This window comes from Mytilus galloprovincialis, chromosome 2 (genome assembly GCF_965363235.1).
Source record: "Mytilus galloprovincialis chromosome 2, xbMytGall1.hap1.1, whole genome shotgun sequence".
NCBI lineage: Eukaryota > Metazoa > Mollusca > Bivalvia > Mytilida > Mytilidae > Mytilus > Mytilus galloprovincialis.
Genome location: NC_134839.1, coordinates 33,291,284 through 33,358,364, shown reverse-complemented (window position 1 = coordinate 33,358,364; position 67,081 = coordinate 33,291,284). Strand labels below are relative to the sequence as shown.

Sequence of the window (67,081 nt, the reverse complement as noted above, 5' to 3'; positions counted from 1 at the left end):
ACATGTGTGAAAGAAAAAAAATGTCTAGACGTAAATCCTGGTTGAAAAATTACATAAAATTATTTCACTTGCTTTATTTTTGGATTTTTTTTATTTGTGTTGATTTTGTCTTGGCACAAAAATATTGCTAACGTTGGGAACTAACGGCTTAACGTATATTGTAGTTCGTAAATATATATTATCGTGTATTAAGGACGTTCGAAATTCCGAAATTGGTCAAACCTTTTTTTTTTTTTTTTACATATAATGCATGCATAAAAAACGCCTTTAAAAGGACGATGACTCGAAAAACCATAAAGAATTATAACTTAAATGTTAAATCGCTTTCTAAGAGAAGGAACTTACGTTTTTTGACAAAAATCAGATGAGAGTGACACAATGTGGTGCATTTCTTTCTAACACAAACGAGGCAAACGGCTAAGCGCGCACATGTTTTGATCTAACATCTAACATCTAACAAACGTTTGCAAAGTTTACATAAACTTTGACAAACTATGCACTCGCTGAAAATGCGTCTACAGTTTGTCGTTCGTCGTTTGTTAGAACAAACGCTACATTTGTTTCTAACTTCACCCTGATTAAACGTGTATTTGTTTCTACGTTTGTACAAAGTCTGTGTACCAACAACATGTGCATGCATTATTAAAATTCAAACAGGGTCAGTAAACACTGATAAAAGGATGAATTTGTTTCTACTTTTGTAGCGTTTAGAAAACAACAACATACGCCAAACAACGTTTACAAAATTTTGGTTAGAAAGAAATGCACTCAATATAAGATAATGGGTTTATAAAGATGGTTATATTAGGTCGTTTCATATATGTTGCTAAACTTAAGATAAACAAGGCCTTTATGTTATCATTGTTAGAGTCATAAATATGTATGAAGAACCTGCAGCAGGTTCAAATCCACGTTTCATTTGAAATCTGGCATCAGGACAGAAAAAGGCTTGCGCCTGGCATGAATCTAGTCCAATTACAAAAATATAAAAGGATATATTCTGGACCGGAAAAGAGATCTTGAGAAGTTTTAAATCCTTGCATATTCCCCTTTAAATAATTAATTTGATGCAAATAAATATGATGCATTGACCCAAAAACCTGTAATTGAAGGGATTAAGGCCCTACCTTTCACTTGTTTCTATAAACTCAATAATTGAACTTTTAATCGAGGAACTGGTTCCAAGTCTGGCTCCAAGCTAGGAGGTGGGGGCCTTTATCCATCAGTGATGAATAATGTGCTTTAGATATTTTTCATTGAACAGCACAGTAAGAGGCCATAACATAACAGTAAACAACGTGAGTGTACATTTTAATGTGGGAGATATAAAAGATATGCATATTATATAAACAGAATGGTAAACATCGTGTTTTTATATTTGAAAAGTGGGAGAGAATAAAAAATGTCTAGACGTAAATTCTGGGTGAAACACATGAAACTTTAACACTTTATTTTAGGGGAAAATATTTGTGCGGGCTTGGCACAAAACATTGCTAAAGTTAGAAAAAACCCGGCTAAATGTACATCATAGTTCGTAAACATATTTATCGTATCGCGTATAAAAGACTTTCGAACTTTCGAAATTAGTCAAGCTTTTTTTTAAAAGTATTTTACCTATAAGGCACGCATTAAAACGCATTTATAGTAACGATGGAACAATAGTCATATTCAAAAATTTCCAGAGTACATGAAAAAAACACAAAGAATTGTAACTTAAATGTTGCATTGCCTTTTAAAATAAATGAACTTGTTGTATCAGATCAGTTTGACAAAATACATGTATAAGAGAATGAGTTTTGAATAAATAAAATCACAAAAACACCAACCGCCGATGAAAATTATAAAGGATGATAAAGTTAAAGGGAAATTCCGCGATTTTTTACTTGTCATCTAATTATGTTCATCTTAACATAAAAAACACATTTGCAAAGTTTTAAATTTATATTCCTTCTAATAACGGAGAAAATCAAGTATTTGTAACTTTTTTGGTTGAATTCTCGAGTGGGTCGTGACGTATTAGCCCGATTTATTGAATTCTGGGAAAAAATAAAATCTGTTTAACTCTTATAGCTTATCGACGATATACGTAATTAAAAGCGCACAGCTGACGAAAGGTCGAAGTTATGAACCACAATATAAGAATGAACGAAAATGAATATGCATATACCGTTTTGTATTGATTGAATTAAACTCCTATAAAATTATCTCTAGTAAATGTTTTTAAATAAATTTAATTAATTATTGTTGAGATTTTTTTCATAAAATATTTATTGAACATTTTTACTGATATTGAACTGAAAATATTTCAGTTCTATTTACCGTTATTGTTTTGATAATCATTTCAATGTGAGCAGAGTGTGTATATTATTTTGTAAAGGTCACTGTATATTTCTCGGCTTGAGGTCAATTCGTTTACCTTGTAGCTATTTAGCCGCAGGTGTGAGTTCAAGCGTACACAGGTATAAATGTTGTTATTTGGAAAGGATAAACATGCAGAAAGGATTAGAAAGAGTATGCTGTCACGATGTTAATACACTAAGATTTAATACACGATGATAATAAAGATACAATAATTAAATTGTGTAAATTAATTAAAAATAAAATTCCGATTCGTAATTCCGAAAGTGTATAAAAATAAAAGGAAACAATTTTTGATTACTTTCTTAGCGGCAATTGGCGTAAAGATTCAAATATGAAGCAAAAAATAGTAGTTTTAATCTTTTATAAAAACTAAATGCAATATTACCCAATTTGATATACCATTGTACATCTGTTTGATATCATTGACTTTACCGGAATTTCTTAACTTGTATTCAAATCTGGCTGTGTTTAAATGCTAATAAAACTATTGCAATTTTAAAGTTTTTAATTGACAAAAAAATACAACATACAACATGCATGATTTTTTTTTAGTTTCTTTTTAACATTTTATTCTTACATAATTAAATTCATTTGACAATCATTTACACGAACTTTTTGTGAAAAGAATATCAATTATCTAAGCTAAGGCATTATTTCTTTTGAGGATTTTTGAGGATTTTTTTTTAAATTCTATGATAATATTTGTGCAATGTTGAACATGATAGCCGTCATTAATCCAAATAAGTAATACAGTAGTTGTAATAAAAGTTATATTTTAGTCATGCATAACTGATATTGACGAATTTATAATAGTTCGTCCATACATCGTTGTTCTTGAAACAATCATTATTAGTATACATGTAAGTTTCCTGACGTATAAGAGCCATTGAGGATGAGCTCCAGAGAAATCAGACAAGTGGCGTTTCGTTCGTTTGTTTGTTGGGAAAGGAGAGGAAATGCAACCGCTTGTACAGATAAACGACAGAATCACCATACAAGCATTTATAGTCAACACAATCAGAAAGAGTTCACATCGTTAGACGGGGAATATGAAGGCTTCCAAGAATGAACAAGTGACATGTCTAACTCTGAACAGTTAGAAAACAGACTATCGACATCGACCGCTTGTTCTTAATATTTGAAACTGTATGCATATATATACGTATACGTTTATGATATATATAGTGATGAGTTCTTGCGTCTGACAAAAACCAAATTCCTTCATGGTTATATCTTGCCATACGTTTATATTGGTTTGTAAGGTGATTACTCACAATCGTTATTTGAAAATCCTCGTTTGTGAGATGTAGATTCATTTCAATACAGAAATTTCGTCTATATATTTCACAAGTGTATAACACGGAGAAGCTCTGAAGGTCCAGGGGCGGATCCAGCCATTTAAAAAAGGGGGGTTCCTAACCCAGGACAAAGGGGGGTTCCAACTACACCTCCCCATTCAAATGCATTGATCGTCCAAAAAAAGGGGGGTTCCAACCCCCGGAACCCCCTCTGGATCCGCGCCTGAGGTCCATTACTCTCATTTTGTTTGGGTGTGAACCATCGATGTTTACAGCAATATCACAGAATAAGATGATGATGGTAGAAAGAACTATGGGCGTCATGTGGCAAATATTACATGCATATCGGACAATGAGTTGTCAATCTGTATGAAAAGATTTCCAATACAATCATATTATTGAGAAGGAATGTTTACATGCTATACTCTCGTACTAGTATTACAGGGTTTTTGTGGCGTTCACTTTAGACACACATCTTTTTAACGATGTTTAAAAAAAAGACAGAACCAATTTAATGTCATATTTCCCTATTTTTTAAATATAACTAAAAGTCTTTTATCTGACAAGAATACCCCTGTTTAGCGAACAAGTAATTTATTCTTTTTTCTGTTATTGAATACCAAGAAAGAAAATAAATCCCGAAATTAATTTGAAACTTTGATACTCAAAAGTTTCCCAGCAAAAAATTCACATTCCCTGGAGATAATTAGTGTTCGTCCAGTGGCATATATAACAATTGTGATGACGAATTACTTCCTTTGTTCGAGAACAATCTTATTGAAATATAAATCTGTGATTTTACTAGGTCCACAGCTTCAATGAACCAAAGCAAAAGTTATACATCGATCTGTATTTAAATCAAATTGGTTCTCTTCTTCTTCTGGTATACAATAGTCTATCGACATTCGATGATTACATACTGTTGGCATACGTGGACTAGTCTATTTACAACTATTTTACCCCTATTTATTCAAAATATATGTTTTTTTCTTATGTTCAATGTATACATGTATATATTTTAAATTGCGCTATAGTTCCGTAACTTTCTACCCAGTCGTATAAACGAATCGTCGGCAAGTGCGTACATTTTTTTAAATCAATATTTCTGGTCTGTTCCAATCTGTCCTTCACTATTGACAATGACTATATATAACATTTTCCCAAATTCACCCTTGGAAAAAATATTTAAATAGATTTTAATTTCATCAAATCTTATTTTTTGGGTATTATTTATATGTTTATGAATTATATTCTTTACACCAGAAATGTTATTTATAAACAAGCGTATGAGTGTAGTAATGACAAGTAAGACAGAGTTGTATATTATTCATCTGATAGTTCAAAATGGAAAGTTATAAGTTATCAGCCGTGTACACTGATCAATACCTGCAGAAGTGAAACGATGCATGAACTTGCAAGCCCGACAGGAAATCGCTTGAATACCTGGACGTGTCACCTCACACCCCTCACAATACCTTTGGAAGTAATACCTTTAGTCATGCTGGTGATCAGATGAGGGAAGATCAAAATATATTTGTTTATTACTTTAAAGAATTATGAACAAATTAGATTTTCGAAAACAATTTTCACGGAACACTTATTTATGATTTCAACTTTGACTTTTCACCTAATTCCAATATCAACAGTTTAAAAACAACAGACCATGGTAATTTAAAAAAAGTAAGAATATTTTTCGTATCAAGTTAGTTAGTCGGATAAAACAACCGTACGATTGACAAGATATCGACACGCAATTACGACTACATCGGTTACTGTTGTTTTGTTTCTTTGTGGTTTATAGATATATCGTTTTTATTAATCGGGAAAGAAGACAAAATGGCGGATCGCAGAGAATTGATACTCTAAATTTAAAATCGATGGTGATCGCTTATCTAGCGGAATAAAACTTTAATATCTATGAATTTGAGCATTTTTATACAGAATGAACATAATATCAATTTTTGATTTTTTTGCGAAGTTTCCCTTTAAGATGATCATACATGTCGTTTAACTTAAGTTAATTATAGGTCGTAATGTTTAATGATTATTCGAGTCATAAATATATATGAATAACTTACAGTGGGATCAAATCAACGCTTTATTTTATATCTGTCATAAGGGCAGTAAGGGCTAGTGCCTGGCATGAATCTTGTGCAATTACAAAAATAAAAATTCATATTATCTGGAAGGGAAACGAGATCTATAGGAGTATTAAATCTTTGAATGTTCCCCTTTAAACAATGAATATGATGCTAATAAGTATGTTAAAGTTGAGAATAGAAATGGAAATTTGTCAAAGCAACAACAATCCCGACCATAGAGCAGATAACAGCCAAAGGCCACCAATGTTGCCTTGACCCGAACACATGTTTTGAAGGAACCAATACCATTACCTTTACTTGTTCCCAGAAACCAAATCATTGAACTTTTAATCGAGGAACTGGTTCCAAGTCTGGCTCCAAGCTAGGAGGAGGAGGCATTTATCCATCTGTGAGTGAAGAATGTGCTTTAGATATTTTTCATTGAACAGCACAGTAAGAGGCCATAACATAAAGGAAACAGTAAACAACGTGAGTGTATATTTTAATGTGGGAGATATAAAAGATATGCATATTATATAAACAGAATGATAAACATCGTGTTTTTATATTTGAAAAGTGGGAGAGAATAACGTTAATTCTTGGTGTAAAATATGGAATTTTAACACTTTATTTTAGGGGAAATATTTGTGCGGACTTGGCACAAAACACATTGCTAAAGTTATGAAATAAACGGCTAAATGTACATCATAGTTCGTAAACATATTTATCGTTGAGCGTATAAAAGACGTCCGAACTTTCGAAATTAGTCAAGCCTTTTATAAAAATATATTACATATAAGGCACGCATAAAAATAGCATTTATTATGACTATGGAACAATATCCATATTGGAAAATTTCCAGTGTACAAGAAAAAAACCCAACGAATTATAACTTAAATGTTGCATCGCCTTTTAAAAGAATGAAATTATGTATTCTGACTCTTAAAGTTATATCAGCTCAGATTAAAACAAAAAGATAATGGGTTTATAAATGATGATTAAGTTAAGTGACTTCATACAGAAACTTCTTAGGATAAGAAGTTAGCAATATCCTTCAAAAGAGGGACGAAAGATACCAGAGCGTCAGCCTAATTCATAAATCGAAAATAAACTGGCAATGCCTGGATTAAAATGAAAGAAGACAATCAGACAAACAATAGAACACATGACACAACATAGAAAACTAAAGAATAAGCAACACGAACCCCACCAAAAACTAGGGGTGAACTCAAGTCCTCCGGAAGGGTAAGCAGACCCTGCTCCACATGTGACTACCGTCGTGTTGCTTATGTTATAACAAATCCGATAAATAGTCTGATTCGGTAGGTCACATTCATGAAAGGGAAGGGGATTGTAGTTACGACGTAAGGAACATATCATTTGTGAAACGGTTATTCCATAACGGTCAACCAACTCGCGATGGCGTCCGTAAAATTTACGAATAAACTCATCATAGATAATTTCAACTTCATCATTTGGAACTCTTGGTTTAATAGCTTCCCTGTTAGCAGCAACCATCTATCAAGAAAATCATGATATGAAATGCAAGCACGGGAATATCGTATCAACCGATGAGTCTTTTGTAGACGAAACGCGCGTCTGGCGTATATATAAAATTTAGTCCTGGTATCTATGATGAGTTTATTTGGGAGATATATACGCCGTATGCAGATGCTGCTGGAATGTTGCTACTTTGAAATGGAATGTTCACAATTGGATGTAAGTCAAGGTATGAGGCCGACTTAACTGTATTATTAGTTCGATTGTATAGATGCGTTCAACATAGTCACCAAATTTTGAATTATTTAGAGAAAGAACGTCATCTACATTAATGTAGGCCTTTTTTCATTGTTCGAGTCATGAATATTAGTCCAGTCGATTTGTGAAACAATTGCTCAGATTGTGGTAAAAGCATAAAATTTGGCAGAGTGCTAGTTGAGGTCATAACTAACATTTATAGCTATGGACCCAATTCAGAAAATCAAAATGGCGGCTCTGGGCGGCTATTTGGAAATAATGTCCAAAAAATTCATAAAAATTATTAAAAAAAAATATGAAAAATATATTACCTTACCAATTTTGATAAACTTTCGTATATCTTATGACAAAGGATATCAACTGAGGACTATTGAAGTATTAGGTGGTCATCTTGAATGGTGGCCATTTTGGAAACGTAAATTTCAAATATATCATTATTCGCTATCCTAAATTGTTTTTGGAATTAATACTAAGTTTTATATGCATTTACAACTAGTTTTTCTTATCATTTATTTGTATGACTGTTGCTATTCATATAGGATATATTCACCAAGTGCTGAAGTAAGGCTTGCATATGTTAACTTATAAATGTATTTAAAAAATATGCGTAAATTCTTTTAATTGCAGTTTAGCATGTGGGCTTAGTTACTTTTTTCCCATAAAAAAAATGCGTATATACAATATAAGTTATGACCACTGTATGTTGAAAAGGAATAATACGTAGGTATTAAGTCAATGAAGCTGAAAAAATAATAAATAGACTGGAAAGAATTCCGTAACGCCAAGAGATGACACATGAGGATTTACAATGTCAATCAAATACAAAAAGAGCAGACATAGACATTTGAGCTGGTAATCAGTCATTTTCTGTAAGCATACAACTGTTCCAAGTTGATGAAGGCAATGTAATGGGAGAACCACAAGGCAAAAGGTACTTATCCTGTCAAAGCAAAACTTAGGATCAAAATATATTTTGTCAGGAAAAACGAAAAAAGTCTAAGATGAGTCACGGATTGAAAATAACAGTAAAATAACCAGCCACGGTTGTGATGAAGAACAATATGATTGCAGGTTTTTTTTTCTTTCATTGTGATGAGGTATCTGACTATCATCATGAAGCCTCGACAATTATGATCGACAATAGAGTATGTGTTTGTCACTTGAACTACTAACCATTGTTCTTTTAGCAAGACTCAGTGCTGGAGATTAATATCTCAGGAGCAGATATCATGCTAAATGTTTGTTAAAACTGCATTACAGGGAAATTAGACAGAATTCGAGACACAGAAAAAAAGTCAAGAATCTGTTATCCATGGAATGGGGCTCGCCAAATTGACAGAAAACAGTGACAGCTCACACTTGGAACAGATATTGTTTTAATATTTGAAATTGATGATATTGGTAAATTGTACAGTACACGTTTTTAGTAAATATGAGTTGTTATGGAAGGAATGAATAATACAACACTTCTCAAAAATTGAATACTAGCTGCCATAGATGATATGTAAGCACACATGAAAGGTTGTGCTTTCTCTGGATTCTCAACGAATATGTTGGGGAAGTTCTGAAACAGGCCATGTCTTTTAGTCCTGATGATGAAGGCCTCTTCATTGTCAAAGTAACTAGAAAAGTTTGAAGAGTTAAGCTTGTTACTATAAAAAGGTTTACAGGGACATTCAATGTAGGCTTTCCAAATGAATCAGTTCCACAATCTTTGAGACATCTTACTCTCTATCTGAGGACTGATAAGTTGCAGTTGTGTCCTTTCAACGACGAGTTGCACAATTGAACTATTATAGCTGAGAAATGGTAAGTCTTGTCTGCCCCTCAACGATATTTCTGGACTGTGCCTTGATGTTTGGCCATCCTGTATTATTCTTAAAAAGGAAACTTATGTCTGTTGAACTGATTCGTGTCAGCAGCTGTTATTGAGTGTCCCTGTAAAGTTATTCTTAGTATCAAGCATATATATTTTGCCTGCTATGGCTATGGTGATGCCTTCATTTTTACCTTTTTTCATTAAGTCTGTTTCAGAGCTTCACGATTACATTTGTTGAAAATCAAGAGCACTAATTTATCTTGCTTGTATGCTTATAGATATCCTATGACAGCTACATTCCAATTTTGTTAGCTGCGTTGTATCAGTTCTTCCTTCCATGATAACTCCAAGATCTTCCAGACGTTTACTGTACAATGTAGCGTGATTTGCAAGCTTGGAGATTGGTACAATACTTTTCCCAGACCGTGTGCCATCAATGTATTTCATTAATTAGGTAAGCACAACTCCAAGGATAAAAGATTCCTGGCTTTCTTTCTGCGTCTTTTATTCTGCCTATTTGCTATGTTGTCAAGTTTCATCAATAACCAAGCATGATACTAGTGATTTGACATCCCCAGCTCTTACTTTGTCTTAGGGAATATGTCTTGTAATACAAGTGCACAGTCATGTCCTATTTTTGTCGATTTGAAAATGTCGATGTATCATGTTGATCTTCAGATACATCACCACAGACAAAATACATTGCAGTCATTGTTCTATTTGATCCAGTTCCACTTTACAGTGTCAGGTTGGTTATGGTTTCCTTTCAATTGGTAGCTTATCTTCAACATCAGAAGTATGTTTTCCTTTTTGCTGATAAAATATTTTGAGGTCTGAAAATTTGTTTGACATGGTTTGTGTCATTTTGCCTTGTGATTCTGGAGTTCTTCTGCAGTTCCATAGCCCTCCTTTTTTTTTTAAATTGAGCGAAATGAAAACCAATTCAAGACTCAACATTTTCGTATGCTTGCATCAAAAGAGTGATTGCCAGCTCAAATGTCTATGACTGTTCTGTTTGTATCTGCTTTGCATTGCAAACCCTTACATGTCCTCTCTTGCCGTTTCACACATGTCTTCCAGTCTAATTGCCCATTATGTTTTTCTTATATCTAGTTCCAGTGTTTTTGAAATCTACAATTTTGATCTTTTCAAAAAAAAAAAAAAATTTCAGTCATAAATTATATAATATATACGTAATTTCTATTTTAAAAAGTTACTCGTGTAAGTAACAGAAATTTTGATACTGATATCTTAATTTTGTAAACATGTGCATGTCTTATCTGACCTCTTTGTGAATATCCAATATACATTAGTAAAAAAACAGTGAATTAATAAGATTAGCGAATAATGATATATTGGAAATTCATGTTTTCAAAATGGCCATTATTCAAGATGGATACAAAAAAATCAATATATATGAAGTCCTCAGATGACAGTCCTTTTCAATTGTGATGAATATACCATATGACTATATAATAATTTCCTGCAGCAAGTGCTTAACTTATAAGTCAAAGTGAACACGGTTACTAAGGAATTGCAAATGTGTTAAGGCAGTATTAAGTTGTACTACTCTATGTTAATGTGGAGGACAATGTGATAGAATATGATAAACAGAATGTGGTTTGACAAAACATGTTTATGTACATATCATTTATTGTAAGATATTGTTAACGTCAATTGAGAACATTTGAGCAGTTAATGTTCTTATAACATTACTTGTATGATATAAATTCATTATGTCTGCAATCAAGGTTTTTGAAAGTTGTTTCAAATGAACAATATCAACAAAACGAATTATCCAATAATCAGCCAACTATTATAAACGACAGGTATACAAATATGTTATTGCTTTATTTCTACGTATAAGAAAAAATTCTCCTGTTATTCTATTCTGAACGAGCGGTTGCACGAATATTGCTTTCAGAGTAATAGTTCATTTTATGATCCTCTTCGTGTCTGCATTTTAATACTTTTGTACCCGCTACAAAACAGAAGAATAACTCGGTAGAGGGGGATAGGCTAGCTTTTTGTCCTGCTTATATAGCTCAAACAAATACATTTGTATACATCTTCCACAATGCATTTGTTTTATTATATCGAATAATGACTAAATATTTTGGATTAAAAGAAAAAGATTTTTCAAGATGGCTGCCATTCAATATGGGTAATATTTTCAAAACTTTTGTTCTACAAGACAATTGAATTCAGCACTGTTATTCTATCAACCAGATTTCATGTCAATATCTTCTCTAATATCATTTTCATGATGATTGTATATTATTAATCTATTGAGATCAAACGGCCGCCATTTTAAAATGGCCGCCTCTTCCGCCAATTTCGATTTTCAGATTGGGTCCATAGCTTAAAATGTTGTCCATGACATATACTACTACTATGCCAAATTTCATGCTTTTACCACAATCTGAGCAATTTTGTCAAAAATCTGCACAAATCGACTGGACTATATGTATGAAGTGGTATCAAATCAACGCTTCTTTAATATCTGACATTTGGTCAATAAAGGCTAGTGCCTGATATGAATCTCAGTGCAACTACAAAAATTAAAAAAGGATATATTATTGAAGAACAAATAGATTCAGAGGAATATTAATTCTTTGCATGTTCCCCTTTATGCCCGCGTCACACTGTCCCGATTTATATATACGATGGACACCCGAATGCGAAAATTGTAAGTTCGTACGAAGTTAGTCCCGATCTCGTTAAAATACCAAAAAGTGACCGAAGCAAGTACGATGATTAACGAAGTCTATACGATGGTGCCGAAATTATATACGATAGCAAAAGATGGACATACGAAGGTTAACCGAAGACGGGTATTTAAGCTTCATATCTCAGCCGAAGCCTACACGATGGATCACGAAGCCTACACGATGGATCACGAAGGCTACACGATGGATTACGAAGGCTACACGATGGATTACGATGATGGCGCGATGGCCATTTGGTTGCTCATTTTTTTACCTGCTGGTTCTAAAGACAATATTAAAGGTATTTCCAGTTACTGAATGTTTTGGTTGATTTCTAAAAAAATAGTTTATGTATCAAATACGCATATTCAATTTACCATTTTCTGCATGTGTCATATACAAATATAGTGTCCATATTTGTCCCCAATATGTTACATACGAGGGGGTGCCACGCTCGGCATTGCCTTGTTTGAACTGTAAAAAGTGTGCGCTAGTTTGAATAATCACACATAATTATGCCCATGTTTACTGATCTATCTTAAAGGTAAGGTAATGGGTTCGTTGATCCCTTTTATTCAAAAAGAGCTCTTTCCAGGAGAATATCATGATAATATAGACAAAAGGAAGGATGTGGGGAAAGCAACAAATGCGGCAAAATATGACATATATATAGAAAACAAAATGGTCATGGAGTAAACATTCGTGTGACAACAACTCAGACGATACATAAAAAATCAGAATAATGAAGAAAAAGTTGATTTCCCTATATACGTGTACCTGCAGTGTTGGTGTACGAGGCGCGTTTATGATTTTCATTATGTTACTTGATATGAAAAATTGACAAAAAATAATATTTTACTTGTAAAAGTAAAGCCTGTAATAGCTGATCTTCTTGTTCCATTTGAATTGATAGAAACAACACTGTCGCCTTTCTTGTTCTCATAGAATCATATGATATGAGCTCCATGTTTTGTGAACGTCTTTCTTAACTGTCGTATTAGACTGACCAGTGCATATCGCGCATGGCACTTTAAATGTATTTTAGCGCGAAAACTAACTTACATTTACCTTGATTTATTGCCGTCGTAGTTCAATCATGTCGCCTTCGTACTTTTATTCGATGGCAACACGACGGGATTACGAGGTCTTCACGAAGTCGTGTTGCCATCGTGAGACCTTCGGGTAGCTTCGTGATTCATTCGTGTAGACATCGTAATGTCAAAACTGCCCGATGGAAACGATGGAAACACGAATGCAATACGATGTTCAAAGATGCATTTCCGGTGACATTACGATGGTGAGGATGGTGATACGAACTCAATACGAACCCTCAACATCGGACGCACCTTCGGGGATTTTTTAACATGTTAAAAAAATTAGAACCCTTCCCGAAGTTGTCCCCGAAGGCTAGATAAAGTGGCCGATGGTTCTAAGATGGTTAAAGATGGCACTACGAATAGCCCGATCTGGATACGATCAGTCCCGATTTTGAAAATTTCCATAATCGTGTTGCCATCGGCGTAAAAATCGAGACAGTGTGACGCGGGCAGAAAACAATGAATTTGAAGCAAATAAGTATGTTGCGTTGACCGTAAAACCTGTAATTGAAGGGAACAAGGCCCTTATTTTTCACTTATTCCTAGAAACCCTATCATTTAATTTCCAGCTATTGTTTCTTAACGTTAAAAAACTGTCGATCAATGCAACAATTAGTCTTTAAACCAAACAAGCAAATACACCAAACTAATCAATCAATCAATTAATGCTAAAGTCATTTTAAATGTAACTACACACAATTTCATTCAACAAAACTTCCATCATTGTATTATCCTACTCATCAACTATTTTATTCACACAACATATATATATAAATAAATTTAGTGTTTTTACTGTCTTCTGATTGGTTAAAATCATTAGTTTTATTTTCAATGTTATCAATTTTGATGGCGACACGCCCACTCTGACGTTGTGTATTCATACGCCAACATGTGTGTACGTTGTTATTGGTAATTTAAATAATATAAAAAGTTCTTTGAGCCTTATTTTTGATAGAAATTTATTTATAATGAATGGCAATAATTTATTTTGATTTTATTGAACCATAAAACTAATTTTTGACTCCTCACATTTTACATAATCCGCTTCGCGGATTATTCAATGTGAAGAGTCAAAAATTAGTTTTATGGTTCAATAAATTCAAAATAGATAACAGCCATTCATTAAATATGAAGAACTTGTTAAATGCTATAAGGCAAACAATTTATTGCCCAATTAACCAATTTACCAATTATCAAGTTACAAATGATAATCATTTTTTCATAAATCATAATTTGAAATGGTACAACGATGTAAAAACGTATAAGAATGTAAACAAACTTATGATAATACTAAACATAAACATGCACACAAGCATAAAGCATTTATCAATAAATGATAAAAAAAAACCAACAAACACACATATATATTAATAGATAAAAGAATGAGGAGCTCTATTATAACCAGAAAAATAAAAATAGAAAATACGTTTACATGTACATAGTTTTTTTTTCTAATTTCCACTTGTCATAATTTTTCTTTGAATATCAACATATGTAGTATTTATCATGCATATAAAAAAAGAAGATGTGGTATGATTGCCAATGAAACAACTATCCACAAGAAACCAATAATGACACAGACATTAACAACTATAGGTCACCGTACGGCCTTCAACAATGAACAAAACCCATACCGCATAGTCAGCTACAAAAGGCCCCGATATGACAATGTAAAACAATTCAAACGTGAAAACTAACGACCTTATTTGTATAGAAAAATGAACGAAAAAACAAATATGTAACACATAAACAAACGACAACCACTGAATCACAGGCTCCTGATTCATATATTGTTAGTTAGAAAAGATGGAGAAAACTTCCCTCATAATGTTTTTTTTTTTTATATTTATGGAAACATTTTTTATTAGTACTTTTGAGAAAATCTTTATTAAATATCTTAACTATAGACCCTGGACTTTCATTTGTTTGTTGTCAGAGGACGACGTGCATATTTCAGTTATCGTAACTTGATCCCGTTCCCCTTTTTCTGAATGTGACCTACCGATTGATACTTATCACCGGGTTTGTACTTTTCCTTTAAATTTAAATTAACTCGACAGGTGCCACATGTGTAGCAAAAACTATTTTTGCAGAGCACACGAGACCACCAAACATTTCTATGCTCTTTTGTGTGTACTGATGTTTTTCTTTTTAAGCAATGTCGCTGTAAGTTCGTTTTCAATTTATGAGTTTGACTGTCCCTTTGGTATCTTTCGCCTGTCTGATGTAAACATCTATCTAATATGTCTATGGCATTCCGTGAATAAACCAGTAAACATTGCGTTTTTAGGTTTGAAACGCTTGAGAGAGAAAAAACATGTCTAGACGGAAACCCTGAGTGAAAATATCAATCTCTAACATTTGAAGAATTTTAGAAAAAACAATTAAAGGGTTTATGTTATAAACTTCATGTAAGCAAACAACACATAATGGCAGTAAGAAAACAAACGGCTAATGTAATTCATGTTCATCATACTAATATTGGTCGCGTAGAAAAGACCAAACATTTGTTTTACCCCCTTATGTTGTTTACATCGTCAATAACAAATGCACTATGAGCATGCCTGAAAGTCAAATACGCAAAAGTTCGGATCCCTGTTTTCACACAGGGAAAACTGTCGAAATGCAGACTAGCAAACGCATTATAAATATGTCTGAACGTCAGATACGTCAGTAATGTTTTGATAATGTCAAAAGTTAACAACTCTGTATTCACACATTAAAAGCAGATCGACAAAATATAGAATACACGATTAATTATTGATACTGAAATCGGTTTATTTAATATAAAAAAAAAATTTACACATCAATTAATATGTGTCAGTGAATATCCCAAAAAACCGACCTATATTTCATTGCACATCAGTCGTAATTGGCTTTACTTACTGTGCTATAGCAGGAATAAAAATTTGATACTTTTCGCTTTGATCATTTCTTAATTTATATATTTAACCTGAGTGATTGAAATATAATTTTAATTTACATGTCTTGTTAGTCCCCCTTTATTTATCATCATGACAGGACGATACAGAACGACGATTTCTGAGAACAGAGAATTATTTTATGGTCGGTAGATGGTCAGGAAAGAACAATTAATAAATGATGTTTATATTAGAAGAAAAACATTTCTAATACTAAATAGTAACTTTCACTTTTCCCCATGCCATTAATATTTGAATGTTACGGCAAAAGTCAAGAATGATTGACGCCATTTAACAAATTAAAGGTAAACACCCGTGTTTAGATTTAGAATGTGCGAGAAAAAGAAATGTCTAGACTTAAATCCAGTTTGATAAATATAAAATGCCAACACTTGAAAAATTTTGGAACAATATATAGGCGTGCTTTGACTTATTAAGCTAGGGCGAAAAAAAAACACCATTATTAAAATAAAGAAAACACGGGTAAAACTTTTTTTCTCGCATTAGATCAAGACGTCAACACATTCGACTTTAATCATATTGTGAAATTCGGATTTTATTTAGTAGGCGTGCATAAAATGCATTTTATTTTGTCACTTGAGTAGGGACTTTCCTTTGTGAGTTTTCCTCGATGTTCAGTATTTTTGTGATTTTACTTTTAATGGACGATGGTACATTAATCATATTAGAAAATTCACTGTTTGCAAGAAATAGTTCAAACAAACAATCTTTCGAATGATGCATCACCCATAATTACCAGTTGAAAAGCCAATGCAATTGAAGAACTCCTTCCGGTGGTCACGCGGGAAAGGCGACATATTCTAAAACTTTCGAGGTGGCGCTGTTACCAGCGTGTAAAACAAAACGTAGCCTGTGCTTCAGACAATAAATTCATTACAACAACTTATCATCCATCAGTATTTGAGGTAAATTTTTCATAAGAATAGATTTTGTCACACGACTGCCAAATTAGGTATTAAAATCAGTGCTTCGTTACTGAAATAAAATAAATCAAAAGACTACCTTCGTTGATTTCCAAAAAACCGCGAATAATCCCTCCGTTTGCAAAGAACTGACAAAAATGCATCCTAAAGGTTTTATTGGTCGAGATATAAATAAATGTGACCCAGAAACATATGGGCACATGACTATGTACAGGATTCCCCGTCACTCTGAGTCTTGTTTACATAATAAATACTTCAACCGGAGGTCAAAATTCAACATTTTCAGACGTTTTTGTAGTTATTTTGGTGCACAATTAAGCAAATTATGACATATTTAACAGCATTTAACCATAAAATTGATTGAGACAATGAAGGGTGATGATGTTTCCAGGATTTTGAATATATTTTACTTTAAAATGTTGTTGGGTTGATGGTTAACACACATGTTTATAAATGTCTGTCCTAATCATGCTTATCAAGCAACCTGATGTACACTAACAATTCATGTTTGAGTGTGTCTGGCCCTGGGGCATTTTTAACTCTTGAGAACTTATATAACCATTTAAAGCATTAACAAAATGCAATTTCACTTCCAAGGTCTACTTTGAAAATGGCACATACATGTCTCACTCTGATTTTGGTGATGGTGTTTTGTCGCATTGATATTGATGCTTGACCCACATTTTTATTTTACACCAATCTACAAGAAAACAAACCTTGGACACGGGATCTATAGTTTACTCAGAATCATACCATTCCTATATCTGTGTGGCGATTTTTCTGCAATAGAAAACTTGTTCACACATTTTACTCCATTCTAAAAGCAAATAATTGCAATAATTGCAAAATCATGTGATTTAATATAGGAAAAGGGCACCAAGACATCTCATTCCTAATACTACACAAGGAGCAGGATCTGCTTACTCTTCCAGAGCACCTGAGATCAATTAAATGTTGTGGGTTCAAGTTGTTCAGTTTTCTTTTTTCTAATTTGTATATTAGGTTAAACTGTTCAACAAAAAGTCTGAAAAAAAAATATGTATCTACTGAAAATGATTTATTTAGGTGCAGGGGTTACCTACCTGGAAGCAAAACAGTGAAAAGTCATGTCATGATAGACTACTTGAGAGACATCAAGGATACCTCACTAAGTCTAGGAGAAGTAAACGATCCTAAAAAAACTTTTAAGTCCTTCACACCTAATAAATCATTAAAGACCATCAAGTTGACTTTTTATATCTTTATTTTTTTTTATGTCTCAAATACTACAGTACATACATGTATATGTCTGATATTAGTGACGGATCCAGGACTTTTAATAAGGGGGAGGGGGCTGCTTACTGACTTAAGAGGGGCCCACTCCAGTGATTCCCTTTATAATCAACCATTTTTTTTGTTACGAAAGGGGGCCCCTTATATGTTAGTTTTGCATCTATGAATCTTTGTTTTTTCAATGACATTAAGTTTTGTTGTATTGCAACAGCATTATTGTATCATGTACATTTACCCCACGTTATCAATATAAAATGAGTGTTTCACACTGTATATTTAAAAATATAAAAAATGTTTAGAAATAAAAGTTTATTAAATGATAAATAAATACAAAGTCATTAAAATAATGTTAAAATGAAACATATGTTAACTATATTTTAAATAATTTAAGAGTAGTATTGTTAAAAAGTCCAAGTAAAAGTAATATCAAGTCAGTCCTCTGTCCCATACATGTAAATTCCTAAAAATACATATACTGCTCTTCTTATTCCTATTGTTATCTGAAAATATATAATTTATGCAGATGATATTATCTCTAGAGTTGTTATATGAAATTATAATATATTTTAATTGTCTACTGATTTCTATGTGGTCCAAGAATAAGAAGGATCACATTTAAATTGGAATTGAATTTCACTAATGGAAAACTAATCAGATGTGAACAATTGCCAATGAGACAACTATCCCAAAATACTCAATTGGAGTGGATGTATAGGCAATAGTATGCTACTCGAAAGCCCTCAAACATGAGAAAATCCCATAATTCTTATTTCAATCTTAAATAATCAATAGGATGTTTATATGATTGAACAAAAATATAGAAATTATTTTAGACTTTTGATGTAAATAAATAATATATTTTTGATGACTTTATATTATATGTCAAAGAAGGGGGATGGGGAATGTTGAAGGGGTCCTGATCCCGAAATCACGGGCTAAAAAACATGATCATCCGAGGTCCCGAATTAAAAAAAAAATCTCGAAAGGAAATCCCGGATCCCGAAAGGGTCAATCCCAAAATCCTGAGCTTAAAAACACCCAATCCAGACGTCCAGAAAAAGGTCCTACCCTCCCTCAAGAAAAGGTAATAAACATATACAGCAACAGATATTTTATATTTTGATATTTTATATCAATCTTTTTGATAGATATAAATGATGTATAAATAAAGTATAACTTAATATGCAACATTAAATTATCTTACATGCATCTGTTATTTAAAAGGTAACTTTTCATTCAATCATTCATATCTTTTAAAATTCTTCATACCAGTAATTGATATTAAATATATCCACCACCAATAAAACCTGGCCACAACACCTAGCCAATGCTGAATGTGGCAATAAAATTCAACAATAAATCACATAATTTGTTTTTTTTTTGAATGGAAGGAGGGGCAGAATTTATACTTTCCTACTGGTTTATATTTCATATACCTCAAATCTTTAAAAGATATTTTACATGCTCATATGCACTATTCAGCAGAAATAATAGTACTGTTGTTAATATAAACAAGGGTCTGGATGGAGTGTTCTCCATTTCTTTATCATTTAATCTTTTTAAGTTCATTTGTCTTTATTTTTTTTAATACTTTTTGTCCATCATAACACTTTTCTCAATATATAAATTAGCACATCAATAGTTCCAATACTTATGACGTCTGGCTAGAATATTTTAATTTTTTTCTGGGATCCGTAGGAAGTCGTCCAAGAAAAAAAATAGCCTTGTCAGACGTCATAATTATTTGGAGTAGCATGTCATTTGCTCTGTTCCTTATTTTATAGTCAACTTTCTCTATTCTTGTTCCTTTGGTCATAGTTCTCCAATTCTTTATACTTTTAGCCATAGTTCTCCAATTCTTTATACTTTTAGCCATAGTTCCCAGTGGCGAATCCAGAGATAGGGTTCCGGGAGCTGGAATCCCCCCTTTTTTGGACGATTAAGGCTTTTGAATGGGGACATACAGTTGAAACCACCCTTTATCCTGGGTAGAGAACCCCCTTTTCAAAATGGCTTGATCCGCCCCTGGTTCCCTATTTTGTGAACCCTGTACTAACTGTAAGAAATGATGGGTAGAGGTTTAGGATAAAATTAAACTATACTAATGTTGTTGTTATATTTTTCCTGTAATTTTATTTTGTTTGTTTTTGTTTTTTTGTCACACACTTTTTGGGTTCAAAAATAAAAAATATAAAACCAGGCATATTAACCTTTTTACTATTCGAGACAACCAAACAAATAAGCACAAATGCTTTACACAACCGTAATAATTTAATTAAAATTTAAATGCTAACATTGACATGCCAAAATTCAAAATTGAAGTCTCACGCTAAGAAAGGGGCGTTTGTTTTACTATGTGGTCGGTGGACATTTACTGGATTTCAGCATCGAAAAGAGGCAAGTATATAGCCATAACCCGATCTGATCAATAAATTATGTTATGGAGAGTGTTCATATCTTTCTACTAACCATTAAAATTAATAATACTAGGATTTCTTGAGTACAGAAACCTTTATCTGTTGAAAAATGGCGTCGATTTATGTGCTTCCTTTTCGAAGCCTCAGTTACAATTTGACACGGAGTGATGGGTATTCATGCAAATATTTAGGGAATCCTATCACCATAGATACTATTTTTGGTCATTTTATATTTAAATAGCCAATAGGATGCGAATGTGTCAGTTATTTTCAGAAGGGGAAAACACCCTCCATATTTTTATCTCCAAAAATAACAACGTCACTTGCCATTTTCAGATGTTTGTTTCTTGTAAAATAAATTCTCCTAAGAAGAAAAAATAGCATGGTCAACTGTAAAACTTACCTATATAACTAATTGATGATGAAATGACACAAGTTTTATTGTCTTTAATTATAAATTTCTTAAAAAATCACACAAAATGTAAACAAATTACCGAGATGGTGCTACACTGTCCCCGTCTATGTAAAAACCGCGATTGTCGCCCTTGATTTCATTGCCGTTACGTCCAATGGAAGGAGGCGCAGAACTGATCCGTGGCTTTCCCACTGTACAATTAAGTATTTTGGAAAGTCCAATGTGTCAGTAATTCATGGTAAATGTCGAAAGTTTGAATTGATGTATGTCATATGGCAGTAAAGGTTTTGTCTCTAAAAAGTCATACGTTTGATACCTTATGGATCGATAGTTATTAAATGGTTATAGTTATTTTGTATGCCACTTTTTATTTTCAACAAGTTAGACGTTTTCATTCCATCAATACGAATAAGAACATCTAAAATCATATTGCAAATGCGTTAGATATTCGATATTACATTTTAGGTAATACCGAACAACTTGACTAATATTAATTTGACTTGTTTAATTTTCATAAAATTTTGACAAAATGTTAACTTGACCCTTTGACAAAAATATAAAAATTACAATAGAACGTGATTATAACGTTAAGCATATTTTTACAGAGTAATCTGACTGAAGTGTTAGGTACCACCTTAACAAGTTTGTAATACTGCTACATATATTTGTGCCGATACATATTTTACAAAATATCTTGAGAAAAAAATATTTTATCAATAAATTATAAATTCTTATTATCCCCTGCTGTTTGTCAATGAAATTCACAAGAAGCGTTATCGAATGAATTCTTTACATAAAGGAAACGGTAAACAACGTGTTTGTATATTTCAATGGTGGGAGACCAAACATGCCTATTACATAAACAAGACTGTTAACATCGTTTTTATAATTTAAATGTGTGGGAGACAAAAAAACGTTGTCCTTTACATAAACAGAAACGAAAAACATCATGTTTTCATTTTTGAAATGTGTAAAAGAAAAAAAAAGTGTCTAGACGTAAATCCTTGGAGAAAAAAAAATGTAAAATTCTAGCACTAGCTTTAAAGTTAGGTAAATAATAATTTGTGTGGGCGTTGTCTTGGTATAAAACATAGCCAAAACTAGTATCTCAATTGTTTGTGAAACAATTGAAAGGTCTTTCCTGTAAAAGTGATGTTTTCGTATTGTACTTTGTACGACCTTTCGTTTGATATACGACAAGCATACCTTCTGAAACTTTTCACTTTTTACACTTAATGACCTCATCCACTTCATTTTTGAGATCGGAATTATGATATATGGAACAGTGTAGATGAGCTTTCATTTGATATGCGACAACACCATGTTCTAGAAAGTTTGATTTTTGCACTTAATTACCCTATCCAACTAATTTTTGGAGTTCGGGAATTTGATATTTCAAATGTACACATCATGACCTTTCATTTGATATACAACAACCTTACCTTCAAAGAAAATTTTTTTTTGCACTCAATGACCCCACCCAACCCATTTTTTGGGGACGTCAGTTTGATATTTGAAATGTACGCTTTATGGACTTTCATTTGATATGCGACAACCTAACAATTTGAGAAGTTTGAAGTTTTGCACTAAATGACCCCACCCTGCCCACTGGGATGAAAAAGGGGTTTGAAATTTTCATTTTTGAGTAGAGCTCATTAAGACCTTCAATTTGATGTATCATATGACCCCATTTTGCAAAGTGCCAAAAATGACGCAATATCAATTATATGAATAGAACTTATGCAACTTACAAAGTCAATGCAAAACATGAATATTTCAAATTGATTTTTTGGGTTTTTTTTCATGGAATGTTTTCGGTATTTGGTCAAACATATAACTATGTTACCCTCTTCAATTTCTAAAACATTTTAGGTGGTAATCTGTTGTTGATTCAGAAATACATGCCTCCGCTCGCAAAATTTCAAATTGCATTATCTCTAAAACGACAGCAGATATCTCAAATCTGTTAAATGATTAATGATCTGCAGTTGAAGGACAACATTGTAGAAAAAGATTTCGACACTTCCAAGGTTCATAAAGGTCACAATGAATCATCAAATATATGATGCAATAACAAACTTGAGAACCGGAAATGGTATAGACATGGGACTACCACCAATCAACTCAGGACTACTTGGCCTTTCAAATGTGACAAGGTCAAGGTTAAATTTCATCATGGCCTGACATTGACCTGAAATTGAAGGTCTTGAATTACTGATCATCTTTGCAGTTTATAGTAGGTTGATATCTGTTACCTTTTAAAAGATATATACACTTGTTACTATAGTTTTAAGAATTATGTTGTTGTAACTTTTGCACAGACAGTCGGACATTTTTTAGCTTAATGTATAAAATGTAGAGCTCGTCGAGAGGAACATTTTATACACAGTATGAATGCAGCAAACTCTTATAGTTTTCTTAATATGGAAGCTTGAAATTGCAGCGTAATTTCTTTTTGCACTCGGTGACCTTTGACCTTGGTCACATGAATTAAAGAATATTGGTGAAGGTCCCAAGTCTCTACGACTCCCGATTCTCGAAATATAATTTTTCAAAAAATGTATAATTTTTCAAGGGAAATAACTTCTTATCAGGGTAAATAACCTACTAATTTTTTATGTTTATTAACATTGCCATCTGTTCCTGTACATGCTGCCATTTTCAATTCTATTCTATCTCTAATACTTTTTTAGAAAAATGCAAATAAGAAAAATGCTTCAAGGGGATATAACTCTCAAAGGGGATGATGAAATCCTACACAGCCTCATCTGGTAATACGTCATAATGAGATCTATCGATGGTCAATATTTGGTCTTGATGACTTCAATAGAAACGGGGGGAGGGCATGTCAAAAAAATGTTGGAAGAAAAAAAAACATTAGAAAAACAATAAGGTCTTTCCTCACGTAAAGGAAAGACCTTAACTAGGAAAAAACCAGGTAAATGTGCATTGTATCGCGAATGCTAGACGCCCGAACTGCCGAAACTGGTTAAACCTTTTGTTTTATATTATATTGCATAGAAGGCATGCATAAAACACATTTAAAAGGATGATAGAACAATATTCTTATTGAAAAGTTTCCAGTGTAAAAAAAATCATATATTCTGGAAGGTATAAGGGATCTAAAGGAGTATTTAATCTCTGCATGTTCTCCTTTAAACAATGAATATGATGCAAACAAGTATGTTGCATTGACCCGAAAACCTGTTTGTCTGGAAGGAACCAAGGCCCCACCTTTCACTTGTTCCTAGAAACCAAATCATTGAATTTGTAATCGGTAACTGGTTCCAAGTCTGGCTCCCAACTAGGAGGAGGGGGCATTTATCCTTCTGTTAGTGAAGATCGTGTGTTAGATATTTTTCATTGAATAGCACAGTAACAAGCTATTACATAAAGGAAATAGTAAACAACGTGTTTGTATATTTTGATATGTGGGAGATATAAAAGAAATGCATATTACATAAACAGAATGGTGAACATCGTGTTTTTATTTTTGAAAAGTGTGAGAAAAAAAATGTCTGGACGTTAATTCTAAGTGAAAAAATATAAAATTTTAACACTTTATTTTAGGGGAAAACATTTGTGCGGGTTTGGCTTAAAATATTGCTAAAGTTAAGTAAAAAACGGCTAAATGTACATCGTAGTTCGTCAACAAATTTATTGTATCACGTATAAAAGACGGCCGAAATTAATCGAAAAACTATTTCCAGGCCTGGGCCCGTATGCATAAAGCTACTTAAGTTAAGATTTTCCTTAGTAAACACTTAAGTTAAGGAAACTCCGCCCTTTTTATCTAAGTGGTATGCATAAAAAATCTTAAACTAAGTATTTCATAAGTAAAATCTTAGTTGTTTTTAGTCACGCCCACAAAACTTAAGTGGTATGCATAAAACTCCTTTTACTAAGGAAACGCCTAAGATAACACTTAAGTCTAAGGTACATATAGAGCTACCTTAAATTTTCAAAAATAGTTAAAAATCAGTCGAAAGTTTGCGTTTTTGGTAGAACATTAATATGTTACCTACAATTAGAAGTAGGACATTTAAAAACGTATCGTGTCCGTTTCTGATATGTTTGCGTATCTGAGAAAATATCTTTGTGTTTATTGTTTGACAGATTTTATTCAGGTTTAAATATATGTCTTTCTATGTTAGACATCTTTCTTTCATTGCTACCCATTGCTACACTCGTTTTATTACATGCTAGTTTTCAATTTACATGATTTATGAATACTTGTGTATATCTAAACACTCGATATTTAAACCATCAATTCAGTGGTGGATCCAGGGGGGGGGGGTAACCCCCCTTTTTTGGGCCGACCAATGCATTTGAATGGGGACATATAGTTGGAACCCCCCCCCCCCCCTTTTGTCCTGGGTTGGGAACCCCTCCCCCTTTTTAAAATGGCTGGATCCGCCACTGCACTTCTTTTCCATCGTGAATTTAAGTTTTATGGGTCCTTCTGTAGCCATCTGTTTTACGAAATTGTGCAATAAAATCAAAACAGCAATGTTACAATAGAGATTTGCCATATTGTGCATATATACAAAGGAAACTTCGTTCACAAAATCGGGACTTTGTGGCAAATATATTAAAATCTGCAGACTTGAATAAAGAGATTTTTATTATAACATTTTATACATAGTTTACTAACTTCTTAATGTGCTAGCCTAACGTTTATTGTTAACAAAAAGTCATTAACAAAATTCGTATTAAGTCCGAGATTAAGTCACTAAAGTCGAGCGCACCCTAGAAGGTGTATTTCGCTACATATTTGAAAAAAGGGTTGCCTGCTAATTTATAAATTTAATAATTATTGGTATTAGTAACCAATTCGACTCATGTGATGTGGATATTTCAATTCCCTTTTATTTGCAAATCTAAAGTAAGTATATGAATATTGTTAATGTTAAATGTATTTGTTTAAAATTCAACTTCACGACTGGGTAGTTAAAATTTAAATATCAAGTCTCAAAACATATACAAGTATATAGATAGACACGAAATTCACGTAATTGTTATATGTGTGTAAATGTTAGCTTCTGTTGTCGTCCGTGCAATGTTTTCATAATTGTATTATAAGTACTGAAAATAAAGTAGAAAAATCACTATTCGGGCTGGGCAATACATATAATTAAGTCCAGATTATGACATACAAGAAGTAAGTATGTAAACACAAATAATAAATAAATTAAACAATTATTCAACATTATTAAACGAACAATTTATATTTCAGAAATGAAAGAGATAAAAAAATTACATTGCCCTTTTTTTCCCCAATCTCTTTTCCCTTTTCTCGTTTACTAGTACTATTTTTAAAAGCACTCAAATAATCATTTGAAAAATAACCCATTTATACGTTTAGATACGTCAACGTATCAGATACGGATACGATACGTCTTTATATGTCCCACTTCTATTTGATTGATCAATATGTTTATCATATACTTAGACTAAATAACATATGATTTTTACTGTATGATAATAGCATTAAATTAACGTAAATTCCATATTTTTCGAATTGGTGCTTAGCGGGCTGATATGAAAAGTTTATCACATGCTTCGATTGTTATCACATGCCTTTCCGTAACGTTATCACATGGCATTCCGGTGATACTCGGCAAATTCCGGAAAATACACCTCAATGCTACGTTTTCAGTGAAAAACATTACGAAATAGTGTACAAAACAATTATTTAGATACTGTAAAGTGTATTGTGTAAAAAAAATAAAAAACAAAATAATAAAAAAAAACCAAACAAACAAATTATTAAATAAATGCATTCTTTATAAGTTTCAAACATAATTTAGAAAGTTACTTTGAAAAGGTTGACTTTTCCAAACAGTGTTCATTATGTATATTGTTGTGGTTTTTTTTTGTTTTTTTTTTTGTTTATCGAGTCGTCCATATTAAAAATGTTTTTTCCTCTGTTGAGGCATATGGTAGAAAGATTTGATATCGAATATACTAAATTTGGGTCCGACGTCCGTGAACTTTTCAATCTTTGAACTTCTATTTGGGAATCACGTGAAAGGATCAATATATGAATCTGTTATTTTACTCCATTGTTGAAGCATATGATAAAAAGATCATAACATGTCATTTTTTCATATCGCATGTATTATCAGCCCTCGAGCCATGCGGCTCTTGGGCTGATATTGAACCTAGGGCTGATAATACATGCGATATGAAAAATGCCATGTAATAATCTGATAATATCAGTAATAAAATACTAATTATTCGTTTATTTATTGCTAAATAATAAGTAAATATTAACGATCATCATGATTTTCAAATCACGTATAATCAACAAATCAAGAGATAACAGTGAGTAGTTATTATATATACTATTTCCCAATCTCGTTGTTAAAAACCGAAAAGTACTCAATTTTTACACACATGTAATTCATGGTACTATTTTCTTTTTGTTTACTCTGTACGTGCACGTTTTTTTAAATTGTTAAAATACACCGCGCGATGTCAATTGTAACTGTAGTTTAAACCGAATCAAGGAATGAAGAGACAGCATGCAAAACCACATTTTCTATATGTGTTTGTGTGTGTGTGTGTGGGGGGGGGGGGGGGGGGGTGGTGCGTCATTTGAATTTTCAATTCAGTTTTTATTCTAAAGATGTAGGGCATACCCTAAAAAATCACTTACAGGGACAAAATCAGAAGCGGTTTTCTTTCATAAGGGGGAGCATGGACCTCCATTTTGTTGAAACAATTAGGTTGATTGTTTAGAATCACTGTTACGGCAATCAGAAGGCCCCACTGCTACACCCCCATGGAATTCGTCGGTTATATAAGGCATATATAATACCTTACTCGTAATGGTATTGCATTATTTTTTCATATTACCTTATATACTCAGTGAGATATATTGCCGTTCCGAAAATATTGCTAAGTACGTTAAGATGTGGAGAATATACTTCCTGTAATATTTTGTTTAAGTAAAGATTGTAGGACTTTTGGAAAATATCCTAGTAAGTTTGTATATGGATTTCTGTGGAAAAAATCTACCCTCCCCCTTTTTGTATTTGTAAAAGGGAAGTGATAAAATTGTTTATAGTGAACATTTTATTGAAAAAAAGTGTTTTGTAAAATTATTTGTTAGCACAATAATGTCATACTTACAATGCTACCACTCAGTCTTGTGCTACGCCACTGAAATCTTGATCTTGTTTAATAGCGTTTAAAATATATTGTCTCCAGAAAATATTGCAACCATGAAAGATAATTAAAGATTAAGTAGAGGAAAGTTTTGGATTACCGAAATATTTTTCTTCCAATGCTCAACCGTCAAACATCAACCATAAAAAGCGTTGTCTTATATGCGCCAATTGTTATCATTATACTACGTTACGTTCTATTGAATTGTTTTACATACCTATATCAATTTAATCCCAGCTCTTTATAATAAAAGCATGCGTTGATCAATAAATTTAAATAATCATAACAAACTTTTACACGGATGAGTACATGTGATGAGCTAATATATATTATACGGTAACTAGAGAAAGGTTCCGATTTAAGTATTCCTTAGTTAAGTGAAGACTTAAGTAAGTTTATGCATACCATTTAAGAATTTGACTTAACTAAGGAAATTCTTAGTGAAATCTAAGTTTAAGGAATACTTAAGTCAAGATGTTTTATGCATACGGCCCCTGACTCTTAGCATTTATCCTTCTGTGAGTGGAGAATGGTTGTTAAATATTTGCCACTGAACAGCAAAGTAACAAGCAAAGAATTAAATTGTTTTATAAAAATGTCGATCAATCAACCAATAATTTCTGAAATCAAACAAGCTAACAAACCAAACCAATCAATTTAAATGACAATATGTATAACTTCATTCAACCAAACTTCAGTTATACAAGACTGAGTTTTTCTTATTAACACTTGTCATTTTTTTTCTTAAATATCAAAATATGTGGTCTTTGTTGCGCATTTTCATCTAAACGCTTGAAATAGAGAAAAACAATGATTGGAACAAAATCTGTGTGAAAATATCAATGTCTCTAAGGGAGCTACCATTCCCCCTCCCTCCCCAATAAAAATCAATTTGTAGCTCCCTAACATGATTATTGTATTATAAACTTCCAGTCAAAAGAAACAAAACACATAATGAAAGTAAAAAAAAACCCGGCTTATGTAATTGTGAGATCATCACACTCATGTTTATCGAGTAAAAAAGACCGAAGGACTTCTTACATTTTTGATATTTCTCTGATGTTGCTTACATGTTAAGCATACATGAAAAAAATGCTTTAAAATTAGCATCGTCAATAACAAAAAGTAAAATCACAACAATAATTAATACCTAGGAAAATTCAAAAATGAAAGTGCCAATTCAAATGGCAAAATCAAAAGTTCGAACACATCAATTGAATGGATAACAACTGTCATATTCCTGACTTGGTAAAGGCATTTTCTTATGTAGATAATGGTTGATTTAACCCGATTTTAAAGCTAAATGAACCTCACACATGTATGACAGTCGCATCAAATTCCGTTATATTGGCAGCTATGTGTGAACAAAGCAAAACAGACATAATAGGTAAAAATGTTAGAAATAGGGGTACAGCAGTCAACATTGTGTTATAATCTTTATTACTATAAAACGAAGAAATGTGTAACAAAGAAGCACAAAATGGCATATAGACCAAGCATATAAGCAAAAATAAAAGACAAGAATACACAAATTTACCAAAGTACAATAACACAATGACGGGATGTATAAGTACATAGCCACGTCATATATGTTTGCAAGAAACATGAAAAGGCACATTCACTGATAGGGTATTTGCATCGGACAAAAAACAAAATCGGGGTAACAAACTAAAACTGAGGGAAACGCATTAAATATAAGAGGAGAACAACGACACAACACTACAATGTAACACACACAGAAACGGACTAAGCATCAGACAAAATCCCACCAGAATAACAAATATAACATCAAAACCAAGTACATGAATTTGGGATAGACAAGTACCGTGACACGTCTTATCGCAATGTGAATTTACATTAAAAAATAAGAGAAAACAAACGACATTTATTCTAAAACACATTTATTCTAAAACCAGTTGTTGGCATGTCACGGTTTATGTTCTTCTCATATGTTTCATGATCGTTTACAAAACCCCTAACAGGAGCTAGAGGTATATGGGGAGGGTTGAGATCTCAAAAATCATCTTTAACCCCGCCGCAATTTTGCGCCTGTCCCAAGTCAGGAGCCTCTGGCCTTTGTAAGTCTTGTATGATTTTTAAATTCAGTTTCTTGTGTATAATTCAGAGTTTAGTATGACGTCCATTATCACTGAACTAGTATACATATTTGTTTAGGGGCCAGCTGAAGAACGCCTCCGGGTGCGGGAGTTTCTCACTACATTGAAGACCCATTAGTGGTCTTCGGCTGTTCTCTGCTCTATGGTCGGGTTGTTGTCTATTTGACACATTCCCCATTTCTATTCTCAATTTTATATAGATATAGCACATTAGCAAATTTGAAAGACAAGAATACAAAAATGTTTTACAATAGTACAATAACGGGATGTATACGTACACAACCACGTCATATGTATATAAATAACCAAAAAAAGGTAAATTACCAAAATTAAAAGACAATAATTCGAGAATTGTCATTGAACAATAACCCAATGACGGGATGTACAAGTACCGAGCCACGTGAAATGCAGTATAATCATTTCTGAAAGTCAAATACGCAATGTTTGATAATGTCAAAAATTAACACCTCTGTATTCACACGTTAAAAGCATATCGACAAACTATAGAGTGAATGATTTATTAGTGATGCTTAAGTCGGTTTATTTCATATAAGAGATCAAACTTAAGTAAAATATAGACCATTATAATATTATTTTAAGTGGTGAATATGTATATAAAATTTTGCATCTTGATGAAATTTACACCTCGATCAATATATGTTAGTGTATATCATAGAAGACTAACCTATATATCTTTGAATATCAGTAGGTATTGGCTTTATTTATTGTGCTATAAAAAGAATTTCTCTAATTCTATGGAAATTTATCCCTTTCCGAACCCATTGTATAAAAAAAATTTAATCAACGTGTGCTGCTGGTGATCTCAAAAGATCATTGGATGATTTTAAGGATCATGACCTTTTTAGCTAACTGGATGAATCAAAATATGCTAACACATGTTAATGAAATTGACAACTTCGTGCAATGTAAAAGGCACTCGAAGGGGATTTTCGGTTAACAAAAAAAGAAAATGTATTTTTAATCATTGGAGAAACAGATTCTTACATAGTTACTCGTGGATTATCGGATTTATCCAATCTCGATAGTTAAATTATAAATTTTAAAGTCCTCGCCGAGGTGGCTCGGACTTTAAAATTGATAATTTTACATCTCGATTGGATAAATCCGATAATCCACTGGTATCAATGTAAGAATCTATATGTAAATTTGATACTTATCGCTTTTATCATTTCTTTAAGATTGATAAAGTTAATCAGTTGGGTTGTGTACTACTTTGTTTATAGTGTCGTGAATTGCGATTTTATTCCCGATTATTTATACTTAAAATAGCATGTGTGAGAAAAAAAAGGACAAGGTACAATAAGGGCCATTTTTGGCCCCCTCTCCAAATGAATTGAATTTTATAATTTTAATAGACTAAATATAGAAGCTTAAAAACATGACAATTTTTTTTGTAATTATCATTTGTTGGTTGCCTAGCAACAGATTTAAAATCTGCAATTTATGCGCTATTTTTAACCATATTCATTAAATTGTGTCTTTTTTTATATGATACTATGAATAAAAATGTATCATTGTACAATGCATATATGGAAATCTCTAACTATAATGTCTCATTTATCTGAATTATTAAATACGAGTATTTATCATATCTTAGCCACCAGAATGACCCTTAGCAACAGCACTGTATACTAAGCAATCACAGCCTTTAATGTCTCTTCAAGGTTTATGCAACCCCTCATGTGTTGACCAAAGCTAGGTATCTATTGTTAGGTGATTACATGACAACTGTAAATAACTTACATTTTGTTAGCTTTTTAATGCTTAGAAACTACCTAGCAACTGTATCCATTGCGTAGCAACGACCTTTCTCTATATGATTTACGCTGATATTGTACTTTTCTTATGTTAATTTGTCATCGGTTTTGATATTTTGTAGATTTACCACTATCCAACTATGGACGGAAGAAGCTTGGTGTTTACTAAACGAAAAAAAACTCCCCCCCCCCAATTACTCCCTCCAATTTAGAACGTATGTAAAAGTAGTCCTACTCTGACACAAAATAGTGCTTTTGATGTCATTGTTTACTTAAACTGACCAACAAATTTGCAGAAATGAAACTTTTGGTGAAAGGGAAATATATTTAGACCATTTTGAGCCAAAATTCACTTGTCTATGAGTTTGCATTAAAAATTCAGGATTAATGCGCTACATAGTACACTAATTTAAGATTTCCAGAAAACCGGGAGTTATTTTGGTAGTACCTGTCTTTTCAAGATCAGAAATTTGTTACAAGACTTTAAACATTGGTTGAAAATTTGCATGTAGAAAGGGGATACATGTACAATTCAGGATATACCTGGTTTCCTTGAAGTTAAACTTAAGGTAAAATATTTAGAAAGCTGTGAAAATTGCAAAATTTGGTTGAACAGATAGGGATTTTTAATTGATGGTCTGACACCAGAACCGCCAAACAGGTATAACTTACTAGGTTAAGTATATATTACGCAGAAACGTATAAAAAGCATCTTAAGATATAGTGTAATATGGACAACAAAATGTACGCCATTGGTCTGAATCAAAACTGTCGGATATCTGTATTAAAAGTGAAGGTAATTAGATAAACCTATCATAGTGCATAATCATATATCAACACATTTCTTTTTGTATATATCATCAGATTAGCGAATTTACCTGACGATATCTGGATATGGGTATTTAGTCGGATCTTAACACGTACTTGTGATTCGTTTAAAACCGGTTTTAACGAAGAAATGTCGAAATGTTCAGAACTTTATTAAATCTGTTTTTGGGTAAGATGGTGCAAGCATACGATTTTTATTGCGTCTTACACTTTGAGAAGCGAATAATCTTTAGCTACTTTATTTAAATATTGTGTAAAAACGTTAATTATGAGCTATGAAAGTCAAGTGCTCAAGCATTTTACTGAGGAAGTTTTAAAAAAATGCAAAGAAATATTTTAACAGTGGGTTAGATTTCATTAGTCTTTACTATCTATAGATTAACAATTTTTGGTTATATTTATAATTTAGAATCATCATTGAAGGTGGTGCGATTGCACAGTTAATTAATTATATTGATGTGCCATTTGTATGCAAGAGTGACATTCCGTTGTATTATGTGCCAATTCGAAAAAGTTATGCGAGTATTGTCTCCCTTTAACAGGTTCATTACTTTATAATTCAGTTTAGGTTTTTGATATAAATTTGAATAGTTACAAAATGTATCAATTCAATATATTTCAGTTTTTGTTATTGGTGTATCAAAAACATTGATGTACGAATATAATTTCATAAATTTGAAACGTTTAAAATGATTACATACCAATATAAAGAACCGTTCATCATTTTTGAAAAAGACTATGATTGAAATTCGTATTATTATTCTCCCCTTCCTAATAGATGGATTTGGAAATGAACCAGAATTATCTAAAGGTAATAACAGAGAGGGATTAGCAAGCAATTTTTAATTGTAGCTTAATTAACGTTAAAACAACTTTCCATTATACACAAATGTTACTTTATACAAATATAAGTACCTTGTTAGCAAAATCTACAAATTTTATTAGATATTATGAATTTTTATTACAATAGATTTATATGCTATCAAATAATAATATATGTACGTAATACTACATTAGCAGGGTAATCTCCAAAGTGACCAAAGTCTTGTTTATTAAAGACACATAGCTCACAGGTGATTATCACACGTCAATCAGCTCCAAGGAGGAAAAACTTTAACCAGATTTGCTGACAAGGTGTACCAAACTATCTTCTATTTCAGTATAATTGTAGTTCATTATTTATATTTATATATTGTTTAATGTAGAGTATGCTCAGTAAGAGCAAAAAGACTGATACCTAAGCTTTGACTAAAACTCACGTGGATCTAACCTCATTGGCAATCATAACACATCTTCTTTTTTTATATATCTGACATGTGACTAAAAATGTGTACAAACATATTCTTATTCTTAATTAGTGTGCAGATAATTAACAAAAGAGTATGTACGATCAGCGAGAAAAAAACGTATCCAACATTATAATCTAAAAGAATTCCGCAAGACAGGAACAATTTTAATCGGATGCTGATCTCCGAAAAAAAAAATCGTTTGTTAATACAACAATGAAAAAAACCCACCCCCTGTTAAATAAATTTACTATTTCTATGCATTTACATCTTAACCTCTGTCAATAAATATGAGTGTCAGAGATTCACTCCTCAATGAAACCGTCACTATCAGAATCGGAATCTGTTTCAAGTGGCACATCTTTTGCATTCAAAATTGAATCTGCATATTTACACGTGCTTGGTGTCTCTAGTTCCCACCTGCTATAACCAAGGTACCAAATTGTAGATGCAATATGCGCACAACAACCAACCACCCGGGCGCCAACTTTACAGGTGCAATTCCAACCAGTTACTTCATCTCCACTAAATTCAATCCATAGACTGTACACTCTTGAGGACGAATGTCTGGATATTAGTTTTACTCGTAATAGATTAGGACGGTCACGGCAAGTCTGGAGCATGTAATTGTCATCAGATAGATGGCTTTCTGTATATCTTGGAGCTTGCTTCAGTTGATATACTCCCATAGTAATATCTCTGATTTGTTGGAGAGTAAGTTTAGGAAAATCTAAAACGTTTTCCGTGCCATTTACTTCAGAATAAATAGCCTTTTTGCGAATTAAATTATTGTCCTCGACATACTTCTGTACCTGGTTACCAAGCTGTGCTTTATCCAGCATAGTTTGGCCAATCTCTTCATTACAAAAATCATTAATCAGTGGAGCCCGGAAGCAATTAATAAATGCAGAAACAACTCTGACAAAATCTCCAATATAGGGAACGAAGTGGTTTGAAACCACTTTGTCGAGAAAGCGCCACTGTTTAATGCGTCCATTGGCGCTTTCAACTACCCACCGAACTTTTGTTATAAGTCGTGAAGAATTTGCCTCCTCGGTAGTGTGTTGTTTTTGTCCCTTTTTGATGAAACAAGGCATCTATACTTTCAAGTTCAAACTCTCAAGGAAAGCTTGAGCATCTCTGAAACCTGTGTCGACTACTAATACGTCATCGTCCTTTATCCATTTCTTTATATCTTCAGCATTGGTTTTAAATAAATGCTTAGTAATTAAGGCATCGTTGTTGTGGCCATTGGCATAATATGGCCCAAAGACACTCAAAATGTAGCCATCAGATCCAACTATAATCATGGGCTTGACTAAAGGTCGATTTTTGTGAATACTGTAGGTTTTCTTCTGGAACTTGTGGTATGAACTTTTCTGTTTTGGCAGTTGGAGTTGTATGACTCTGGGCAAAAACGGAATGACTCATACGGTTAAATCCTAAAAATGATGGAACAAAATTTTTAATTAAAGATTCTCGAGCTGAGTGTACGGCTCGCCGTATATTGTAGGACTTAAGGCTGAAAAGAGTTCCCAAGATTGTGTTCGATAATCCAGTGCGTAATTTTACAAGGAGAATAGCAAGACATGTTCTTATTGAGCGTACTTCAGAGTTACTTAAGTCTGTAACATGTGTGGCGACAACGTCAAACTGTTGTTTGGTGAGATTAACAAAATCGTCATCTGACATAGCTATCTGGACATCGAAATTAAGTTTACCAACATCTTTTAGCATGGACCTGGTTCTATCCAACAAGTTGTTTACATCCGTACGGTTGAAGAATGTCGACGGAGAAGTATGCTTTGATGCTTTCAGAACCTCTTGCTTGAAGTATTTACCAACAAGGTGATCAGAACAACACCTACTATTGGTGGAAATAAAGATGCCCTTGTCTATAAATGTTTGTGTCTTGGCTTCATTGGGAACAACAATAAGTTTATGCCTATTTGAATTCTGCTTCTTACAAACAATACACATACGGTGTGATTTTGTGGTAGAACATATTGGAAGTTGTATGGTTTTTGGACTAAGGACGCCTCCAGAGCTTGGTTGTCTTTTTTTTTAATTGCCTATATTTTTTTTCTGCAACAGTCACATTGTTAACTAATTTGATAGCCTGAATTTCTCGTTGAATTCTTGTTCTACATTTTAAGCAAATTGCGTCATGTTCGTACACATGCCTTTTTAAAATTGACTCTACATATTTCCGTAATCAAGAATTAAATATTGCTCGTCGGTTTGTCTCTTTTAAATGCGTTTTCATACATATAATGCAACTGAAATGTCGTGGGGTAGGCATCCTCACAGCATTACCTAAAAATGAAAATGAAGGAGAAATTATTTTAATTATTAAATCAAAAATCGTTTACTCTAATTTAACCTTTATTTCTAGTTGTATTATTTATCTTCCTGTGAACCATAATGCAAAAAAACAGGAGCAGATTAAGCCAGTTTCAAAAAAGAGGGTGGAAGTTGTTCAAACCTCTTTTGACCCGGCTCGGAACAATATTTTCAGTAATATACCTATATTAAACAGAAATCAAATGTATCTATACACAAGTATAATGACGAGAACGTTATGCTATTATACAGTCGGTAGTTTGAATATTCAACAGATGGACAAGGCGAATGCAATATAGTTCCTTTTTTAGACCGGGTGTGATATGCTGTATAAGACTAATAGTATAGTGTCTAGTATGCTATACGAGATGCATATTCATGCAGCATATATTTAAACACGCAGTAACAGTCTTAGAACATTGTGATGTTTGAATGGTGGCTCTCATTGACATTAACCCAACATTAAGTTTCCCTTATATCATTATTTTTGTTCATTTTTTCATTAGCAGATCACCTTCAATGCCGAATCATTTCAATCCAGCGGACACTTGTGCTTATTGTATGGTCTTGTGCCGAGAAGACCCTTGCAACCAGTTTTGTTAAATATGTATAAAAAAAATTTAAAAAATAGTGTTGTATATATTTACCATTCCTTATGTTTCTTCATTCTTATCAATGTAAATACTGTAACCCCTTATGGATGTACCTGAAATAGATATCGAAATATATGTGTAATATATAATGAGCGCCTGCAAATTTATTTATCTTTATTAAACAGCCTTAAAAGGCTACATTCTCTTATCTTGTTAAACATATAGTAAGGAGGCATCGGCTACAGACATGTATTTCACATTCTGAATTATAATACAATTGATAAAAAAGTGACCGAAGACTACAACAGTCATGCTGCTGATATCGAATTTATACTGAGCCAAATTGAAATATGAGAGATTTTTTTTTCAAACAAAAGTGATTAAGTATTAAGTCTAATAGTAATTTTTGGGTCCTTTATAGCTTGCTGTTCGCTGTGAGCCAAGGATCCGTGTCGAAGTCTATAACTTGATCTATAATGGTTTACTTTTATAAATTGTTACTTGGATGGAGAGTTGTCTCATTCGCACTCATACCTCATCTTCCTATATCTATATATTATACATGTTTAACAAAATAACTATACCATTTTCGAAAACAGGCATACGAACGTCCATGAATTTCATTATGTGGTGTCCATGGTTTACATAATCAGGATGTAAATTCTGTATCTGTAATAAGACAGAAAAATACATATTATATGAAACCTTGCGCATCAGGTCGTCCGAGGATTTGTGTAACGTTTAAATTATGTTATGTTATATGTATATATATTTTTTTTTCATTTTTACTTTAAAAACCAAGGGCCGGAAAATCTATCTTTAAAAACATGTTACTGTTATCTGTTGGTAGAAGTTAAACCATAAATATTTCGTGTATGTCTGAAACAACTATGTTATATCTACAATTTATATATGAACTCCCTTTATAGCCGATTTTGTTGAGTGTGTAGGCAAAGGTAATATCTTTGGTAAGCTTGTTTGTTAGCTGAACCATTCAGTCATTATTAGGTCAGGTGTACTATCCTCTTTCCAAATGCATTGATCGTCCTAAAAAAGGGGATTCAAAACCCCAGACCCCCCATAGTCCAGTCGATTTGTGAAACAATTGCTCAGATTGTGGTAAAAGCATAAAATTTGGCAGAGTGTTAGTTGAGGTCATAACTAACATTTATAGCTATGGACCCAATTCAGAAAATCAAAATGGCGGCTCTGGGCGGCTATTTGGAAATAATGTCCAAAAAATTAATAAAAATTATTAAAAAAAAATATGAAAAATATATTACCTTACCAATTTTGATAAACTTTCGTATATCTTATGACAAAGGATATCAACTGAGGACTATTGAAGTATTAGGTGGTCATCTTGAATGGTGGCCATTTTGGAAACGTAAATTTCAAATATATCATTATTCGCTATCCTAAATTGTTTTTGGAATTAATACTAAGTTTTATATGCATTTACAACTAGTTTTTCTTATCATTTATTTGTATGACTGTTGCTATTCATATAGGATATATTCACCAAGTGCTGAAGTGAGGCTTGCATATGTTAACTTATAAATGTATTTAAAAAATATGCGTAAATTCTTTTAATTGCAGTTTAGCATGTGGGCTTAGTTACTTTTTTACCATAAAAAAAATGCGTATATACAATATAAGTTATGACCACTGTATGTTGAAAAGGAATAATACGTAGGTATTAAGTCAATGAAGCTGAAAAAATAATAAATAGACTGGAAAGAATTCCGTAACGCCAAGAGATGACACATGAGGATTTACAATGTCAATCAAATACAAAAAGAGCAGACATAGACATTTGAGCTGGTAATCAGTCATTTTCTGTAAGCATACAACTGTTCCAAGTTGATGAAGGCAATGTAATGGGAGAACCACAAGGCAAAAGGTACTTATCCTGTCAAAGCAAAACTTAGGATCAAAATATATTTTGTCAGGAAAAACGAAAAAAGTCTAAGATGAGTCACGGATTGAAAATAACAGTAAAATAACCAGCCACGGTTGTGATGAAGAACAATATGATTGCAGGTTTTTTTTTCTTTCATTGTGATGAGGTATCTGACTATCATCATGAAGCCTCGACAATTATGATCGACAATAGAGTATGTGTTTGTCACTTGAAATACTAACCATTGTTCTTTTAGCAAGACTCAGTGCTGGAGATTAATATCTCAGGAGCAGATATCATGCTAAATGTTTGTTAAAACTGCATTACAGGGAAATTAGACAGAATTCGAGACACAGAAAAAAAGTCAAGAATCTGTTATCCATGGAATGGGGCTCGCCAAATTGACAGAAAACAGTGACAGCTCACACTTGGAACAGATATTGTTTTAATATTTGAAATTGATGATATTGGTAAATTGTACAGTACACGTTTTTAGTAAATATGAGTTGTTATGGAAGGAATGAATAATACAACACTTCTCAAAAATTGAATACTAGCTGCCATAGATGATATGTAAGCACACATGAAAGGTTGTGCTTTCTCTGGATTCTCAACGAATATGTTGGGGAAGTTCTGAAACAGGCCATGTCTTTTAGTCCTGATGATGAAGGCCTCTTCATTGTCAAAGTAACTAGAAAAGTTTGAAGAGTTAAGCTTGTTACTATAAAAAGGTTTACAGGGACATTCAATGTAGGCTTTCCAAATGAATCAGTTCCACAATCTTTGAGACATCTTACTCTCTATCTGAGGACTGATAAGTTGCAGTTGTGTCCTTTCAACGACGAGTTGCACAATTGAACTATTATAGCTGAGAAATGGTAAGTCTTGTCTGCCCCTCAACGATATTTCTGGACTGTGCCTTGATGTTTGGCCATCCTGTATTATTCTTAAAAAGGAAACTTATGTCTGTTGAACTGATTCGTGTCAACAGCTGTTATTGAGTGTCCCTGTAAAGTTATTCTTAGTATCAAGCATATATATTTTGCCTGCTATGGCTATGGTGATGCCTTCATTTTTACCTTTTTTCATTAAGTCTGTTTCAGAGCTTCACGATTACATTTGTTGAAAATCAAGAGCACTAATTTATCTTGCTTGTATGCTTATAGATATCCTATGACAGCTACATTCCAATTTTGTTAGCTGCGTTGTATCAGTTCTTCCTTCCATGATAACTCCAAGATCTTCCAGACGTTTACTGTACAATGTAGCGTGATTTGCAAGCTTGGAGATTGGTACAATACTTTTCCCAGACCGTGTGCCATCAATGTATTTCATTAATTAGGTAAGCACAACTCCAAGGATAAAAGATTCCTGGCTTTCTTTCTGCGTCTTTTATTCTGCCTATTTGCTATGTTGTCAAGTTTCATCAATAACCAAGCATGATACTAGTGATTTGACATTCCCAGCTCTTACTTTGTCTTAGGGAATATGTCTTGTAATACAAGTGCACAGTCATGTCCTATTTTTGTCGATTTGAAAATGTCGATGTATCATGTTGATCTTCAGATACATCACCACAGACAAAATACATTGCAGTCATTGTTCTATTTGATCCAGTTCCACTTTACAGTGTCAGGTTGGTTATTGTTTCCTTTCAATTGGTAGCTTATCTTCAACATCAGAAGTATGTTTTCCTTTTTGCTGATGAAATATTTTGAGGTCTGAAAATTTGTTTGACATGGTTTGTGTCATTTTGCCTTGTGATTCTGGAGTTCTTCTGCAGTTCCATAGCCCTCATTTTTTTTTAAATTGAGCGAAATGAAAACCAATTCAAGACTCAACATTTTCGTATGCTTGCATCAAAAGAGTGATTGCCAGCTCAAATGTCTATGACTGTTCTGTTTGTATCTGCTTGGCATTGCAAACCCTTACATGTCCTCTCTTGCCGTTTCACACATGTCTTCCAGTCTAATTGCCCATTATGTTTTTCTTATATCTAGTTCCAGTGTTTTTGAAATCTACAATTTTGATCTTTTCAAAAAAAAAAAAATTTCAGTCATAAATTATATAATATATACGTAATTTCTATTTTAAAAAGTTACTCGTGTAAGTAACAGAAATTTTGATACTGATATCTTAATTTTGTAAACATGTGCATGTCTTATCTGACCTCTTTGTGAATATCCAATATACATTAGTAAAAAAAGTATGAATGCAAACAGTGAATTAATAAGATTAGCGAATAATGATATATTGGAAATTCATGTTTTCAAAATGGCCATTATTCAAGATGGATACAAAAAAATCAATATATATGAAGTCCTCAGATGACAGTCCTTTTCAATTGTGATGAATATACCATATGACTATATAATAATTTCCTGCAGCAAGTGCTTAACTTATAAGTCAAAGTGAACACGGTTACTAAGGAATTGCAAATGTGTTAAGGCAGTATTAAGTTGTACTACTCTATGTTAATGTGGAGGACAATGTGATAGAATATGATAAACAGAATGTGGTTTGACAAAACATGTTTATGTACATATCATTTATTGTAAGATATTGTTAACGTCAATTGAGAACATTTGAGCAGTTAATGTTCTTATAACATTACTTGTATGATATAAATTCATTATGTCTGCAATCAAGGTTTTTGAAAGTTGTTTCAAATGAACAATATCAACAAAACGAATTATCCAATAATCAGCCAACTATTATAAACGACAGGTATACAAATATGTTATTGCTTTATTTCTACGTATAAGAAAAAATTCTCCTGTTATTCTATTCTGAACGAGCGGTTGCACGAATATTGCTTTCAGAGTAATAGTTCATTTTATGATCCTCTTCGTGTCTGCATTTTAATGCTTTTGTACCCGCTACAAAACAGAAGAATAACTCGGGAGAGGGGGATAGGCTAGCTTTTTGTCCTGCTTATATAGCTCAAACAAATACATTTGTATACATCTTCCACAATGCATTTGTTTTATTATATCGAATAATGACTAAATATTTTGGATTAAAAGAAAAAGATTTTTCAAGATGGCTGCCATTCAATATGGGTAATATTTTCAAAACTTTTGTTCTACAAGACAATTGAATTCAGCACTGTTATTCTATCAACCAGATTTCATGTCAATATCTTCTCTAATATCATTTTCATGATGATTGTATATTATTAATCTATTGAGATCAAACGGCCGCCATTTTAAAATGGCCGCCTCTTCCGCCAATTTCGATTTTCAGATTGGGTCCATAGCTTAAAATGTTGTCCATGACATATACTACTACTATGCCAAATTTCATGCTTTTACCACAATCTGAGCAATTTTGTCAAAAATCTGCACAAATCGACTGGACTACCAGCCCCTGGATCCGCCACTGTTACCTTAGGCTACACACTCAATGAAATCGGCTGTAATATTATTTCTTCAAATGACTTCTCTTCAACTTCTCTCAGGGACGAAATCAAAAGTTCAATGTAGGATAAAAATTCACATAGTTTTTTCACTGATTCCCCCCCCCCAACTCCTTTAACTTAATTTGGGAAAAAGTGATTGACCAATAGGGATACATGTTAAATCGAAGTTAAAGAAACAAAAATAGCAGCCATTTTATCATTCCCCCAAGTTATTTGATATAAGTTTGCTATACTTCATTGATCTTTAGATATCGTCCAATATTGAAAAAATGATTCCAAAGGCAAAAAAACTTGAATGAGGCTCAAACTTGGAATAAAAATATGTTGCATACCATTTGAAGTGACTAAAACTTTATGTTTAGAAATCAGACTAAATTGCTGGCTATTATATCGTGATCGAGCATTTTTCTGCTTTTCTTCCTTTTTTGAAAGAAAATAAAATGATAAAATGATACAAGTAAAAAAATGAAGAAAAAAACAATACTATAGGAAGTGTTGAGATTCGAACGTAGGACGCCCGGACAAAAGGCAGTTTTCCCATTAGACTACGTTGTCATCATGACAATGATAGTGTAAAACGACATACTTATCACTATTGTTTTTTTTTATTTGTTATGTTCTCCGTTAATTCTATTTGTAGTCGAATTCATACGGAAATTGGAAATTATTTTACTTTCAAAAATTTTAATGGTTAATGATAAGCAAAAAATGTTGTTTTTGGTGGTAGTCATTTTCTCAAAGTCGTCTGCAACCGGACCGATATTTTGTTCCCAATTTTCACATATTCTGAGTATATTTTTTACTTGAAACGAAAAATTATTTAATCATTCAAACTCTTTGTAGCTTTAATTTATATCATGACTCAACCGGTCTCAGGTACACATAAAAATGGCTGTTTATCGTGTGTGCCAAATGCATACGTTTTCAACATGTTGATCCAAATTGGTCAAACAAAATCTAGATTGATAAAAAGAAAAAAAAATACAATTTGAAGAATGATTGCCAAATCTCAAAACTTAAAATCTCACCTTTGGAAATATTCTTGATGTAGTTGGTGGTGTCTGGTAATCACAGCTGAATGCGGAGTTTTTCAGCCCTTTCTCCGATTTCGCTCCGATTTTACTATTTCGGCGAAGTTGGTTTTTTTTTAGGAGATACATGTTTTATTCATATTTGAAGGCCTCCACCAACGTGAGCCAAAAGTTTCTCTTCATTATCAGAAAATTCTGTTTGAATGCTATCCTTATCACCATTCTTTTCTGTGGCTCACGTTGGCGGAGGCCTTCAAAAACGAAGAATTTCAGTCCAAAAATGAACATTTTGCTACCTTTTGGTGTAATTAGGTAACTTTCAGCAACCCAAAATCAAGTTTCTGCTTTACCAAAAATTAAAATCCGCATGAGCTTCTAAAGAACAGATATATACAAATTATTTCGATTATAATTTCGTTTATTTCATGAAAAAAAATATTGACAAAAAAGGGGGCCAAATACGGCCCTTAGTGTACCTTGTCCTTTCTAGACTTAAATCCAGGCTGACAAGCATTAAGGTAGTACTTCAGTTGCCACAGCGGCTTAACCCGGGTTAGCCCGGTCGACGCTTCCGGTATAGGCACAGTCGCTTCATTTGCTGTAAAATCAGCCGCCGGCACAAATAGGCATACGCCGCCCTCGCCGGTCTTCACTCACCGGCAAGCAATCAGCCGGTCATAAAAGTATGGCGGGAAGCGTAATTTTAGATAAATTGTCGGAATTTGAAAGGTGAAGATTTAATTTTTTTCTATCAGACTATATTATATGATACTGCATTGGTCAACTATGACGATAATAAATTGCCATGCTATATTTTATTTTCAAGTTTATAAAATTTATGTCGGAAAAACCTTTTTATGATGAATAAGGCCTAAGAAAAAAAGATTGCATTTTAAAAATATATATTCATATTGTTAACAGGTTCATTTTTTTATATTCCCTAGCTTAGAAAGCAAAACAGTATAAACTTGAAATTCTGTCGCCATCTTTAAATCAGCCGGTTCCACTCGTTTTATTTTCAGCCATATTTAACCCGGTCACGTGATAGGGCGAACCGGACATAGCCCGCACTAGAACAAATGAAGCAGCCCCTAAATGCTAACACTTGCAAATTTATTTATGGGTGTGTTTTGACTTATTAAACCAAGGCGTAAGAAACACACCATTGAATAAGTAATGAATATAGGGCTAAAACTCATATGTATCGCGTATTAGATCGCGAGACAGCCAGATATCCGACTTCAATCATATTTATTTCGTATTTTATTGATTGATAAGGCGTGCATACAATGCACTTGACCGACGATGGAATATTATCTATATTAGAAAATCCCCCGTTTGCTAGAAATAGTTCAAGAAACAATAGCTCGAATGTTGCATCACCCATCATTACAAATACACCAATATTTTGTCGGAAGGTCCGATTATTAAAGTTTACTAGAACACACCCGCGAAATCGCGGGCATATACAGCTTGTAAACTGTTGTAGGATGAATTTTTGTAAAAGATATTATGACTGGAGAATTTCATATAAGGTATCAAAAGCCCTCTCCGTTTTTTCCAAAGTCCGTTATGTGTTTCCTTTCTGTTAAATTCAATTATTTTTCATATTTCTGGCTTTATACCACAGTTATTCTTCCCTTTGCTACAATGCATTTTTTGGTAAAAGTCAAATTTATTTAAATTAAAAATTTGCACCGCTTCAAACATGAAATAAATGAAACTGCTTATAGACCATTATTATTCTAATAAAATGTGCTTCTAGGACAATCCATCAGTGCTTTTCCTTTTGAGAGCCCTATTAACATGCCAATGGTAGGATTTGAATCTCATATAAATGAATAAGGCTCATTTGAGGGGTGGTCTGAGAGGCCCTGATCCCGAAATCCCGGGCTTAAAAACATGAAATCCCGAGGTGCGTATTTTAACGATATTCATATCCCGACATCCCGAAATTAAAAAAAAACAATATTCCCGCATCCCGTAAAGATCAATCCCGAAATCCCGAGCTTAAAAACACCCGATCCCGACGTCCCTAATAAGTCCTGCCTCCCTCTAATCTTTACCCTACTTTCATTTTGGCCAAATCACTACTTTCACTTTCAACAATAAATGTTTATGCCCCATTTATGGGAATTATGTTTTCTAGTCTGTTCGTCCGTTCGCATCCGTCCTTATGTCCGGCTTCAGGTTAAAGATTTCACTTTCAACAATAAATATGCATGCCCCATTTATGGAAATTATGTTTTCTAATCTGTTCGTCCGTTCGTTTGTTCAACCGTCCGTCTGTCCCGCTTCAGGTTAAAGTTTGTTGATGTAGTTTTTGATGAAGTTGAAGTCCAATCAACTCGAAACTTAGTGAATATGTTCCCTATGATATGATCTTTCTAATTTTAATGCCAAATTAGAGATTTTACCCCATTTCACGGTCCACTAAACATAGTAAATGATAGTGCCGATGTGGCATCCGTATACTATTGACACATTCTTGTTTCCACATGTTTTACTTATTTCAATATATATGCAACTGGTATGACCCATTAGATAGTAAATATTTCAGAAAAAAAGTAGACAGAATCGTATTTTACAGGTGGATAAACGCGAAAACATAATTGTCTCTAAGGAGGTTTATCTAAAAACCATGATATGGAGAACGCTCTGATTGGCTTATTTATTTTTCATTTTTGTAATCTATAATACGATTGGTTATTCTTGTGCATGTTTGAAACCGGAAGTCTAATATATGACTAAAAGTCAGTCTGATAACGGAAACAATATCCGGACATCTACTTTGTCGTTTTTCTCCCAAAATAACTCAATCTGAATAATCATAAGAATGGATGACAAATGCGACTATGCATGTTACCTAAAGAACACAGAGTCATGATGATTAACTAATTGTGGAAGGAAGAGAAGCGACAGACAAAATGAGGTCTTCTCGTTTAATAGTATAGATATAAAAAAATATAACATCAAATGCCACCATAGTACCACAGCAAGCCCACTCTCTTCCATTCCGCCCAGAATACTATTGGCCTCTATTTTGAGCTTTATGTTTTATGTAAAATGTTTTTCATATGCTGCATGTATTCTTCCCGAATCAATTCATTGTACAATGCTATGGAAATATAAAAGACATAGATATATAGTTGATTTGCAGATTGATTAATTCAGTATATTTTGAAATGCATTCTTTTGTTTATTGTTTTGCATTTAAAAGGTATTTTTTGCCCAATTCAGAATAGATGGTTGAAATTCGCCGTCTTTGTAGTTGTCTAACAATTATTAACATAAGGATAACAATTTACTTATAATCACAACATAGACAACTAAACTATAGAATGGTGAAATCGTTCAATAAATTAAGTATGATTTGAAACTTACGACTAGGTTTTTGATTTATGTTTGTTTTGATTTAAGGAATATGTTACGTTAGTAAGATCTAATTGGATGACGTGCGAAAAAATAGAACTGACAATGAAAAAACGATTCTCTATTGAATAGTAGCGGACATTGGATTTGCAATAGGCCAACTTCTGGCACATTAGAAAGTTAGTGTACCTATTTTGAAACAGAAATCGTGATACTCGTCCTACACACAAGTAATAGGATTTAACGTTTCAATTCTGACGAGACATAGTTTCGTATTGATACACCTCACTCGCCCAAATGGATTCACCCCTTTTCCCAAAATGTCTCCAGGTAAGGGTTGGTGTATTAAGTCGAATCATCTAAACAGATTTTTTATCCTCAATTGACTAAGAGACTTGAGGGCTATCTCATTTACAAGACGAAATGAGTCGGAAAAACAAGGAAAACAAATTGAATGCATATTGTGTATTGCAAAATACATCCTTCAATCTTAACAAATACGATTTCAATCCAAACACCAAAGCATCGTAATAAATATTTATTTTTCTAAAGCAGACTAAATATTTAATAAGTATGAATGATCACTTCATGAACCAACAAATGTGTGTCGTCGTTTGGCAATCTCTTAACATAAAATTCAAATATTTCCTACCAATTGTTTTTTTTTAAAGTTTAGGAATGTTAGTACATATATTGTCTAAATGCGCATTTGGTTAGTCCCTGTTTATTATAAAGTTCTTGTGTATCTTGCTTATGCATCTTGGTTTTTAAATTTGAGAATTTTAATTGAAAGTGATATTTTATTTTTATCGATTTTGTAAGCAGCAGCAACTATTGACTATTGCAAACTCATTTTCCATTATTCGTTAGCGTATCATGCACCTGAAAATCTCTTTAAATAAAGCATAAACGATGGAAAGACCTTTGGGTTGATAGTTGGTTGAATAACATCTTTAGAAATTACTAGCCTCTATAAAGAATGTAATAAAAGGAAACGCAAGATCTGACCTAACGTGAAAAAAATGCAAGAGAATTATACCGCAGTTCACAAGTCATAAATCGATTAAGAGAAAACAAATCCGGGTTACAAACTAAAACCGAGGGTTTGATATTGAAAGCATCAGGTTTGATATACACAGTAAACGGTTTGATATAGAAAGTATAAGGTTTGATATAGAAAGTATAAGATTTGATATAGAAAGTATAAGGTTTGATATAGAAAGTATACGGTTTGATATAGAAAGTATAAGGTTTGATATAGAAAGTATACGGTTTGATATAGAAAGTATACGGTTTGATATAGAAAGTATAAGATTTGATATAGAAAGTATAAGGTTTGATATAGAAAGTATAAGGTTTAACATAGAAAGTATAAGGTTTGATATAGAAAGTATAAGGTTTGATATAGAAAGTATAAGATTTGATATAGAAAGTATAAGGTTTGATATAGAAAGTTTAAGGTTTGATATAGCAAGTATACGGTTTGATATAGAAAGTATAAGGTTTGATATAGAAAGTATAAGGTTTGATATAGAAAGTATAAGGTTTGATATAGCAAGCATACGGTTTGATATAGAAAGTTTAAGGTTTGATGTAGAAAGTATAAGGTTTGATATAGAAAGTATAAGGTTTGATATTGAAAGTGTACGGTTTGATATAGAAAGTATAAGGTTTGATATAGAAAGTATAAGGTTTGATATAGAAAGTATAAGGTTTGATATAGAAAAAATCAGGTTTGATATAGAAAGTATACGGTTTGATATAGAAAGTATAAGGTTTGATATAGAAAGTATAAGGTTTGATATAGAAAGTATAAGGTTTGATATAGTAAGTAAACGGTTTGATATAGAAAGTTTAAGGTTTGATATAGAAAGTAAAAGGTTTGATATAGAAAGTACAAGATTTGATATAGAAAGTATAAGGTTTGATATAGAAAGTTTAAGGTTTGATATAGAAAGTATACGGTTTGATATAGAAAGTATAAGATTTGATATAGAAAGTATACGGTTTGATATAGAAAGTATAAGGTTTGATATAGAAAGTATAAGGTTTGATATAGAAAGTATACGGTTTGATATAGAAAGTATAAGATTTGATATAGAAAGTAAACGGATTGATATAGAAAGTATAAGGTTTGATATAGAAAGTATACGGTTTGATATAGAAAGTACAAGGTTTGATATAGAAAGTTTAAGGTTTGATATAGAAAGTATACGGTTTGATATAGAAAGTACAAGGTTTGATATAGAAAGTATAAGGTTTGATATAGAAAGTATAAGGTTTGATATAGAAAGTATAAGGTTTGATATAGAAAGTATAAGGTTTGATATAGAAAGTATAAGGTTTGATATAGAAAGTTTAAGGTTTGATATAGAAAGTATAAGGTTTGATATAGAAAGTATACGGTTTGATATAGAAAGTATAAGGTTTGATATAGAAAGTATAAGGTTTAAATATTAAATGACTGAATAAATAGTCAACGATCAATCTTACAGGGCGATGGATCATGTAATATGATTCTGTACACTACAAAATATAATATATAACAAGTCAAAAAGGGTACAACATCACCATTAAATAACTATAAAATATACATATATTAAATATTTCGGATAACAGATATCCTTCTTCGGTAATTGCACAATGACAAATGAATCATGTCAATTCAAATTGAGACTCTATCAAAATCTTGATTTATACAATTTAAGCGAACGCTGGAACAATTTTAGAATTTTCAAACACACCGCAAAGACTACAGAAATATGCCAAAAATAAAAATAGTTATTTACGATGTGAAATGGCACAACTCTAGATTTCCAAAGGTTGTGACAGTTGAGATGTTATAAATGCATTGAGGGCAGTCCTCAAACAAAAAAATCAAAAATGTCCTAACCGATCCAGGATGGTATAAATTAGACAACGGTAGGGCAATTACAACAGAAACTACATATTTAAGCCTCCCAAACGAATATCAGTCTAATAATGATTGAAAAAATAAGTATTGTATAATGAGGTAAAATAATTGAACGTGGCAACGTACTTATACATCATCCCGAATCAATGAAAACCTGTAATTTAAACTGTTATTTTAAAAATAATTTCGAACTGTAAAGCCAGTACTAAATCCGGCGTTGTTTGAAACAGGTAGTCACAGGAAAATGAGGGACTCGTTCTATGTTTTTTCCTTTATACCCTCTGGGGAGACTGTCCGTAACTTTCTTATCCAAAATCTTTCCAAAGCGACTCTGTCGACCTTCGACCAACCCTCGTTGTGGTCTATGATCGTGATGGTAAGGTTTTTGAGATCAGCTTGTGTGTGTCCAGGTGAAAAAAATAAGGTTTGATATAGAAAGTATACGGTTTGATATAGAAAGTATACGGTTTGATATAGAAAGTATACGGTTTGATATAGAAAGTATACGGTTTGATATAGAAAGTATAAGGTTAGATATAGACAGTAAACGGTTTGATATAGAAAGTATAAGGTTTGATATAGAAAGTATACGGTTTGATATAAAAAGTATAAGGTTTGATATAGAAAGTATAAGGTTTGATACAGAAAGTATACGGTTTGATATAGAAAGTATAAGGTTTGATATAGAACGTATAAGGTTTGATATAGAAAGTATAAGTTTTGATATAGAAAGTATACGGTTTGATATAGAAAGTATAAGGTTTGATATAGAAAGTATAAGGTTTGAAGTAGAAAAAATAAGGTTTGATATAGAAAGTATAAGGTTTGATATAGACAGTAAATGGTTTGATATAGAAAGTATAAGGTTTGATATAGAAAGTATAAGGTTAGATATAGAAAGTATAAGGTTTGATATAGAAAGTATAAGGTTTGATATAGAAAGTATAAGATTTGATATAGAAAGTATACGGTATGATATAGAAAGTATAAGGTTTGATATAGAAAGTATAAGGTTTGATATAGAAAATTTAAGGTTTGATATAGAAAATTTAAGGTTTGATATAGAAAGTATACGGTTTGATATAGAAAGTTTAAGGTTTGATATAGCAAGTATACGGTTTGATATAGAAAGTATAAGGTTTGATATAGAAAGTATAAGGTTTGATATAGAAAGTATAAGGTTTGACATAGAAAGTATACGGTATGATGTAGAAAGTATAAGGTTTGATATAGAAAGTATAAGGTTTGACATAGAAAGTATACGGTAAGATGTAGAAAGTATAAGGTTTGATATAGAAAGTATAAGGTTTGATATAGAAAGTATAAGGTTTGATATAGAAAGTAAACGGTTTGATATAGAAAGTATTAGGTTTGATATAGAAAGTATAAGGTTTGATATAGAAAGTATCAGGTTTGAAATAAAAAGTATAAGGTTTGATATAGAAAGTATAAGGTTTGATATAGAAAGTATAAGGTTTGATATAGAAAGTATAAGGTTTGATATAGAAAGTATAAGGTTTGATATAGAAAGTATAAGGTTTGATATAGAAAGTATATGGTTTGATATAGACAGTAAACGGTTTGATATAGAAAGTATAAGGTTTGATATAGAAAGTATAAGGTTAGATATAGAAAGTATAAGGTTTGATATAGAAAGTATAAGGTTTGATATAGAAAGTATACGGTTTGATATAAAAAGTATAAGGTTTGATATAGAAAGTATAAGGTTTGATATTGAATGTGTACGGTTTGATATAGAAAGTATAAGGTTTGATATAGAAGTATAAGGTTTGATATAGAAAGTATAAGGTTTGATATAGAAAGTATAAGGTTAGATATAGAAAGTATAAGGTTTGATATAGAAAGTATACGGTTTGATATAGACAGTATACGGTTTGATATAGAAAGTATAAGGTTTGAAATAGAAAGTATAAGGTTAGATATAGAAAGTTTAAGGTTTGATATAGAAAGTATACGGTTTGATATAGAAAGTATACGGTTTGATATAGAAAGTATAAGGTTTGAAATAGAAAATATAAGGTTAGATATAGAAAGTTTAAGGTTTGATATAGAAAGTATACGGTTTGATATAGAAAGTATACGGTTTGATATAGAAAGTATAAGGTTTGAAATAGAAAGTATAAGGTTAGATATAGAAAGTTTAAGGTTTGATATAGAAAGTATAAGGTTTGATATAGAAAGTATAAGGTTTGATATAGAAAGTATAAGGTTTGAAATAGAAAGTATAAGGTTTGATATAGAAAGTATACGGTTTGATATAGAAAGTATAAGGTTTGATATAGAAAGTATAAGGTTTGAAATAGAAAGTATAAGGTTTGATATAGAAAGTATACGGTTTGATATAAAAAGTATAAGGTTTGATATAGAAAGTATACGGTTTGATATAGAAAGTATACGGTTTGATATAGAAAGTATAAGGTTTGATATAGAAAGTATAAGGTTTGATATAGAAAGTACAAGTTTTGATATAGAAAGTATACGGTTTGATATAGAAAGTATAAGGTTTGATATAGAAAGTATAAGGTTTGAAGTAGAAAAAATAAGGTTTGATATAGAAAGTATAAGGTTTGATATAGACAGTAAATGGTTTGATATAGAAAGTATAAGGTTTGATATAGAAAGTATAAGGTTAGATATAGAAAGTATAAGGTTTGATATAGAAAGTATAAGGTTTGATATAGAAAGTATAAGATTTGATATAGAAAGTATACGGTATGATATAGAAAGTATAAGGTTTGATATAGAAAGTATAAGGTTTGATATAGACAGTAAACGGTTTGATATAGAAAATTTAAGGTTTGATATAGAAAGTATACGGTTTGATATAGAAAGTTTAAGGTTTGATATAGCAAGTATACGGTTTGATATAGAAAGTATAAGGTTTGATATAGAAAGTATAAGGTTTGATATAGAAAGTATAAGGTTTGACATAGAAAGTATACGGTATGATGTAGAAAGTATAAGGTTTGATATAGAAAGTATAAGGTTTGACATAGAAAGTATACGGTATGATGTAGAAAGTATAAGGTTTGATATAGAAAGTATAAGGTTTGATATAGAAAGTATAAGGTTTGATATAGAAAGTAAACGGTTTGATATAGAAAGTATTAGGTTTGATATAGAAAGTATAAGGTTTGATATAGAAAGTATAAGGTTTGAAATAAAAAGTATAAGGTTTGATATAGAAAGTATAAGGTTTGATATAGAAAGTATAAGGTAAAGTATAAGGTTTGATATAGAAAGTATAAGGTTTGATATAGAAAGTATAAGGTTTGATATAGAAAGTATAAGGTTTGATATAGAAAGTATATGGTTTGATATAGACAGTAAACGGTTTGATATAGAAAGTATAAGGTTTGATATAGAAAGTATAAGGTTAGATATAGAAAGTATAAGGTTTGATATAGAAAGTATAAGGTTTGATATAGAAAGTATACGGTTTGATATAAAAAGTATAAGGTTTGATATAGAAAGTATAAGGTTTGATATAGAAAGTATAAGGTTAGATATAGAAAGTATAAGGTTTGATATAGAAAGTATAAGGTTTGATATAGAAAGTATACGGTTTGATATAAAAAGTATAAGGTTTGATATAGAAAGTATAAGGTTTAATATAAAAAGTATACGGTTTGATATAGAAAGTATAAGGTTTGATATAGAAAGTATAAGGTTTGAAGTAGAAAAAATAAGGTTTGATATAGAAAGTATAAGGTTTGATATAGACAGTAAATGGTTTGATATAGAAAGTATAAGGTTTGATATAGAAAGTATAAGGTTAGATATAGAAAGTTTAAGGTTTGATATAGAAAGTATAAGGTTTGATATAGAAAGTATAAGATTTGATATAGAAAGTATACGGTATGATATAGAAAGTATAAGGTTTGATATAGAAAGTATAAGGTTTGATATAGACAGTAAACGGTTTGATATAGAAAATTTAAGGTTTGATATAGAAAGTATACGGTTTGATATAGAAAGTTTAAGGTTTGATATAGCAAGTATACGGTTTGATATAGAAAGTATAAGGTTTGATATAGAAAGTATAAGGTTTGAAGTAGAAAAAATAAGGTTTGATATAGAAAGTATAAGGTTTGATATAGACAGTAAACGGTTTGATATAGAAAGTATAAGGTTTGAAATAGAAAGTATAAGGTTTGATATAGAAAGTATAAGGTTAGATATAGAAAGTATAAGGTTTGATATAGAAAGTATAAGGTTTGATATAGAAAGTATACGGTATGATGTAGAAAGTATAAGGTTTGATATAGAAAGTTTAAGGTTTGATATAGAAAGTATAAGGTTTGATATAGAAAGTATAAGGTTTGATATAGAAAGTAAAAGGTTTGATATAGAAAGTATACGGTTTGATATAGAAAGTATAAGGTTTGATATAGAAAGTATAAGGTTTGATATAGAAAGTATAAGTTTTGATATAGAAAGTATACGGTTTGATATAGAAAGTATAAGGTTTGATATAGAAAGTATAAGGTTTGAAGTAGAAAAAATAAGGTTTGATATAGAAAGTATAAGGTTTGATATAGACAGTAAACGGTTTGATATAGAAAGTATAAGGTTTGATATAGAAAGTATAAGGTTTGATATAGAAAGTATAAGGTTAGATATAGAAAGTATAAGGTTTGATATAGAAAATATAAGGTTTGATATAGAAAGTATACGGTATGATGTAGAAAGTATAAGGTTTGATATAGAAAGTTTAAGGTTTGATATAGAAAGTATAAGGTTTGATATAGAAAGTATAAGGTTTGATATAGAAAGTAAAAGGTTTGATATAGAATGTATAGGGTTTGATATAGAAAGTATAAGGTTTGATATAGAAAGTATCAGGTTTGATATAGAAAGTATAAGGTTTGATATTGAATGTGTACGGTTTGATATAGAAAGTATAAGGTTTGATATAGAAGTATAAGGTTTGATATAGAAAGTATAAGGTTTGATATAGAAAGTATAAGGTTAGATATAGAAAGTATAAGGTTTGATATAGAAAGTATACGGTTTGATATAGACAGTATACGGTTTGATATAGAAAGTATCAGGTTTGAAATAGAAAGTATAAGGTTAGATATAGAAAGTTTAAGGTTTGATATAGAAAGTATACGGTTTGATATAGAAAGTATACGGTTTGATATAGAAAGTATAAGGTTTGAAATAGAAAGTATAAGGTTAGATATAGAAAGTTTAAGGTTTGATATAGAAAGTATACGGTTTGATATAGAAAGTATACGGTTTGATATAGAAAGTATAAGGTTTGAAATAGAAAGTATAAGGTTAGATATAGAAAGTTTAAGGTTTGATATAGAAAGTATAAGGTTTGATATAGAAAGTATAAGGTTTGATATAGAAAGTATAAGGTTTGAAATAGAAAGTATAAGGTTTGATATAGAAAGTATACGGTTTGATATAGAAAGTTTAAGGTTTGATATAGAAAGTATAAGGTTTGAAATAGAAAGTATAAGGTTTGATATAGAAAGTATATGGTTTGATATAAAAAGTATAAGGTTTGATATAGAAAGTATAAGGTTTGATATAGAAAATATACGGTTTGATATAGAAAGTATAAGGTTTGATATAGAAAGTATAAGGTTTGATATAGAAAGTACAAGTTTTGATATAGAAAGTATACGGTTTGATATAGAAAGTATAAGGTTTGATATAGAAAGTATAAGGTTTGAAGTAGAAAAAATAAGGTTTGATATAGAAAGTATAAGGTTTGATATAGACAGTAAATGGTTTGATATAGAAAGTATAAGGTTTGATATAGAAAGTATAAGGTTAGATATAGAAAGTATAAGGTTTGATATAGAAAGTATAAGGTTTGATATAGAAAGTATAAGATTTGATATAGAAAGTATACGGTATGATATAGAAAGTATAAGGTTTGATATAGAAAGTATAAGGTTTGATATAGACAGTAAACGGTTTGATATAGAAAATTTAAGGTTTGATATAGAAAGTATACTGTTTGATATAGAAAGTTTAAGGTTTGATATAGCAAGTATACGGTTTGATATAGAAAGTATAAGGTTTGATATAGAAAGTATAAGGTTTGATATAGAAAGTATAAGGTTTGACATAGAAAGTATACGGTATGATGTAGAAAGTATAAGGTTTGATATAGAAAGTATAAGGTTTGACATAGAAAGTATACGGTATGATGTAGAAAGTATAAGGTTTGATATAGAAAGTATAAGGTTTGATATAGAAAGTATAAGGTTTGATATAGAAAGTAAACGGTTTGATATAGAAAGTATAAGGTTTGATATAGAAAGTATAAGGTTTGATATAGAAAGTATAAGGTTTGATATAAAAAGTATAAGGTTTGATATAGAAAGTATAAGGTTTGATATAGAAAGTATAAGGTTTGATATAGAAAGTATAAGGTTTGATATAGAAAGTATAAGGTTTGATATAGACAGTAAACGGTTTGATATAGAAAGTATAAGGTTTGATATAGAAAGTATAAGGTTAGATATAGAAAGTATAAGGTTTGATATAGAAATTATAAGGTTTGATATAGAAAGTATACGGTTTGATATAAAAAGTATAAGGTTTGATATAGAAAGTATAAGGTTTGATATAGAAAGTATAAGGTTAGATATAGAAAGTATAAGGTTTGATATAGAAAGTATAAGGTTTGATATAGAAAGTATACGGTTTGATATAAAAAGTATAAGGTTTGATATAGAAAGTATAAGGTTTGATATAAAAAGTATAAGGTTTGAAGTAGAAAAAATAAGGTTTGATATAGAAAGTATAAGGTTTGATATAGACAGTAAATGGTTTGATATAGAAAGTATAAGGTTTGATATAGAAAGTATAAGGTTAGATATAGAAAGTATAAGGTTTGATATAGAAAGTATAAGGTTTGATATAGAAAGTATAAGATTTGATATAGAAAGTATACGGTATGATATAGAAAGTATAAGGTTTGATATAGAAAGTATAAGGTTTGATATAGACAGTAAACGGTTTGATATAGAAAATTTAAGGTTTGATATAGAAAGTATACGGTTTGATATAGAAAGTTTAAGGTTTGATATAGCAAGTATACGGTTTGATATAGAAAGTATAAGGTTTGATATAGAAAGTATACGGTATGATATAGAAAGTATAAGGTTTGATATAGAAAGTATAAGGTTTGATATAGACAGTAAACGGTTTGATATAGAAAGTATAAGGTTTGAAATAGAAAGTATAAGGTTTGATATAGAAAGTATAAGGTTAGATATAGAAAGTATAAGGTTTGATATAGAAAGTATAAGGTTTGATATAGAAAGTATACGGTATGATGTAGAAAGTATAAGGTTTGATATAGAAAGTTTAAGGTTTGATATAGAAAGTATAAGGTTTGATATAGAAAGTATAAGGTTTGATATAGAAAGTAAAAGGTTTGATATAGAAAGTATACGGTTTGATATAGAAAGTATAAGGTTTGATATAGAAAGTATAAGGTTTGATATAGAAAGTATAAGTTTTGATATAGAAAGTATACGGTTTGATATAGAAAGTATAAGGTTTGATATAGAAAGTATAAGGTTTGAAGTAGAAAAAATAAGGTTTGATATAGAAAGTATAAGGTTTGATATAGACAGTAAACGGTTTGATATAGAAAGTATAAGGTTTGATATAGAAAGTATAAGGTTTGATATAGAAAGTATAAGGTTAGATATAGAAAGTATAAGGTTTGATATAGAAAGTATAAGGTTTGATATAGAAAGTATACGGTATGATGTAGAAAGTATAAGGTTTGATATAGAAAGTTTAAGGTTTGATATAGAAAGTATAAGGTTTGATATGGAAAGTATAAGGTTTGATATAGAAAGTAAAAGGTTTGATATAGAATGTATAGGGTTTGATATAGAAAGTATAAGGTTTGATATAGAAAGTATAAGGTTTGATATAGAAAGTATAAGGTTTGATATAGAAAGTATAAGGTTTGATAGAAAGTAAAAGGTTTGATATAGAAAGTATAGGGTTTGATATAGAAAGTATAAGGTTTGATATAGAAAGTATAAGATTTGATATAGAAAGTATAAGGTTTGATATAGAAAGTATAAGATTTGATATAGAAAGTATAAGGTTTGATATAGAAAGTATAAGGTTTGATATAGAAAGTATAAGGTTTGATATAGAAAGTAAACGGTTTGATATAGAAAGTATAAGGTTTGATATAGAAAGTATAAGGTTTGATATAGAAAGTATAAGGTTTGATATAGAAAGTATAAGGTTAGATATAGAAAGTATAAGGTTTGATATAGAAAGTATAAGGTTTGATATAGAAAGTATACGGTTTGATATAAAAAGTATAAGGTTTGATATAGAAAGTATAAGGTTTGATATAAAAAGTATAAGGTTTGAAGTAGAAAAAATAAGGTTTGATATAGAAAGTATAAGGTTTGATATAGACAGTAAATGGTTTGATATAGAAAGTATAAGGTTTGATATAGAAAGTATAAGGTTAGATATAGAAAGTATAAGGTTTGATATAGAAAGTATAAGGTTTGATATAGAAAGTATAAGATTTGATATAGAAAGTATACGGTATGATATAGAAAGTATAAGGTTTGATATAGAAAGTATAAGGTTTGATATAGACAGTAAACGGTTTGATATAGAAAATTTAAGGTTTGATATAGAAAGTATACGGTTTGATATAGAAAGTTTAAGGTTTGATATAGCAAGTATACGGTTTGATATAGAAAGTATAAGGTTTGATATAGAAAGTATACGGTATGATATAGAAAGTATAAGGTTTGATATAGAAAGTATAAGGTTTGATATAGACAGTAAACGGTTTGATATAGAAAGTATAAGGTTTGAAATAGAAAGTATAAGGTTTGATATAGAAAGTATAAGGTTAGATATAGAAAGTATAAGGTTTGATATAGAAAGTATAAGGTTTGATATAGAAAGTATACGGTATGATGTAGAAAGTATAAGGTTTGATATAGAAAGTTTAAGGTTTGATATAGAAAGTATAAGGTTTGATATAGAAAGTATAAGGTTTGATATAGAAAGTAAAAGGTTTGATATAGAAAGTATACGGTTTGATATAGAAAGTATAAGGTTTGATATAGAAAGTATAAGGTTTGATATAGAAAGTATAAGTTTTGATATAGAAAGTATACGGTTTGATATAGAAAGTATAAGGTTTGATATAGAAAGTATAAGGTTTGAAGTAGAAAAAATAAGGTTTGATATAGAAAGTATAAGGTTTGATATAGACAGTAAACGGTTTGATATAGAAAGTAGAAGGTTTGATATAGAAAGTATAAGGTTTGATATAGAAAGTATAAGGTTAGATATAGAAAGTATAAGGTTTGATATAGAAAGTATAAGGTTTGATATAGAAAGTATACGGTATGATGTAGAAAGTATAAGGTTTGATATAGAAAGTTTAAGGTTTGATATAGAAAGTATAAGGTTTGATATGGAAAGTATAAGGTTTGATATAGAAAGTAAAAGGTTTGATATAGAATGTATAGGGTTTGATATAGAAGTTATAAGGTTTGATATAGAAAGTATAAGGTTTGATATAGAAAGTATAAGGTTTGATATAGAAAGTATAAGGTTTGATATAGAAAGTAAAAGGTTTGATATAGAAAGTATAGGGTTTGATATAGAAAGTATAAGGTTTGATATAGAAAGTATAAGATTTGATATAGAAAGTATAAGGTTTGATATAGAAAGTATAAGATTTGATATAGAAAGTATAAGGTTTGATATAGAAAGTATAAGGTTTGATATAGAAAGTATAAGGTTTGATATAGAAAGTAAACGGTTTGATATAGAAAGTATAAGGTTTGATATAGAAAGTATAAGGTTTGATATAGAAAGTATAAGGTTTGATATAGAAAGTATAAGGTTTGATATAGACAGTATACGGTTTGATATAGAAAGTATAAGGTTTGATATAGAAAGTATACGGTTTGATATAGAAAGTATAAGGTTTGAAATAGAAAGTATAAGGTTTGATATAGACAGTAAACGGTTTGATATAGAAAGTAAACGGTTTGATATAGAAAGTATAAGGTTTGATATAGAAAGTATAAGGTTTGATATAGAAAGTATAAGGTTTGATATAGAAAGTATAAGGTTTGATATAGAAAGTATAAGGTTTGATATAGAAAGTAAACGGTTTGATATAGAAAGTATAAGGTTTGATATAGAAAGTATAAGGTTTGATATAGAAAGTATAAGGTTTGATATAGAAAGTATAAGGTTTGATATAGACAGTATACGGTTTGATATAGAAAGTATAAGGTTTGATATAGAAAGTATAAGGTTTGACATAGAAAGTATAAGGTTTGATATAGAAAGTATAAGGTTTGATATAGAAAGTATAAGGTTTGATATAGAAAGTATAAGGTTTGATATAGAAAGTATAAGGTTTGACATAGAAAGTATAAGGTTTGATATAAAAAGTATAAGGTTTGATATAGAAAGTATAAGGTTTGATATAGAAAGTTTAAGGTTTGATATAGAAAGTATACGGTTTGATATAAAAAGTATAAGGTTTGATATAGAAAGTATAAGGTTTGATATAGACCGTAAACGGTTTGATATAGAAAGTATAAGGTTTGATATTGAATGTGTACGATTTGATATAGAAAGTATAAGGTTTGATATAGAAAATATAAGGTTTGAAATAGAAAGTTTAAGGTTTGATATAGAAAGTATACGGTTTGATATAGAAAGTATAAGGTTTGATACAGAAAGTATAAGGTTTGATATAGTAAGTATACGGTTTGATATAGAAAGTATAAGGTTTGATATAGAAGTATAAGGTTTGATATAGAAAGTATAAGGTTTGATATAGAAAGTATAAGGTTTGATATAGAAAGTATAAGGTTTGATATAGAAAGTATAAGGTTTGATATAGACAGTAAACGGTTTGATATAGAAAGTAGAAGGTTTGATATAGAAAGTATAAGGTTTGATATAGAAAGTATAAGGTTAGATATAGAAAGTATAAGGTTTGATATAGAAAGTATAAGGTTTGATATAGAAAGTATACGGTATGATGTAGAAAGTATAAGGTTTGATATAGAAAGTTTAAGGTTTGATATAGAAAGTATAAGGTTTGATATGGAAAGTATAAGGTTTGATATAGAAAGTAAAAGGTTTGATATAGAATGTATAGGGTTTGATATAGAAAGTATAAGGTTTGATATAGAAAGTATAAGGTTTGATATAGAAAGTATAAGGTTTGATATAGAAAGTATAAGGTTTGATATAGAAAGTAAAAGGTTTGATATAGAAAGTATAGGGTTTGATATAGAAAGTATAAGGTTTGATATAGAAAGTATAAGATTTGATATAGAAAGTATAAGGTTTGATATAGAAAGTATAAGATTTGATATAGAAAGTATAAGGTTTGATATAGAAAGTATAAGGTTTGATATAGAAAGTATAAGGTTTGATATAGAAAGTAAACGGTTTGATATAGAAAGTATAAGGTTTGATATAGAAAGTATAAGGTTTGATATAGAAAGTATAAGGTTTGATATAGAAAGTATAAGGTTTGATATAGACAGTATACGGTTTGATATAGAAAGTATAAGGTTTGATATAGAAAGTATACGGTTTGATATAGAAAATATAAGGTTTGAAATAGAAAGTATAAGGTTTGATATAGACAGTAAACGGTTTGATATAGAAAGTAAACGGTTTGATATAGAAAGTATAAGGTTTGATATAGAAAGTATAAGGTTTGATATAGAAAGTATAAGGTTTGATATAGAAAGTATAAGATTTGATATAGAAAGTATAAGGTTTGATATAGAAAGTATAAGGTTTGATATAGAAAGTATAAGGTTTGATATAGAAAGTATACGGTTTGATATAGAAAGTATAAGGTTTGATATAGAAAGTTTAAGGTTTGATATAGCAAGTATACGGTTTGATATAGAAAGTATAAGGTTTGATATAGAAAGTATAAGGTTTGATATAGAAAGGATAAGGTTTGATATAGAAAGTATAAGGTTTGATGTAGAAAGTATACGATTTGATATAGAAAGTATAAGGTTTGATATTGAATGTGTACGATTTGATATAGAAAGTATAAGGTTTGATATAGAAAATATAAGGTTTGAAATAGAAAGTTTAAGGTTTGATAAAGAAAGTATACGGTTTGATATAGAAAGTATAAGGTTTGATACAGAAAGTATAAGGTTTGATATAGTAAGTATACGGTTTGATATAGAAAGTATAAGGTTTGATATAGAAGTATAAGGTTTGATATAGAAAGTATAAGGTTTGATATAGAAAGTATAAGGTTTGATATAGAAAGTATAAGGTTTGATATAGAAAGTATAAGGTTTGATATAGACAGTAAACGGTTTGATATAGAAAGTATAAGGTTTGATATAGAAAGTATAAGGTTTGATATAGAAAGTATAAGGTTTGACATAGAAAGTATAAGGTTTGATATAGAAAGTATAAGGTTTGATATAGAAAGTATAAGGTTTGATATAGAAAGTATAAGGTTTGATATAGAAAGTATAAGGTTTGACATAGAAAGTATAAGGTTTGATATAAAAAGTATAAGGTTTGATATAGAAAGTATAAGGTTTGATATAGACAGTAAACGGTTTGATATAGAAAGTATAAGGTTTGATATGGAAAGTATAAGGTTTGATATAGAAAGTATAAGGTTTGATATAAGGTTTGATATAGAAAGTATACGGTTTGATATAGAAAGTATAAGGTTTGATATAGAAAGTATACGGTTTGATATAGAAAGTATAAGGTTTGATATAGAAAGTATAAGGTTTGATATAGAAAGTATAAGGTTTGATATTGAAAGTATACGGTTTGATATATATAGAAAGTATAAGGTTGATATAGAAAGTATAAGGTTTGATGTAGAAAGTATAAGGTTTGATATATATAGAAAGTATAAGGTTGATATAGAAAGTATAAGGTTTGATATAGAAAGTATAAGGTTTGATATAGACAGTAAACGGTTTGATATAGGAAATATAAGGTTTGATATAGAAAGTATAAGGTTTGATATAGAAAGTATAAGGTTTGATATAGAAAGTATACGGTATGATGTTGAAAGTATAAGGTTTGATGTAGAAAGTATAAGGTTTGATATAGAAAGTATAAGGTTTGATATAGACAGTAAACGGTTTGATATAGAAAGTATACGGTTTGATATAGAAAGTATATGGTTAGATATAGAAAGTATAAGGTTTGATATAGAAAGTATAAGGTTTGATATAGAAAGTATACGGTATGATATAGAAAGTATAAGGTTTGATATAGAAAGTATAAGGTTTGATACAGCCCGTAACAGAGTATTGATCGAATTCGCGTTTCTTTACCGTCAGAATAAGTTACGTTACCGACAAACTTATTTCAGAAGTGACATAATTTAATTTTCTTCATCGACAAAATATTTCATGTCCAACGTGTAAGTTTTCATTGTTGAAGTCGAAGTTTTTTTTAACACAGTAAAACATGTTTTTATAATCAACCTCTTTCATTGGCATTTTCCTTTTAATGGTAAAGGATCAAATACGGGATCTCCGAAATTTCTATCATTTTTTACGAGGAAATCATTATTCAATCGAACATATGTCTTTGTTCATGACACATATTATGAAATACCGAGGAGTTGAAATGATCAAATACTTTCGAACTGACGGAAAAAAAATACATAATCTAGAATGTGTGTTCTGTCATAAACAATGGCTTCGTCGTGCGAATAGACGAGATCATATTACATGTAACTGATCTTAGCTGTAGAAACAGTTGGTGCGACCTCGATAAAATCTTTATCAATCTAATATAAGTGATAAATATTCATGACTACATGCAATGATAATGAATTTATTGGAGTCACATCCACTGTTTCTACTGTAAACATGAACTCGTCGGTTAGTGAAATGAAGAAAAGATTGAGATTGTTGGTTTATTCTTTACACCTTCGAGGTATTAAAATTATTTCAGTGTTTATTTAAAGTTAAATTTATTTTCAAATCTCTTCTGTTTAAAATTGTCGAAACTTCCGTTTAATATTTCTGTGGTAAACTATCTATTGTATAGTTAGGACCATTTTATAATAAATACCCTTTTGTACAAGAATACTTTCTTTATAGAAGTATAGATCTGCTGGTTATAGATTTTTTTTTATAACTTTCATTTATATTGTGACGACGCGCTATGAAATTCAGATTAATTTATAAATGAAGTTGTATATAAATTTTTGGTCATAAACACAAATCTTTTAAACAGTTCGACGAGTGCGTCAATGTTACAGAAGTCTATTTACTGTAAGTTACTAAGCCTGGCCCGATTCATCTGTCATTTATGGAAACTAATTCACCACTTTCTGAGACATTTATTTTTATTTCACCATCAGACATGGAGCTACATTTGTAACAAAAGGAAAACTCTCAAATTAAAGAAATTTGACATGATATACTGAAACTTTCTTATAATCAATTAAACGACTGCTTTTCTTAGATATGTGATTTTTCATGGTCAAACTTTTTCATTGTTAACGGACATTTTGAGATTTTTTATTGTAAAAACATGATGTTTTTTTTTAAAGAAATCAACGTTCAAAATTTAGAACTTCATGAACATGTACAGAAAGCTGAATTGTTGCACATCTATGTACTACTTAAAATTGTACTTCGATCTGTTGCGTACTTTAAAAAATATTCTCTGTGTGTGCCATTGCAAGAAATAGTTTTGCTCGTTATTTTGTAATATTAAAAAAATTCTGAACAAAATTTTCCCGTTTAAACTGTACTAGAAAAAAGTTTGGCATGTGAAACGGACGAAGACATATTCTAACAGAAGTACAAATACCAGTCCTCCCTTTTGTGTATACATATTAGAAAACATTTCAAAGTTATTGATTGAATTCAAATCCATCACACATACGGTACACATTGTAGTCTGAAAAAATAAAGGACTTCATTCCTATCAAACACCTTTTTAATTGTTTACCAGTATATTTCTTTTAGTTTTGGGTAAAACTGTAAAGGAAATAATACTATCAAGACTCTTTTTTTTCTGTTCTGACTTTGAAGAAATGACTACTTTTCGCCCAATCGAAATGGTGCATGGACATATTGTGTTTCATATTATTAGAATTATTTTCAATATTGTCGGTATTAAACTTGATTATCGACACATGAAAGTTTGTCAGCATTGTCAATCTTTTTAACGTCACTACTCAATTAAGTTTGTCGATAACGTAGCTAATTTTGACGGTAAAGAAACATCAATTCGATCACTTCTCTGTTACGGGCTGTATACAGAGTAAACGGTTTGGTATAGAAAGTATAAGGTTTGATATAGAAAGTATAAGGTTTGATATAGAAAGTATAAGGTTTGATATTGAAAGTGTACGGTTTGATATAGAAAGTATACTGTATGATATAGAAAGTATAAGGTTTGATATAGAAAGTATAAGGTTTGATATAGAAAATAGAAAGTATAAGGTTTGATATAGAAAATAGAAAGTATAAGGTTTGATATAGAAAGTATACGGTTTGATATAGAAAGTCAACATGCAACTACTCCTGGGACCATTACACATGTAAGTGTCGAATCCATAATAGTTAAATGTGTTAAACCGAGTCAGTAAAATATAAGATACACACGATCATCATATTTGTCATCACACGTAAACGTATATCATTATTCAGGTCATGTCTGAAGAATTGCAACTGAATTAAATAAACACCTCAATGAAAATATATCAGTGCATTTACAAGAATAAATACCTATATGCATCGTATATCATTCGTTATTTACTTTTCTTACTGAGATTTATGAAGGATGTAATTTCGTGCTTTCAGCGTCGTGATTTGTGATTTCATTCGCGATTTATACGTTAATCAACTTTTCTTAAATTGACGCAAACTTAAGGTTCCAGCAACTTATTGATTACTTTTATGATAATAGCGGACATACTACGGACTACGATTCTTGATAAAACATAAAGAACATATTGCTGGTACATGACCAGGAAAGCACACTAGATATATATAAAAAAGAAAATGTGGTATGATTGCCAATGAGACAACTATCTACAAAAGACCAAAATGACACAGACATTAACATAAGAGTTCGTTTCAATTAATGAATAAAATCACAGTCATTACAATATTGTTTGTCTCTAAATCCACCATTTTTTACATGATGAAATTCCTGTTCCAAGTCGGAAATAATGACAATTGATTTTTGTTCGTTTAGTGTGTTTTAGTTTTTGGTTTCGACATTTGATAAAAAAAAACTTACCGTTTTGAATTTTCCTTGGGGTTTTCTTTTCTCCTTCTGTGTGTTAATGGAATTCAAAGAATAAACGGAGTAAACATTGAAAGAAGTCAAGATTTTCAAGATTCAAGTTTTTATTGTAAAGCAACGATTAGACACAAATATGTCATAACATAAATGAAACTGTAAATATCATGTTTTTATTTTCTAAATGTGTCGAAGAAAAAACGTCTATGACACAAATGAAATGGTAACATCGTATTTTTATATTTAAAATATGTGTAAGAGAAATAAAAATGTCTAGACAAAACCGTGGGTGACAAACAAAATTGTCTAATAATTACATAATTTTAGGAAAATATTTTCTAGTGGTCTGTTTTAGAAAAAAAACATTGGGGGGTTGCGGTTGTGCAAATTTTTCATACATTTTCATGTCTGGAATAATAATATAAATTGGCCTATATTTTACTTAAGTTTGATCTCATCTATGATATAAACCGATTTAAGCATCACTAATGAATCATTTGTTCTATATATGCTGATCTGCTTTAAATGTGTGAATACAGAGGTGTTTATTTTTGACATTATCAATCATTACTGACGTATTTGATTTTCAGGCATTATTATACTGCATTTGTTATTGACGATTCAATATGAGTTATTTGATATGTTTTAATGATTTTACTGGTAAACAGAAGATTCGCCTAAATAAATATTTGTCCATTGTCAATGTACATTCGTTTAAGGTATGCTTAAACTATAAGCAACATTAGAAAAGTATCACAAATGTAAGAAGTTCTGCCGTCTTTTATACGCGATAAATATGAGAACTAAGAATTAAATTAACAGTTCTTTTTTTCTTATTGCCTATTATGGCCTCCTAGGCCGAGTGGTATAAACAGTTACTACTGTAATCACCAACCTGTCAACACACTGTTTTTCAGTTGGAA

At 31.1% G+C, this 67,081-nt stretch overlaps 1 long non-coding RNA gene across 1 annotated transcript; it reads right to left on the bottom strand.

Moving 5' to 3' along the window:
* Positions 1–36,507: 36,507 nt before the first annotated feature.
* On the bottom strand, positions 36,508–37,867 carry LOC143062213 (uncharacterized). The gene is made up of 3 exons (XR_012974609.1): positions 37,794–37,867; positions 37,264–37,322; positions 36,508–36,589 (listed from the first exon to the last, which is right to left on the bottom strand). It is a non-coding gene; the product is annotated as an uncharacterized LOC143062213 (long non-coding RNA).
* Positions 37,868–67,081: the final 29,214 nt, after the last annotated feature.